Here is a 72,089-nt window from a genome sequence, read left to right as displayed (position 1 = left end):
TGTTTAGTAAAGGAACTAATTTAGTGACATGTGGTCCTTTAAGCACAAGAAAAAGACAATTCCTTCTTCCCGCAAGAAAAAGGTTGAAGCTGATTTGATCACATCTAACCCTTCTTCCTCTAAAAGAAGAGGACTGGTACCTTTACCAGCTAATTCTAATTTAATGACATTTGGTTCATCAACCATGAACAATTGAAGTGATTTCCATCATCAGTGATGGTAACTTTTTGTTTCGAATAATCTATCATTGTTCATTTGGAACTGAAGATAAACTCCATGAGGTCCAATTGAGTGCCACCGACCTCGTTGCTAAGAAGTGGCGTGCATTTAATAATTTTGTTCTAGGAAATGAATAATATGGACAAAGTATGAAAAATACTACTGAATTGGTACAATGAGTGCCAATGGCCAGTAGGCAAGACATACTGAAATTTAGAGTGCGAGTGAGCTATTCCTAAAATTTTTGATTAGAGCTTATCAGAAAAATTGTGACATAATTGCTAATTATGGTTCTGAAGGGACTATTCATGAATTGCTCTGGAAACCGAGATAATGGGCATTATAGTGTCCTGAGGGATAGTTGTAGAACAAATATGAGATAAACACTTGATATAAGTTATGTAGTTGTTAATCCTAACATTAAGAGGACTAAAGGTAAGGCCACTCTGACTGGCCGCCGTGAGGCAAAGACCAAAGCCCAAAAGAACGAGAGCTGAGTATTTAGGAGTATTAGAAGTTTAAATTTATTTCAAGGTGTGCAGTTTCTGACGCTACTCTAGATTTCAGTCCTTACTCTGTAGGTGGTCTTCAGAGAGTTTGTCAGAATTGCTCGGCATTGTATTTCAAACCTCAGAAGAATATAGCTGGAAAGATCACTCTCTGTTGCTATAAAGACTCTCTACTACACTTGAAGAAATAAAAGAGTTGAGAGAAAATATTCGTCAATATCATAATGGAATGTCATTTGTTTCATTTGGTGCTGATGTACCACGAAACTATGGTCCTCATTCCATTAGAATCTATAACATGGTTTATCGCCGAATTTCTCCGTTATATCCTGATGATTCCCAAAGCACTTCACATGTTCAGTTATATATTCTTGACTTTGCTAAAGCTAATGAAATGAGAATGTCACTTGATGCTAATACAGTTTTGTCCAAACATATACTTACCAACTTGAGTTATCTAACCTCAGGGGTAGTCGGCTTTCGACTACACGGGAGGCCTCCCCTTTCTTCTTGGAGGCTGGCGACCCCGGGGCTACCTGAGCCTAGCTGTGAGACTCTCTTCACAGTCCTTCTAGAGCTAAGGTCTTTCTTCTCTCTTTCGGATCTTAGCTCGACATCTTTTATCTTTTCTGGGCAAATCTCGCCCACCTCTTGTTTTCTTCGACCCCACGTGGGTGTCACTTCCTCCTTCTTTCCGAGCGGCGCATACCGGAGAACCCGCGGAGGGTCCCTGAATTGTCGCAGGGACTGATGTGTGCTTTGCACTGCCGATGGTGTTTTCTCTGGTATGACGCCAGGCGCCAGCCCCTTCGGGCCCTAGTCAGGAAGTGCGCCATGGATGCAGAGGTCGGACTCTGCATTGCTACGGTCGGCCCCCGGCACGTCTGGTTTCCGGTGCTGGGAGTACGGAGGTCGGGCCCCAGGGAACTGGGGTAGAGGCTCAGTCCTCGAGGGTACACCCGTTCCCGATTTTTCCGGGCCGCCCTTGTCGCACGATGCGCTGGTAAACTTAAAGTATGGAATCGCAAAAACCCATTGACAACGATACAGAGAGGTTGAGGAAGGTATTCCCCCCTCTCCCTTCGTGTACTGCAGACCCGTTTGCTAAGAGTAGTCGTTTATTAAGGTCTCCTCCTTCGTGACCTCATAGCGAGACTTCGCCTTTGGCATCTCTGCAGGCCATGGCTTCCTGTGCCTCACAAGAGACGGGTACACCGGTTGTGTCTGATGAGTTTCAATCTGAGGAGACACCAGTCAGAAGTCAGGAAATATCTTTTCCCTTGGTTTCCCCCGATGGGAAGAACATGGAGTATGCGGCGGACACCATCTTCACGGAGGTAAAGAGGATGAAAGACGTTCTTCTCGACATGCGAGCAGCTACGTCGAGACAGAAGAGCCTAAGCACGGCAGTCAGGAACGGCATGATCTCTCTGGAGTCGTCTGTAGATCTGATCGATACATTTTGGCAGGTCTGGAAGATATCGATGGAGAGACAGCAGAGAGAAAGCCGCGAAAAAGAGACTCAGGCCCCATCACCATCTATGGTGGCAGCAGCCTCTACCACGGCTGGGAAAATAACGGCCGGAAGTCCCCCTGAACATCCAAGGGAGGAAAAGCGGCAGAGAGATGCCGGAGAGCCTGCTTCTGTCGACGCGACAGAAGAGAGCGAGTTTCGCCCTGTAGTCTCAAAAAAGAAAAAAAGAAAAGCGAAGGCCGTAGATAAGAGCGGGAAGAGGCAAGATCTACCTCCACCTCCTCCCCCACAAGTAAAGAAGTCGGAGAAACTCCCGCGTTCCAGGCCTGGGAGGCAGGTGGTGATTGTCAAGCCTAAAGCTGGCAAGTCATACGCCGAGATTCTTGGTGCAATGAGGGCTGGAGTTACTCCCGAAGAGTCGGGCACCGTAGTACGCCACATAAGGAAGACTGTCACTGGAGGAGTATTACTGGAAATCGCAAAATGCGACGACAGAAGGAAACTCCAGGAGGCGATACAGAAGGCGGTGGGCGACAGGGGCGATGTTCGCTCCATTGTTCCTAAGGCAAGGCTAGAGATCCTAGACCTGGACGCCTTGACCACCGAAGCAGATACCTCGGACGCCCTAAGCAGGGAGTTTCCTGTCCTTGGCGACGAAATTAGGGTTACCCTCTTCAAGCCTAACCGGCAAGAACAGAGAAAGGCCGTGGTTGAGCTGCTCGAGAGTGACTCCTTGACAGTACTCCGAAAGGGGAAGATCAAGGTCGGGTGGGTCGTCTGCCGGATTCGGGGCCGTGTGGAGGTGGACAGATGCTTCCGCTGTCTCGGCTACGGTCACACTAGGAGGAACTGTTCCGGACCGGACAGGAGCAGTAACTGCTGGAAATGCGGCAGCGCCGAACACAAGGCGGCGGTTTGCACGGGGGCTCCTTCTTGCGTCTTATGTACCGGAAACCCTGGAGCAAAGACGGATCATGTTCCAGGATCAGGTGCCTGCGGGGTTTTCAAGAAAGCCCTGGACGGCAGGAAGGCCCGTGCTAGGCCACGAAAATGATCCGGTTTATCCAGGCCAATCTGCAGATATGTCACGCTGCGGACGCAATCCTTGAACAGCTGGCCTGTGAGACCAAAGCCCAGATAGTGATCGTCGGTGAACCCGTCCGAGCCAAAACCAGCTCATCTTGGTTTTACGATGGACTCGGCACTGCGGGTGTTTGGATCGCAGACAGTCGTGGGGTCCGTGTACTGCGTCATGGTTCCGGTGACGGATATGCCTGGGTTAAGTTGAACAGCGTTACCATTTACAGTGTGTACCTCTCCCCCAATTACTCCGCGCGAGAGTACCTGGAAAGGTTGGAAGCGCTGGAAGACAGTCTCCGAAACGTCCCTGGGCGTGTTACAGTGGCGGGTGACTTCTACGCCCGTGTGGTTGAATGGGGTATGCCCGTGACTAACGTGAGGGGAAGACATATTTTGGAGATGGTCTCGAGACTTGATTTGGAAGTCGTGAATAGAGGGACAAGGCCAACCTTCCGAAGCACTCTCGGTGAGTCAATACCAGATTTTACGATGGTATCGGCCGATTTGTTTCCTTTAGTAGCGGAATGGCGAGTGATGGACGTCTACATTGCTAGTGACCACGAGTTCATCGCTTTCCATCTTATCGATAATCGGCTGCCGCGGCGAGCGAATACCCGAAACACTCTTGGCTGGAATCTGGCTAAGCTGGACAGGGGAAAACTCGTCGAGCAGCTAGATCGTAGTATCGAGGCTGGTGTTCCGGGGTTTCCTGAGTCCACTGAAACAGCTGAGGTTGAGGCTTATATCGACTCTTCCATGAAACTGATAGAACACACTTGCAATTCGTCAATGCCTCGGAAACGACCTTACCAGGGCCGTCGCCAAGCCTTCTGGTGGACGGACGAAATCGGCGAGCTCAGGAGAACTGCGCTAATGTGCAGACGTAGAGCGCAGCGAGCTCGAAACCGGCCTGAAGCTATAACTAGGTCGGCAGAGCACAAGGCTGCTAAGAAAGCTCTGAGTGCAGCAATTCGTTTGAGCAAAGCACGATGCTGGCGTGAGCTCTGCCAGGAGATGGACTCGGACCCATGGGGAAGAGGATACAAACTTGTGACAAAAAAGCTCGGAGGAATAGGGAACAGCACGGAAATGCCTGCTGGAATGATTTCGACGATCGTGGAAGCTCTCTTCCCAAGTCACCCTGTAAGGCGGGAGGAGAGAGTAGCGAGACCGGTTCCAGACGTTCCCATTTTTACGGAGCAGGAGCTTGTAGCGGCGGTGTCTACCATGCGCAACAAGAAGGCTCCAGGACCTGATGGCATTCCAGCTGAGGTTTTGAAGATTGTGGCGGCGAGTTATCCACTCTTGCTGCTGAATATGTTTAATGCATGTTTGGTAGCGGGTGTGTTCCCGTCGCGCTGGAAGGTTGCTGGGTTGGCGCTGATCAGCAAAGGCAAAGGTGATCCGAACTCCCCGTCGTCATACAGGCAACTTTGTATGCTTGACACCGCGGGGAAATTCTATGAAAGGTTGCTGAAACCCAGGTTGCAGTCGTCCATCGAAGCCGCCGGAGATCTCTCTCCCCGGCAGCACGGCTTTCGAAAGCGACACTCAACTCTGAACGCCATTACAGAGGTAATCAGTGCCGTCCAGCAAGCCGAAACAGCTTGTCACAAGGCTCGGCCGATTGTGCTGTTGGTTACCCTTGACGTAAAGAACGCGTTTAACTCTGCTCGGTGGGAGGACATGCTAGAGGCGTTGCAGCGGGACTTCAGCGTGCCTGACTATCTCCTGGTCATTGTGCAGGACTACCTGAAGAACCGTCGGCTGTTGTATGAAACCAAAGACGGAAGGAGAACAAAAGAGGTCACTGACGGTGCGGCTCAAGGGTCTATTCTCGGACCAGACCTATGGAATGTTTCATACGATGGTTTGCTTCGCCTCGAGATGCCCCACGACGTCTACCTCATGGGTTATGCTGATGACGTGGCTGCAGTCATCACGGCGAGGACTCCGGACTTGGCACAGTTACGCCTTAATCAGGTAATGATTCGGGTCAATGCCTGGATGATGAGCCATGGACTTGAACTGGCGGTCGCCAAGACCGAAATCGTTATGCTCACTCGACGGAGAATGCCCACTCTAATCTCTATGAATGTTGGGGGTGTCGAGGTTCGGAGAAGGACTGCGGCGAAGTACCTGGGTGTGTTACTCGACTGCCGTCTTCGGTATTGGGAGCACATTCAGGCGGTGTGTGACAAAGCCTCTAGGGTGGTTATGTCTCTCGGCAGGCTGATGGCTAACGTAGGAAGCCCTAGGTCAAGTAAGAGACGCCTCCTCATGTCTACTGTAAACTCAACCCTTCTGTATGGCGAAGAGGTTTGAGCGGGTGTCATGAGGATAAGGCGATACAGTCAATAGCTGTTATCAGTACAGAGAAGAGCGGCACTTAGGGTCGCCTGCGCCTATCGCACCGTTTCCGGTTCGGCAGTGGCGGTCGTGGCTGGGGTGATTCCTATTGACCTGCTGGCCATCGAGAGACATACTGTCTTCCGGGAGGCTGCCGAGCGGGGTAGAGAGGATGCCTTGGCTGCTGCCAGGGCGGAGACTCTGCAGGTTTGGCAGCAGAGGTGGACGGAAGAATCGGACGGTCGCTGGACCTTCCGTCTCATTCGAGAGATTCAATCCTGGATAGATCGTGGCCACGGGGAGATAGATTTCTAGCTGTGTCAGTTCCTGACGGGGCACGGTTACTTTAGGAAGTACCTCTACAGGATGGGAAAAGTCAGGTCACCTCGGTGTGCTTACTGCCCGGAGGAAGATGATGATGTTCATCACACCTTCTTCGCTTGCGGGCGCTTCACCGAGGCCAGGCGAACGCTCGCCACCACAGTTGGTGATGTTACGGCAGAGACCATTGTGGAGATGATGCTGCAGAATGAGGACGCCTGGAATGCAGTCACCACTCATGTACATGCGATCCTTCATCAGAAACGTGAAGACGGATGCCTGGCTGACCCCTAGCTTCCGAAACAAGTAGTTTTGTCCTGGTTGGGATTTAAGACACACGGACCAGGCAAGATGTCATCCGAAAGGGTTCCGGCCTGGGCCCTCCGTGGGCCGTAGGGGGTTTAGTGGGTAGTCCGCAAGGGAGTCCCACACTCCGTGCGCAAAAGCATTCCCCCTACGTAAAAAAAAAAAAAAAAAAAAAAAAAAAAAAAAAAAAAAAAAAAAAAAAAAAAAAAAATACTTGAGTTATCTACTTAGTAGGCTACATTCAATCCTTATATCCGTTCATACAAAACTAAACTATGCATCAGAAACTTATAAAGGAAAAAGCTCTTTTACTTAAATTATATAGTTCAAAATTTTGTTATGCGATTATAACGTGATCCATCTGCAGATCAGCGGCGTTATAATGATCCTATTATTTATAAAATTGTTACAGTGTTTGAAACATCTGATGGAGCACCTCCTTCTCATAGACATATGATGATCATAGTTCATAGTTTATGAAAGATCAGATGCTTTACAAAGGAAATATTATGATAGAATGCATTGTGACCCTATTTTCTATGCTTATCGGTGGGAAAGTTTGGCAAGCCAAACATCTTCATGGCGTTACTTGCATATTCTACATGGTCAGAAATAACTCATTCATTCTTGAGTAACACCAAATAATAGGCCTTATATTGTGGTACGAGTTTTTCATGCTAACTGAAAGAATTGATACGTATAATTTGTTAAGAGGAGATCATCGGAAAGTTATAAAGCGTTTTTGTACACTCTGGAGGTCCAAAAACGAGGAGTGCCCCACATTCACCTGATTTTAATATTGGAAGATAATTTTAAATTTAGGAACTTAGAGGACAACGGCTAATTTATATTTGCTGAAATTACGAACCTTTCAAATAAAGCACTCTATGAATAAGTAAATAATCATATGGTACATGGACCCTGTGGCCACCTCAATCCTTCCTGCGTTAAAATATTAATATTTGTCTGTTATTTTGAGACAGTTCACTTTGATATATAACAACACTTGTGTAGCGGTTAACCATTTTGTTTGGTTATAACTCCCCTTACTTAACTTTTTATTATTAAAATTTATTAGATTTGACTCTACTACTTTATTTAGAATGTTATTAGAAAAATTCCGGCATTTTCGCTATATATTTATTTATCATGTTTGTATTATCCCTTTGGGCCGCAGTTGGGCTACTTGACAATTTCATCCCAGTTCAAAAAAAGCTATCATCAATATTGATATTTATTTGTTTTGGTGCTTGTCTTTTTCAGGTTTTATTATATTCTTCGTTTACTGGAAACAAGTTAGTTCCAAACGTGGGAAAATTACAGGTATTTAATTACTAGTTTGTGTCCTAATCTAACCTATTAGTCGAAGGCGCAGCAAGACGTGATATTAGGGAACTTTGTGCTTTAATGGGAAGTGCATCTCTCAAATTATTTATTCCTGGTACACTCCTAAGACACATTTCATCGTCTAATTATTATTATGTTTCAACAAGTTCTTGTTCGACGCAATTATGTTTTAGCAAAATATTTTGTAATGAACCTCAATTATTTTAGAGATGTCCAATGCCATTTCATCTCACAATTTATTTGAATTTAAAGAAATAATAAAAAGAAAATTATTATTTTTTATATTTCTGACAAAAATTACTTTACTCGATGAGATTGTTTAAGAGATGAGACACAAATATATATCAGTAGATAATAATAACTTTCTGTTGCATGCAACAATATTTACAATTGTAATAAAACATTTGTTAGTAATATGTTCATGACACTTTTATAAATAATTTGTATTTGTATAAGTACTAAAACATTTGGTTAAAACCCATACTTGTACGTAGGTATTCATCTAAAATTTGTCAATATTATCAACAATCTTTCATACTTTGCACATATATGCTAAATAAGAAAAAAAATAGTTGAATAAACAAAAAAATTATTTTACAAATCTCTATAATGTACCTTTATTTTATAAATGCATAATTAATACATTATTTATTTATAGTCTAGCAGTTTAATATATATATATATATATATATATATATATATATAATATAAATAATGATATATAGAACATGCATATGTCTAGAATAATGTGTCGTTTTGTCGCTAGAAGCCATTTTGTATTTTTTAGAAAAAAAAACAAAGAATTAGTAAAGCTACAAATACGAAACTTCGCACTTAAGTATTAATACATGAGAAAAATATTTAAAAATAATAGTGTTTCGATTTGCTTTGATATTAAAAAAGGCGTCTTTCGGAAATGTTTTAAGTCAAATAAAAAAACACACAAAAATTCAGTATATTAATAAAATCGCACTACCTATATAGTAAGTTATAAAGCAATTTTAAGGATAACATTTGCGATGAAATCAGTCAACGCATAAGCGAACACGATCACTTTATAGGTATACTTGTACAAGCCGGGTGTAACAAATAGCTGATACGTCCCAACTGTGACATGTTTGTTGCTCCTGGCTTAGCAAGCGTATCTTTAAAGTGATCGTACCCGCTTAGGCGTTGAGGGATTTTGTTGGAAAAAGTACTGTTGGAATTTTCATAAAATGGTCTAATTTTTGATATCCAACAAATCTTTTATAACTATAATCGTGATTTTGTTATTTGACTTTAAATATTTTCAACAGACGCCATTTTGTTAATATTAAAGAAAATAACACAACATTTCTTAGATTTATTATTATTTATTCGAACTCTTGTGCCTAATTTGATATATTTAGCGTATTAGTTATTACAGATAACAATCTTTTTATAAATAATACAAAATGGCGACTAGCGGCTAAAGGAAGAATTTATATACTTATGCTTACATGAATAAATTAAGATGTATAAATTTACATGTATTACTCACAGAAGTTAGTGATACCGTTTTGTGAACACTCTGTATATTATAATATATAATGTTCATCGAGTGGTTGTAAAGCTCTTTAACGTTTCAGTGCTTGTCACTGTAAAATACCCTTTTAAATGTTAATAAATAATAAAGCTCATTTAATGACAGTTAACGCTAAGTATTACGTGTGTTGTTTTACAAGTGTTTTTAAAAATTTATCACTAGCATTGTAAATTTAGAATGATATCAATTTATTAGAACATACCATAAAACAGTATTGGACTTAATTGTAATATAAAAACATTATTATTCTAGTTCACTAAGAAATAAACTATTTAGTTTAAATTTAGGAAATTTGAAATGGAAACTTGCTAATACATATTTTTCATTTAAATACTGAGGAAGAATATAATTTCATTCGTATATTTATATTTGAGTTTTTTTTTATAACAATAATCAACTGTGGTAAACAATTTTTAATGAATAAGAACGAAATAATATCCTGTAACTTGCGAATGAGATGTCCTCTTCAATGCTATTGTGACGTACGAGGTCCTGTTGTGCCAATTACTGACTCTGTTATCATATCCTGTGTCAACACAGCTCTTGGGCCAACCGCAATTGATCCTGAGTCCTTTATACAGTAACTCTATTATCCTTTACATCATAGCTTTTACTCTTGCAGAGTCTTACTCATATTTTAGACGGCTTCCAGATATTTTTTCAATCAAAAAAGGTAAAACAATTAGATAAGATTTAGAATATTCTTCTATGCAGCATATTAGAAACACACACACACACACACACACACACACACACACACACACACACACACACCACACACACACACACACACACACACACACACACACACACACACACACACATACATATATGTATTTTGAAAATATTCCTTCACCATTTAGAAAGTTATTAAGATAGGGTTTTAGTTTATAAAGTCATAAGTGATACCACTTATACGATATGTGATGAATTTGCTCAAAATTGGTCAATTACCTTGGAATATTAGTGCTCAGAAGAAGAAGACCTATATATGACAAGATGGTCTAAGCATTGTTATATACATGTATATTGAACTGAACTGAATATTGTTTGACACCATAACATTAACCAGAATTTTAACAACAAAATATGAAAAAATTCAAATTCAAAAAATGGAACACAATACGCATTGCAAAACTTTTGTATGACCTTGCCAGAGATGCATTTTATTCAGAGTAAATTATTTTTATATGCATTTATATTAGTCAAATAAAGAACATAACAACTGTAAGGTTCGGTAACAGTTCGTAGGGTAAAACTAAAGAGTAAGTTAGACTTCTAGTATTACGTACAACTAATTTGGCGAGAGGAATGGTTTTAAACATTTAACAGAAAACTTTGATAATTTTATGTTCTTAGCAAAAACTGTGTATGAGTAATGATTGTTATTAATAGGTATATAATGAAAAAGGCTTATTAACATTTTGGTCATTTTTATTTAAAAAATAAAATGCAATTTAATTTGACAATACTTATTTATAGGTACTACTTTATAGGTAGTAGGACTGCTAGTAAAGAAGAACATAGAATAATGAAGAGATTAAACATACTAAACAATACTTTTTTAGTACCTATGTTAGGAGCCTAATCATAAGAAAATGAACCCAGGCTTCGTCACCGCACAAGATTAAGTCACGAAAAAAAGAATTTAAGATCACCAACACGTCACACTAGCACAGGCGAAAGTGGGATACTCCTTTTCAAACCTTCCATTGTAAAAGCTTTAAGCAAAGAACACTTTTTTTATTAATTTTGTCCATGAATATATTTTTTACCTTAACAAATTCATTATTAGTTAAAAGTAAGACAACTTATGTGTAGGGTGAATGAGGTGGCCAGAGAAGTATTGCTAAAATCAACTGTCAATTAATCCTTCGAAATCCATTAATTAATTCCCTAGCAATTTTGAAAAGTAAATAGCTAAAGTTTAGCGTGACTGAACAATTTACCATAAGATTCTGATTTAATTAATTGATGCAGTCGAATGTCATTCTCGCATTTAGCAAGGTCCTATTGACTTCCTAATACAGTTGTGACATACAAGAGCACGTGACTGGGAGTAGCAAGCGGACATAAATACTATTTGAGTATAGAGTAATTAATAATGCTCATCATCCTGAACTCTCACATTCTGACCAACAACTAGCCAAAAGAAATAAATATGTTAACATAAAATTAAATACATTGGTCTGTTTTGAAATACAAAGGTAAAAGTATCTGTGCTTTGATCATTATTTAATCACGATGATTTACACCTTGACTCTTGCACAAACAGTAAATGTTTTTTGTCTGACAAACAAAGCTGCATTGTACTGGCATAAACGAATGTGTGGTAATGAAGTTGGCGTTAGTTTTATAACCATTTTTTGGAACTGAAAACTGTTTTAGTCCTCTTGTTTTACGACTGTGTCAAAAATAACATAGCACTTTTTAAATTTTGTCACAAAAACCACTATGTCCATTCAAATGTGTTAATGAAGTTTTCTCTAGGAGTTTGGCTCGTTTTATTTGACACGTTTTAATCAACTCTATTAGTATTAGCAACAGATTAGGAATATTGTCGTCTTGATTTTAATTAGGGTACAGAGTAATTCAGCACATAAAAAGCAATATTATGTTCAATAATACTCAATTTAAGCTTTCTTTGACATATAGCGCCAGCATTTTATGGAGAATTTTGTATATTTTAAATTACACCATAAGGGAAGTTCAATTCTGGCTGGTTTATGCTTTCTAGTTGAGGCACAGAAAAACCGACGTGCTACTTAGGTCTGGGCAATCTATGGATGTCCAGGATCGGCACACCACTGACTACAATTTTGAGTGGGTGGGTGGATAGATAGATCTAGTCTACTACGGAGGATTACTGTAGTAGTGGGTGGATCTCCCATAAGTAATAAAAGCTGTTGTTGTACTAAACATGAGGAGGTGATCTCTATCGATGTCCAGGATCGGCACACCACTGACTACAATTTTGAGTGGGTGGGTGGATAGATAGATCTAGTCTACTATGGAGGATGACTGTAGTAATGGGTGGATCTCCCATAAGTAATAAAAGCTGTTGTTGTACTAAACATGAGGAGGTGATCTCCTCTGCCTTCTTTGACTGGCTGGAACTAAGCCGCCTCTACTTCTTCCAAGGTGACATGGCTGAGATAAAAATCCTTCATTGTAGAATCGTGACAAGAGGTCTCTGCAGCCATCCTTACCCATCTTGAATATTCTGTCACTCCGAAAGCAAGCACGGTTCTTTAAGGATCTGGTGTAGTTGTAGGTTTCGCGGCATCTTATCTAAAATGAGCAATAAGGTTTTACAAAGAATCCAGCGGTAAAACATATTTAACAGAGGACTGAAGTGCCGAAACTAGGAAACACTCCAATTGATCTAACTGATGTTAGGTAGCTGAATGAAAAATACATCCAAAATCATAACTGAACACCTATTTAACACATTTACTGCTTTATAAATATATCTTGATTGGTAGAAAGTATTTTAATAAGACAGCAAGCGCACAAGGACGTGTTCCTCAGGCAGCGTATTAAGAAGCTGAATATTCGATAAGTCGAATGTTTAGCTTTCTATTAAGTTTTCACGAGCTGATTTCTGCAACATGTTTGTTGTTATCTGGATAAGAAAATAAACGTAAAGTAAGGTATGTCTTATTTTACCAGGCGAATTTAGTCTCTCATAATACGTCCTGTCTCTCTTAACCTGGGAACCAACGGATTAAAAATAGATTTCTCAATTTATAACTTTATACACCGTTTAATCACTCATGTTTTGTAGGGTTTTCATGACTTTTGTTTTGATTTTATTGCTTAAAAGGTTAAAGTAAAATTTATAATTTAACTGTTTTGTTGTGTAAATTATTAAAAAAATTAATCATATTTTTGTATGATAAAAATATATGAAGCATCTATAAACTAATATGTGTTTATTATACACTGTAATTATTGTACTTGTAGAAATGCCTAGAAAACTTAAATTGATTAAACTAGTATCTATATTAATCAGCGGTGACACAGTTTGAATTACTCAGAATAGATTACTGTGTGCATGACGCAGTCAAGATGTCTCAGCCAAGTTAATGCCGAAGTATAGATGGTATAAAATGGATAGTGTTTTCAGTATTCTGGTCGAGGATTGCGAAAATATCAAGGACTATAATACGGAAGAACGATTTTTACCATTCCTCTAGATTGATTTTAAGTTAATCCTTCTTTGTGTTAGGTAGTAATTAATGGCCATTTTATTAACGATTGTTAGAAAGAAGTATGATTATTACAGTTTTAAATAATAAAAATCACATTATAATAAAAATAAAACTAATAAAAGTGGTTATAGATACATTTTTTAAACGCAAAAAGCAACAGGGTATGAGTATTATTAAAGCTTGTACAAGTTTATAATTTAGCGTTCAATAATATATAAACAATTCAAACTGCAAACGTTTAAAATTAACATGTTTCTCTATTTTTATAGTGTTTTTAAAGTTATTATTTAATGGTTTTTCACTTTACACTTTTCAAACTATTAAGGAATTTAACTACTTCAGTAAATTCAATGTGTATCACATTTTGTAAAAATATATATTCGTTTTAATGTGAAACCATTTGACCTTTAACCCCTGTCTACCGATACATAAATGATGCATTACAAATTAAATATTGTAATACAATATAAAGTATTAGAGTTTCTGTAGACATACATGGTACCCACGAAATATATAAGGTCCTACTGCCTGTTATTAGTTCTAAGAGAGAGAAGAAGACGATGATGTATTAGGGAGGTAAATGACTTACACGTTCCTCTCGGGACAACATAATTTCCGGGCCTCGGATCTCTCAGACATCAACGATCTTGCATCAGTCTGATGTATTGAATACTACTGTTATGCAAAATTATATTTTGAATAATTTATTTTCTACACGTAACATTTTATATTTATTAGAAAGGATTGATTCGTTGTGAATGTTGGGTTTAGCTCCACTTCATCTTCCTCTTAGTTCTTTGCTACACCGTACTTAAATTAGTGTCAGAAACATCGTAGTGCACTCAATTGTGTTCCTAAGGAAGGAAACACCACTACACCTACGTACATTACACTACATTTTGTAATCTAGGTGTCTCTGATTTTGAAACGAAGTACGAGGAGTTCGTTTTTATCTTCTTCGTCGCCGAATCTTTGTATATCTTCAGTAGAACATGATTCTAGATTCACGAAGTCAAGTCTGTGACAGCATCAGATTTCTGAGTTTGCATTAAGTGGAAGGTGAACTGAATCCAAGCTGAACATTCACATTGAACCCACCCTTTCTAACATAGATACGTAATGTGTCCTCAATTTATTTTACGACGGTTCTACACAACTAATATCAATTCTACTCAATGCCATGAATTAGTCATTCCAATGTGTGCTATTATTAAGAAGGTAGCTAAGATTAAACCCTTTAATGCCTTAAGTTATTAGAGTAATTAGATCAGTTACTATTTTGGAAATATCGAAAAGGAGTCAAAATTCTTTATTCTTCTTATTTAAAATTGTACGGGAGCAACTCGACTTCATTGCGATGATGCCCAATCATAATCATGTTAAAGGCGTGCGGTATACTGTGGGAGTAGACAGGTGAGTACGTAATTTCTTCCAGTATTATGTTATTAAGGCAAAATATTAATTAATATAAAATATTTATTTGCGAGTACTTAAAAATCATCTATAGACTTTTATAGCACCATTTCACTGTTTATGGTGTTTCTGATCTTTGAGAAATTTTGAGATTGATAAGGTCCAGGATGCAGCTATATTCCATGGCCAGTACAGATCTCCGATGTAAAGTTTTGCAGTTCGTGTGATGACGTTTCACAAAGTTTGAGTCCTTCTTCAACAACTCTTTAAAAATAACTCAAATAAGTTTGTTAAAAAGGAAAGGGATTTTCCAGACATGTTTCATCGTTTGGTACTACAAACCTAACCATCTGGGAGTTAGGTCAGTTAGAAAACTACCTGATTCTGCGATTTAGTTTAACCCTTGATATAATAACATAATTTTACTACCGCTTCCTTACAGAATGTTGATTCATTAACATATAAAATGTATATAATAATGAATTATTTTTAATTTATATAATAATGAATCAACATATAGTGAGAAAAAGAGTAAATAATATTTGTTATCATATCAAGGGTTAAATTAAATTTTATACTTGTGATAATTAGATGATTTTTAATTCCTTAGTTTCCTATCTTAAGCAGCCCCTCTTAGATGACTTTTGGTTTGTGACGCTTTTAGAACTTACTTTCTAACCAAACTGTCTAACCAAACTAAATAATGTGAAATGACTTGCCTGAAATTCATAATAAGATAAATTCGATTTTAATAATTCTTGTCCGAGAGCCACCCAAAGACACTTTTTTATGGATGACAAACGGGGATAACATATGTGATGTGTTACCAGTTATCTCTTGTTTATGGTCAAGTTATGATAAAATTTTAATATTTTGGTTTTAATAGCATATTTTTATTAATGTTTTTCACATTTTACAAAAAAAAGAGAATAAAATCGTATTCATATATTTAGTTTTCACATAAGTTGAAGATATGAATATTAATTATTTCAATAATACTCGTAACTCGTATACGTATATTACATTATCTCATACGATTATGAGAAAAGCAAAACCTACTCATCAGTAGGTTTGTGCTAAGTTCACTATTTATTATTGGAAAACGAGATCGGACATTCTGTATTTAGCGTGTGAATTTTATATCCGTTATACTTGACTTAATGATTCTGAATTAACTTTGGACATATTAACAATTATAACATAATTTTTTCACCAATTGTGTAGTAAGATACTAGGTTCTTAATACCTGTTTTTGTAATAATAATTTGTTTATATTAAACTCCTTAATGAAATCTTATCATTACCAGCGTTAAAAATAAACTTTATATTGCTCAGTTTAACTGAAAGTTTCTTTAATATGTTTTATAACCCTTAACAGTCGTAACGTACCTCGCACTGAAGTATACATCATATTTATTTTTAATATATGCTTATACAATATTCTGTCAAATATAAATTGCAATTATTTTATATTATTTCAAGTATGAACTTTTGCAGACTACATTTCTCTAAAAGAATGAGCGATACATATTTTCAATGTAATGGAATATTAGTAACTATGACGTAATTGAATAAATCAACCATAAAGTACTATTTGGCCAAACAACCGATTTGTTATTAGCGCATATGTTATTAGATCTGTTTGTGGCTTCGTAATAACATTACCAAACCGCTTGTCTCTGTGGAATGCTCTTAATAATCGTATATATTGAAAAATACTAATCAGAGTTCGACAGTAGTTTGACCGCAAGTTACACGTATAATTTGTGGTTTAATGTAAGTTGTTATTTATTTACGGTCAAAATACTCTTGTTGTCTCTTTAGCATAATTTAATGTATTTATATTTTAAGATGGTGGGATCGTTTCTTGATTCTTTTTATTTTGAATTTGGTTTTTAAAGACTGTCCTATTAATTACTTTATTTGCAGGAAAGTCTGTTTGATAATTTCATTACGAATTATGGGCGTTTCAGTATAAACAGACTAGCTATTATACGAGAGCTATCCAGAAACTAGATTACGTTTCGCTCTGTTACCGCTAGGGACGGGAATATCGCGGCCACTTGTTCATTGTAGTGATGTTTCGAGTCAAATAGTTTTTCAACTCTAGGAAATCGTATTCGGACATTCTATCTACTTGAGTCGCGACTCGAGTCAGCCTACTTGTTCGTGGAATTCAAGGTCAGACAACCCTTGAATCAATTTAGGGTTACGCATTTATTTGAAAGTAGACCTTGTGTTCGTTTTTACTGTTTTAATGTTTTTTATGCATAATATTTTGTAGCAAACCTTTATCCAAGGTTTGACGACCAGAATGCCAAAAGATTGAATTTCACAATTTATAAATTCATTAAATCTTAAAGTACCAGTTCTGAGATATCGTTTAGTGTGTATAAGCCGTCATGTGCCTTGAGATACTTTGATACATGAAGTTGTACCCTCGTCCGGAAAAGAATTGTCACTTTCTGGAATATTCCAGAATCGGGTAGAAAAAGGCAAAGCTTAGTTAAAGCCTGATTTTGGCCACTGAACTTTTCACAGGAAAGCCCAAATTATGTTTAATTTCCTTCAGTTACAGAGTTAAATAACCAAGCAACATTGAACAAACCTCGTTTGGTTTTTTTAGCCACTCCTTCGTATTATAAATAAAGATTGATTGTGTTCTCTTTAACTTTGTGTACACCAAAAACGCTTATAGACTGTTGTAGATAGGCAAGGCTCTTGTGATATATCGTGATACTTAGTGATAATTTTAAAGACAGTTTACTTCCCCCATTAATTTTAGGCACTTGTTGGAACATCTGAAAAAGAACCAAGATTATTAGGGCACCTAACTTTAGACACTAGAGACATGCAATTTTGTCGAACAGCAAACATCACACTATTTAGTTCATTATTGTGTTTTTGAATGAGCTAATTTTAGGTTTTTTTATACTATCAACCAGCAACCAGCAAATTTTAAAAATCTGTTATAGTCTAAATGAAGTAATAAATACTTAGAAGTTTTACTATTTGTTTGACAACCATTACAATAATTATTTATGCATGCACTTCGTAGCTAAATTGGCTTTGGAAATTGTAATAATTGTTCGTTTTATTAAGATGTGTATTCAATTCCAAACAAACCTGCAGTGAAATCCTCGATATTTTGCTGGTACAAGAGTACTGCGATGGTTGACTTAGGCTGTATTTTAAGCCTAGCTTCTTAAATTTTAAGTCCTTGATAATCAAGGTTACGATCTTTTCTCTTCCGAGTACATCCAATTTATGTCTTCCATTATACAGAATGCGATAGCTAAATTTAATAGTATAATAACGCATAAAAAAAAGAAACCAATTTTTGTTATTATGTTACTCTATTCCAAAAGCAGAATCTAGTACAAAACTGCAATAGAGCAAACCCTAGTTTTTCTTAAAAGGGTGGGAGTCAACTCTGAGCATAGCCGGTGTATTACTTTCAACTGACTTACACTTTTAACAAAAATCGATTATTATTGATTGAAGTGATTTATGCTATGATAATAAGCATAATAAGCTAATAAGCTGGGAGCTTCGCTGTCCCAGGAGTTTTCATTTGATAAGAATTCGCCTTTCAGTTGAACATATATTGGGTACGGCAAAAAAACGATGTGTCCACATACATATGGGCAACCACTATGATGTCCAATATGGACACGTCACTAAACGCTAATATCGAGATGTTGAGATAAATTGGTGGATCGATAGGTCTATAATTTACTGCTGAGGATGACTGTGGAGCTCCCTTAGTGTTAAAAGCCGTTGTAGCATAAAATGAATGACTATTCCCCTACCCACTTTGACTAGAAGAGACTGAAACAAGCCAGTCTCTCCTTGGTGACATCACTTCAAATATAGAGCCCCTATATCTATGAATAGGATCTCGACAAAACCCCAGAAAAGTCAGTAAACTTTTCTTCTTTGTCTGGGAATACGAAAACAAAAGGACTCTGGGAATAGTTTGTTTCTTTGGACACAAAGTTTAAATATTGCACTATATCCTATGCATATTAAAAGTCTGTGAATTGAAAAGTTTCACTGCACATTTCTCCTGTTTTGAAGCAGAACTCGAGCTTGTTGCCAACACATAGTGGTGCTGGCTGATGAGTTTAACCAGATCATCAAACTAAATACTGAAACTATAATTTTTTTCTTCAAAGAACTAAAATTTGCTTATGCAACTCATTTCTCACATACAAAAAAAACAAAAAAAAAAACAAATGCAATGGTAAGCCATATGGACTAAATCAATCACCTCTTCTGCATTACACACCATTGCAAAGATGTAGTATTCACATAATGTTTACTTCGTCTTTATGCGTGTTAAAATTTAAAATAGCCATAAGAATATACTACTTAAAAGTACTGTCAGTACGGAAAGGTAAATCTATTTTTTCTACATAATTTTATTATTATTAGAGGCTTCGTTGAAACTTTTCCAGGAGTTAATTACTCTGTTATATTTACGGATATTGAAAAGTTAATTGGTAGTCAAGCAATTACTACGTCTTTAAACAACCTCTTGCTCCCGTAAACTACACCCTTATTACTTAGTTAACGATTTTGCCATATAAAAAGCATTGCTAAAGACTTTTATCCTATAATTTGCTCTTAAGATACTGGATAACTGGGTCTTTTAAAATGTTGGGGATATTGGCACCTAAAAATGAGTACACATGTTGCATGTATTATAGAACTTAAACAAGATGTACCTAGATTGTATTACGTGAATCACAATAAGTTATTCAATCATTTTTTTGGGAAGTAAGGCTTTATTTTTGAACGTATGAAATGATTTTTCTGCGATAAAAGAAGTAGGTGGCTTCTGATTGATTAAGTTCTTTAAATATACATATAAACTGATTCTGAAATAGCCAGAATTCCCAAATCAATACAAACATCGGTACTTTTTAACCAAGAGGATCACCTGTTGGATTCTCGAAGAGGTCAATGCGTTTAGGCAGACATTGCTTAGTATAATCGATTAAAAATACCATGACATTAAAAATCACCATACAAATAAAATTAAAAGACACCTTTTCGGCTAACGTATTTTAATATTTGTATGTTTGTATTGCAAAATCTAACATCTTAAAGGTTTCTCAAGAAAATGTTCCAGATAAACGGTTGTCTCTATGTACCACTCGCACCTTCGCGGACATTTTCTTGAGATATTATATTTACTTTACCTACATTTCGAAAAATGTCGTGTATTTTATCCCACAGTTAATTATTTAATTTCAATTTGCTAATGTAGCTCACAGCAAGTACTAAAGTTAAAATACACCATTGCTCTAAATCGTAATGATTTTTCTATTTTATGGATTTGGTGTAGAAAATAAATAAAATTTTAAATTGTATTATAAGAACTGTTGTTGGTTTGATATTTAATGGCAAAAGTTTTCTTTTGAAGGAAAGGAAAGTCTACTACAAAAGTAAATCATTGGGTTAGTAATTATTGTGAAATTCGGTATAAGGTACCTTTTCTTCCTAAAAATGCATTATGAAACATGGATTCTTGGTGTATCTTATATATTTGCAATGTCAGTTTTTAAATATTCATTACATTTTATTGCGCCCAATTTTATTTATGAAAGTCTCTCTATATATTTGGTGAATAGACAGCTCTTTGTAAATAGGCAGATATTTAATTCTTAATTCAACAAGTTTATGCATTCAAGCAATTAATTCAATAGCCTAAAACATGATCTGGAGATGTAAGTTTTTAAATATTCATTACATTTATTGCGCCCAATTTTATTTATGAAAAGTCTCTCTATATATTGGTGAATAGACAGCTCTTTGTAAATAGGCAGATATTTAATTCTTAATTCAACAAGTTTATGCATTCAAGCAATTAATTCAATAGCCTAAAACATGATCTGGAGATGTAAGTTTTTAAATATTCATTACATTTATTGCGCCCAATTTTATTTATGAAAGTCTCTCTATATATTGGTGAATAGACAGCTCTTTGTAAATAGGCAGATATTTAATTTCTTAATTCAACAAGTTTATGCATTCAAGCAATTAATTCAATAGCCTAAAACATGATCTGGAGATGTAAGTTTTTAAATATTCATTACATTTATTGCGCCCAATTTTATTTTATGAAAAGTCTCTCTATATATTGGTGAATAGACAGCTCTTTGTAAATAGGCAGATATTTAATTCTTAATTCAACAAGTTTATGCATTCAAGCAATTAATTCAAAAGCCTAAAACATGATCTGGAGATGTAAGTTTTTAAAGAATCGCGGTTACGCTGCCCCTCGTGTTTGCTTGTGCCGTGCTTGTGTTGTTTGTTTGTGTACCCATACTCTCTCCCAGCAGCTAAACCTTGTGACCTGTCGTAATTTGTGTTTAAACTAGGTTTTGAACGAATGTGGTAAGGAAGGAGGACAATTTGGTAAAATTATCTTAACTAGCCGCAAAACTATAGTGATGGTATCTTAACTAATGAAAACTAGAGCTTGAAATACCATACAGAAGTATGCATGTTTTTAGTTACGTTAGTATACGTTAAGCAAAGTTGTTGTAGGGTTTTGCACGTTTAGGATCACTTCTAGTTTGGATGAGTTATATTTTTCGACGGCTGAATTGAGTTTACCTTGTTTCCTTGATTAAGAAAAAAAGAAGTATATACGTAGGTTTGAAAGCGTAAATTGCTGTATCAAAAATCTGTATACTTCGGACCCTTACAATTTTAAATCCACTCTAAGGTACTTCGGTGCCATATTTGAGTTTGCTTTGTTGCTCCGATCACAAAAAATATATGCAAAACGAGGTCTGAGAATCCAGCTTTTGCCAAAAAACAACTGATATGGGTTTTTTATAACAATCTATAAAATCTATTTAGTATTTAGTGAAATATAATTTTACTAAAAACTAGAATTTTATTATCTGAATAACCTATTTGATCGACCAGTGAATTTAGAAAAGGTTGAAATAAAAAAATATGTCACTTTTAAGTGTATTCTATGCTTTTCACACTAATTAATAAAGCATGTGTATTTAATCACGTCCAGTGTTGCGATACCATTAAGTTTTGCACAGTATTTACTCAGTTTACATTAATAAAATATGATTACTGTAATGAATTATTCTTATTGAATTTTAAAGACTAAACGGTGCGGAACCCTAAGATCATAGAGTTTTAAATAATATGATTTCAATATTTGATTTCAGTTGGTGATTTTTAGTTGTTAAATTATTATTTTTAAGATTTTTCCGTTTCTAATAAGCCGAAATTTCATAAGCGTTGCACGTGTATCAACACTCCTGGTATGACTGAATTATATATTGCAGCCAAAATATGTTGAGTTTATCTTGTTGGCACGAACAAGATATATACACTTTGTATAATAACTTTACACAAACTCCACCGTTGAACATTTTAAAATGTGTCCAAAACAAAACGTAAGAAGAGTCGAGAACCATTGTACGTACTCTCTGCCCTGACCCTATGATCTGAATTAGGCTGCAAGTGTTAGGCATACATGCCCTATTACATATCCTACTATAGGATTAGGAAAATTAATTTCGTTGATTGCACCGGAAACCTGTTTAATTTTACGGAATTAGAGTCATATAGGGGAATAAAAACAGGTATATTTTGTATTCACCTTATATTTATTCCTCAATTCTTTTGCTAAGAAGAGAAAAATTTAATTAAAACTTTTAATGCGGGAATAAATACTATTATGACTGGAATAAAATTTTACACTAAATTGACTTAAGAAGCTTTGGCTTGATTGATTGAAAAGCTGTAGAATGTAGATAATGAATAAAGCGTAAACCAGGTTGAATGAAAAATGTCTAGAAAATTCATTAAAGCCAACCAGACTAAAGTTTGATTGCCAAGTAGTTGTTTTTTAAACCACTTTGTTCTAGAACAACAGAGAGCTTGGTTATAACTATAGAACTTTTTCTATTGAAGAAAGTGTAAAAGTTGTATTAGTTGAAATTGTTAGTGGAGAATAAGCACCGTCACTGACACATTCGACTTTATATGGTCAGTAAGTTAGGTCTTAAAAATGATTGTCTGATGAAGTTTATTAAAGTACTACTCAGAATTGTTTTCAAGTTCAATTTTATATGAGCGACATAATGCTCATAAAGGATTCTTAAAACGCTTTATGCGATTGAATTTGTTATTGGCCTATGTTAAAGTAAAAACTAGGTTAAAGCTTGCTTATTGGATAGTCGGGGTATTAGCATAAGTCCACACTGCTACTCTGGTTGATCACACAGTGCTACCGTAGACCGTCTAAAAGTTGTATTGGCTGAGGCTTAGCGAAGCTGAGTTTTATTCGTGTGGCTGGAAATATTTCCTTTCTGTATGTATGTTTGTCCACATGATATCTCGTAACCAAACTGATCTATAGATATGAAATTGTAAATGAAGCTTCATTTCTATATAAGAAACACTAGTTTTATGCATTTCACTCAGAGGGGTTTGGCTGAGTGTTAGCTAATACTTTTGCATTGCTCTTACAGATAATCATGATGGGAACGAGAAAATAGGAGAATAAAGACATTAGAAAAGAAAATCTTACGTGAATAAGAAATTTTAACTTGTGGTATGTGACTTGTTTGGTAATATCTGTTCAGGCATTTTTGTGCTGAAATCTTTACCTAAATACCGCCCGAGTCAGTTACTGATTACAGCTTATTATGCCTATTCACTACCCCCATATGACTTATGGAGCTTTCCTTTGTGAACGCTCAGTTTCAAAGGGCATTCAGGCTCAAAAAAGCTATTCGAACAATCGCTAAAAACAAATTTAGAGTTATGTGCAGACAGTCTGTCAAACACTGCAGCTGCTGTGTCTGTTGTGCCTCTACATTCTGGAAACAACTTTGTATGAGTAAACGTTCCTTAACCAGAAGCCGAGACATACAAATGTATGAGGCACGTGGCAAAACAAACTACCGAATTGGGAGACACAGAACGGTGGTTTATGCCAGCCTACCTTCTCAAGCGGGTGTTAATTTCCTCACCGCTTGAGTGTAGCCTCATGCTCAATTCAATTGGATGTTCCAACTAAAAAGGCATTAAAGATTCGTCATCAAACATTTTTGTGTCTCTAGCTTTCTATAATGCAGGTGAGGTTTTGGCATTCGTCTGGGAGACCACTCCATTAAAAGCCTCACTCTGCTGTACTAGGTGGGTTGCAATGGCGAAAAATGAAAGAAGCGTGATTGTAAAATTGTATATATGAATGTGTGACGTTTGTATGAATGTCTAAAATTTTATAAAATCCAAATTGCCGTTTGCCATACAGTTTTCTCACTGCAATAAAAAAATTTGATTTTGAAGTTAAAATTGAGATAGTTTGGAATTTTAGTGAATACAAGTACTAATCCCAAATAGTTATTTAGTAACACCCTATTTTATTTGAAACTAATCAGAGTAAATTTTATACGTTGAATTTTCTACAAAAAAATAATATTTTATATGTTGTGTTAAGTGTAACAACCTCCAGAAGACATGATTAATTGCGACTTTGTGTTTGCCGAATATAAAAAGAGAAATGAGTACGTGTTTTTCCAATTAATGGACCCTCATTTTTCGACAGAAATATGTTTTAAATTGTGTAATGAAATTGTACTATAACCCACATGCTGGAGTCATACAGATGAAACTATGATTGCGACGCAACCTAGACTGAAAGACTTTGTGATTCACCTCGGAGTTTCTATCCGAAGACAAGGTTGAATAGTGATTGCTTTGCTGGTTCTTACTAAGCATACTCAGACTCACAGTTCTATATCTGTTGTAATTACTTAACGTAGAATTTTAATCCAGAAGTTTAATGAGGTGACGTCTGCTGTGTTGTTATAAGAGTTTCCGTGACTCCTTGTTTTTGTATACAACACGATTGAAAGCCGTATATTTCCCTCCACCTGTGAAGCTAAGAACCAATTACTTCCTTTAAGCTAAGAGTATATATAGTTGAAGACGCCAAAGGAAAACTACAGTTTTCAAGAAAGGAGTTTTGTTTGAGCAGATATTTTGAAATCTTATCGTATAATTCATACTTTTCACATTTACTTCATCATTGCGTTGAATTTATTACATAAATAAAACAAAATTGTATTTAAGTTGTTACAGAGTTTATTGACTGTAAACAATACAATCGACCTGTAGCCAAAGTGCTACGATAGTCACTGCAATAGTAGAGACTGGGCTCATTGTCGACACTGATCATTAATCGTATTCGATACTAATTGATTGCATCACAAAGCCCGCTGTATGCTAATTGTTGGTTAACACAATCATCCGTTCAAGCACAAGTCATAGTTATTGACTTCATCAACTTGCTTATGATGATAAGAAGTTAATAATTTTAGTATTCAATTCGAGGATTTTAACATATATTTAAATATTTCAATTCTTAGGTTTACGCGGCTAGTGCCATAAGAACATGAATGTGTCGTAACATCTAAGCTTTGAATACTGTGTTTAAACAAGTTCTCTTACTATCGTGTGAATTCCGAAACATTTAATAACCTTCTAAATATTGTTTATGTTCTCTTAAGACAAGAAGCTGAGAAATTGCACTTCGCTGCTTCTGGAGTGACAGGATATTCTGGATTGGCAAGGTTGAGGGTAGAAGTCGCCCCTTATCAAGATTCATTTGGAAGGGTTTTGAGTATTAAGCTTATTAATGTATCCTTGGAGGAAATGAAAGCCAGCTCTGTACCAGCCTCTCCATTTACAGCAGGCACTCCCCTATGTCTAGGCTAGCAACAGCTCTTAGGAAGCCCTATCAACTCCAACAGAAATCCCCCGCAGTACACAAAACGTATCGATCTCTACCCTTGTACTCCAATATCTTGACATTTGAGTTTAGCGATGTACCACTCATGGACATTTATAAAGTTTATCACATTTAATTGACACATCAGTTTTTGCTGTACCCAGTTTAGGTTCAACTGGAAGATATAAAACATCCAAAAGTGAATCATTATGGGTGGTAACTGCTCACTACGTTAGCAACTACTCTACAGATAAGGGTATGCCGTTCCTTGCCCGCTTTGATTGGAAAAAGGTCGGACACAGCTAGACTCCCATTATTCCAAGGTATGACTGAGATATGGAGTCTAGTATCGTTTCTCATGGATCTCGACCAGGGCGAGCCATAACGCCAACCTTACCCATCCTGAAAATACTATTAATCCAGACACTAAGGTCTTTTAAGACAAATTTAATTGTTAAAATGTAATCTAAGTTGGAAAAAACTGCAAGTGCGGCCCTAGAGCTAAAGAATGTTTGTTAGGAATGTGATTCAACGAGATATGGCACTTAAAATTCTCTGAAGCACGAAAATTCCCTTAAATGTGTTGCATTTAATTCTCAGTTTAATTCTGTGGAGGCTTTCCGAACTAAAGAACCTTGGAGGTCTGCAATAAGTAACTTATCATACAATACATTTATTGTAACGTTTCACGTTATACTACTTTGCTTGCTAATTTTGTAAACATCTATTTATATTTAAGCATTTTCACTGATTTTAGGTAACTCGATAACTAGTAACAGCCGAGGCCATTTCGTGCAAGCAAAGAGGTTAGGAATGGCAATACTACACTATGGAATGCTATTATGTGATATTAGTAGGTTTAGATTAGGTTATCTTAAATATGTTACTAGTAGTACCAAAGTTAAACATAAACCTTACAAGCGCTCACGTGATCTAAGCTTGGATTTAGGAACGATCTTGAGAGATGTTTTCCTTATTTCGCCAGAAGTGCGGGAAGGCGCCACCGAAGTCCTTAATAATGGCTAGGGACATTTCTTATAGGTATTTTCCTGACCTCAAATCAGGTCCTTGCATCGTACCACGTGATCTGGCGACGGAGAAGTTGGACGATCTGGGATGTGATCTGAGGTGGGGAAAATACCAATCAGAAATGCCCCTGGCCATCGGTGAGGCTTAGGTGGCTACCCCGTACTTTTGGCGGAATAAGAAAAACATCCATAGATGTACTCAAATCCAAGCTTACAACGTGAGCGCTTATAAAGGTTATCTTTAACTTTTTATACTTATAATACGAGCCCATGTAACAGTACATAGACTTTTCAGATTTTACTATCTTAAAGCTGTATTTTTATGTCAAAGAAATGTACGCGTTACAGATTATAGACTGAAACATAACTTTGTTTATACTAAGTTTGATCAGCGTAGTACTTACTATTACTGAACAGGGTAAACACGTCTGACAGCATTTAAATTGTTCTAATCCTGATTCGATATTATCAATCATTCGAGTGTTGGACGTTTACTATACTGCACGCGGTTTACCTCCGCCTTAGGGCTTACACTTCACCTGTTATGAGTATCTGGTGAAATGAGTTGGTCTCTTATTGCAGAACAGAACATTTGATACAAATCATAAGTTCTTCAGTAAAAATTTCCCTGAATACATGCATTAAAAATAATTATGGGAATAGTTGCTTATTATTTTTACCCAACATTCACAAAAGCGGTAAAAAATGTCGCGGGACTGAGCGACAGAAGTGACTACTTATTACAACGGGCTGTGAATATATGTCTTTAAAAAGTACGTTTACTAATTATTAAATGGTTCTTTTGTATATTTTAAAATAAGGTGAGAAAGTCAATTCTTTAACGTAAAAATATTTTAGAATTTCTATGAATTTTTTAAAAATTTTGCAATATTTTTTACATTTTATGTATTACAATGATCATTGATTACTAAGTATTAAACTAATAAATATGTATACATTTTCATTACTATCATTTATATTAATTTCTAAAACTTGGTCGATATCATTTTCCGAAACAGTTACTTCATTTCCATTTTAATTAATGTCTAAAAATGAAATTATGGGTTTATAATAACTGAAATAACAAATTAAAAATTCTGGAATAAAATCTTGTTAACATATTATCTATTGTTGTTTAATATCCAGTTGTACTTTTGTTTTTAACGCCTGTAATTGTTAAATTTAGTTTATCTTTTAAAACTCAATTATTTGTGTCAGCAAAATGTGTATTAAAATACGAGGATTTTTTAAGTAACTTATTTTAAAAGTGAATTCAAGGTAAGACCCAATGTAACCGAGTAAGGTTATAATTATAATGAATAGAAAAACAATTTTCTTCCAGTTTTAAATTACACAACAGTTTTTTTTTTAGCTAGAAAAGATTTTACCTATTTATTATTAATCGTTTTTTAACGTACATAGTACGTGTGTGTACGTGAAACACATAATACCCCGTTATAGTAATGTCAGTTTCCGGCTGAATTTGTTACTATTTTGTTTAATTTAACTTATTATAAAATGAAATTTGTAAACATCTAATGGTTTTCCCTGTAAACGACATATATTGTAACGAAAGTTTTCCCTCATGCAAAACAAACGTCAATAGCCGGCAACAGAAGAAGTTACTTCGATAATCAATAACATATCGCAGCAATAAATATTACAAGTCAAGTTTAACACGAACAACAAGCTATTTACATAAAAAAACAGTAAGCATGTACCTGAACATTAAGTACCAGGCATGAGGATTAGTCTACTACATAATACACACAGGCACACTGCATAACAGATGTGCAGATGACGCAGACAATGAGTGCAGACTGGCTGTTTACAATATAACAATGGCAGATAACCTAAATCCTTTTGTAGTTTTATTCGCAACATGTTTTATAAATCAGCTACAGAAATATATTTACTATGTGATACAGTGATCCTTAAAGATATATAAGATTATTACAAATCAAGCCTATGAAACCAACAATACCCTCAAGAGAAGAAGCCAACTTCAAAATAATAATACTTTAAGCTTGATATCCTGGATAAAATACGCTGGAAAAAAGCCTCTTGTTTCTCTTCATATCCGTTACGTGTCTTATTATATTATTGGTACAATCAAGGCTAAACTTCGTTCTAAACAGTGATTCTTATTGAACATTTCCTGTATACACTTTTTTCAATACTTCACTGATTTTTTACAACGTATAAGATATTTTAAATTATCTAATACCGTGTGTAAAAAATAAATAATGGTATTAAAACAGAAACGTTTCAATTTAAATCCAAAATTGTAATACATAAAGGGGACTTTTGGAATTAATATGCTTTTCGGATCATTAGAACTAGTTAAAATTGTGATGAAGTAATATAAGGAAATATTCCCAACTGCATTATGCAATAACATACAATGACATCTCAAGAGGTATCACTTTAAGTGTTAATAATGTCCTTAATGGACAAAGACAAATTATTCATCCTAATTTTCTACAACTTGCGTAACCTAATAACATCTTGATTGGATTTCTGATTATAGAGAAATCGTGCAACCCTTTTTAAAGTGGCACTTATAGAACATTGAATTATAATACTAATAATTTTAGCTAACCTTTCAGTAGAAATTAGGGAAGATACTAATAATGATGCAGTTCACTGCATTAACACCTTAATTACTTCGTTAACAATTAACTCCTTTGGTATATGTTTTAAACGAGAACTGCAATATCACATGGCAACAACTTCGTACTATGTCTTCAATATTCTTATCGAACATTTTTGGGGAAAATTAATCATATACCTTTTAATCAATAAAGTACTTTAAGGCACTGAGATTCAATAATTTATTAGAGTAATTTAAAATATTAGTGTTTGCCTACATACAGATGACGTAAAAAGTATAATTAGACTATATTTGAAATGTGTATCCAAAACAATGAGGTCTCTTGTTTGTCCTATATTTGTAGGACAATATTTGTTAAAAAGACATCTTTAGAATTTAATTTTTTTATATTTTCAATAAACAAGAAATTTCTCTTTACTTTAAATACTACATTATGACTGTAATTTTTAATACCGAGAATATATAGGTACTTTTAATCTATTGAAGTACTTTCCACAAAAATTCGAATGAAAAAGATTAACAATGGTGGAATGGGAAATAATTTCTAAGTAGGTCTGTCTAAAATTTACCGTTTATTATATGTGTAAACTTTGAAAAAAACATGACCATAATATTCAGCGTTAAATTTACTATTATTATTATATGCTATTATTTTAATTTTTGTATCTGAGATACAGATTTAAAGATGTATCAAAGCATGTAATTGTGTGTTATTATGCTATCATATTATTTATGAGTAAGTTGTACTAAACTGTTTATTAATAGTTTAGAGAATTTTTTAATTTACCAAGAGTCATTGATAGGATTGATTTTACTTTATTCGAATATAAAATAAGTCAACCGTTTATTTGGCATACATCTAAGATGTCACTATTTACATATATTTGTATATTTTGTAATTAAATCTGACAGTAATTAAAATTTTGCTTTAAAATTAATGTTTTTAATCAATAGATAACATTAAATACTTAAGCAAACACGAATAAATCTCCTTAAAACAGTAAATAAAATGTTTTAACAGCTATTAACCACTGAAAAGTATGTATCCAACTCATAAGGCTGTATTTAGAATGAATATTACAAACTATAATAATTCCTAAGTTTTAATTTTTAGTTCTTTTACAATTTAAACAATTTCAGTAAAAGCTATTACTTTCCTTTTATCTCATTTTAAACTTCACAATTTAATCGATATAACCTCTAGCGAAGACTCCATATCTGAAAGTAAAAAAGAGAGAATCTATTTAGAACAACATAACTTTTTTGGGTCTAATTATTTTTAAATAAACATTTAACAATAATATCAAAGGGTAAAAACAACTATTTCTACTGAAATACGAAGTTGAAGGTGAAATGATATACTTACGGTTGTACAGACGAGATCTGCTTACTATAAAATATATTTAGTAACTGAACTAATCTCAACATGAAATTATTTAAGTGAGGTGTAGGAAGGAGGGAGGAAATGGGCGAATAAAATGATATTTAATATTTCTCAAAAAGGTTGAATACTTTGCTAACATCTATTTTTGATATATTTCGTGGCACAGAACGTTTTGTTATTGAAACAAAAGGGTGATGAAAATTAGGAATATAAAGGTGCATAAATAGAGGTACCAGGAATAACAAGTTCAGAGAATGGTGCATAAATAAAGGTACCAGGAATAACAAGTTCAGAGAATGGTGCATAAATAGAGGTACCAGGAATAACAAGTTCAGAGAATGGTGCATAAATAAAGGTACCAGGAATAACAAGTTCAGAGAATGGTGCATAAATAGAGGTACCAGGAATAACAAGTTCAGAGAATGGTGCATAAATAGAGGTACCAGGAATAACAAGTTCAGAGAATGGTGCATAAATAAAGGTACCAGGAATAACAAGTTCAGAGAATGGTGTCACGCTCCCATTAAAGCACAAAGCTCAGTAACTGCTGCGCCACGATGCGCCTTTGGCTAATGGGTTATATCAAGACACAACTTAATGACAGAAGCCAAGGCATCATTAAATATCTGCAATCGACCATGGCTAGAATATAATAGAACTTGAATAGAACCTTTCCTGTGACATCTACAAGTATATTAACCTACAATCGATTTTGGTTGGAGCATAATCGAAGCTGGATGGTATATTGTGTTTACGGAGAAAGCTGAGTAGAGAATAAACGTTAATAACATATTGTTTTAATTTTATAATACGTTTAATTCAAAAAGTGTGTTTTGTTGAAAGTAATGACGAATTTTAGTAATATAATATTATAACTTTATTAAATAATGATGCATTATATATGTACTTCATGACATTTTATAAAAATGTATTTAACCATTACTGTGTTTATATAGTTTAATATATTAATTATATTTTACTTTTTTGCAGAAGGATTAATCAAATTTTCTAAAGGAAATACACATACTGGGATATACAAACATGAAATTTATTTAAGTACTTAATATAGTAAGTTTATATTATTTAACATTTATTGTTATAAAAGTAAAACAACATAGATTTCTGTTTTGAACGTAATATGTTTCAATGAATGCAGATGAGTAATTTATTTCCAGCATCTCCTTACTTAGACACTGATGTCAATTAGAGATAGCGCAGGTTTCAATCTTATCTATTGGTTATAATGATGTTTGTATTGGTACTTTTAATGGAAAGCTCCTAGAGACCTGAAACTTGGCATATAGGTACATTATAGTTCAAGGTACATTTATATTAATTCTGGAATGAGAAATCCTTTAAAGATTTATTTCACAATTAAATTTTTGCATATTTTTATATTACATGAACAAGTTCTAAAAAATGGGGTTTACCTTATAGATATATGAGTTTTAATTTGAAAATGTTTCTTCTTATCAGAGAAATATGCTATCAGGCTAAAATACTTAAATAAGTTCCTGTACCGTAAGTATGATATTAAACAATCAATTATTAATCCAAGTGAAAAGTGTGTGCATTTATACAACTTTACATAATTTGCGTAAAAAAACGTCATTTCGAATAATGTGAGTTGAATTATGAGTATTTAATAAAATAATACGCCATTGCCTTTTAATTATATTGTCATAAGTTAAAAATCTGATAGCATTATTCCTATGATTATTGTACTTTTTTGTGTTTTTAAATTTTAATAATCTGTTGGCTAAATTTCTTAATAATTATTTTCATGGGTGTTTCTATAAAAATCTTCAAACTAACAATTTGGTACTTTTTTACACAAAGAATTATACATTTCAATTCTAAAATTCCTTTCCATGATCCTGTTATTCAACATTTATGTTTTATCGCATTGTAGATCTCGTGGTGGAACTAATATCGCAAACAGACCATTTTATGATTAAAATTTAACTTCGGTACCTTGACCAACAATGCAAATGTTAACTTTAATTTTTACTAATAATACCTAAAGTAATAATACCTCAACTTATCTATCTAATTTTACTCACTTGTCAAAATAAGCACACCCTTGATTTGAAATGGATTTCTATTTAATAAATTACGGGTTTGAGGCTTGTTGAAGAGAATATGACATAAAGCCACACAAAGTAATTAAAAATATAAAGAACACCTGATTCCATACAGTCCTGATGTGCTACTTAGTTGAGTTAAAACACAAATAAGTATAAATCTCGTCTTTGTGCTATGTGATACGCAAAAAAAAAACAAAAAAAAACAATAAGTATGGAAGCTGGTGTTTCCATCAAACTGGTACCCGTCTGTTAACGTACACTCGCATTTCTTGTGCAATTGGAAGGATTTGGAGGTATTAATACTTAATTACGTTCTTATCCGTGGTTGGACTATTTGGACAATCATATCTTCTTTTTTCTAATTCTGGCAGGCTGTAATACTAGAACACTGATGGTGGGACGATAGCAATTTCATTTATTAATTTATAAGTCTTATTATTTTATTTTATTATTATTATTACAAGATTTATTGAAATAAACTTTTCAAACAATTTACTGTGTTTAGTTGAGATTTTTTAATCCTTCATGTTGAATGCTTATTGAAAGAGTTTGAATATTAAACCATTTACAAAAGAAACAAGTACTATATTTAGTTAGGCAGTGAGCTCATCATGAGAAAGCTAGTTGAGTAGATTTCAAAAGTATAGCTGAAACATAAACTATAATGATGCACATCCAAGTCGTCTTTATGGGTCTGTAATAACCAATACCATTCATTCGTGGGACTGGAAAACTTAATTTTGTCAGTCAGTCTGTATATGTCTGTCTCTTACAAACAATTTATCTATTAAAAGGGTCTGTATCTGTTTGTCTAATATTTTGAGAACAAATTGATCTAGATACTTTAAATTTTTCATGCAGCTTAGTTTATATATGACCAACATTGAATTCGATGACATGATGCGTGAACTCAGGGATTCGGCTGAGCGTTAGTAAATAACTTTAAATTGGTTTTATGTGGTACAATGATGGCTACTAGAACCTATCAGAGTAAATAAGTTTGTAGAAAAGCATCCATGATTTTAACATGTACTGTTTTATTGCATATAAACTATTCAGCCAAAAAAGAAAAATAATACAGTGAAATTCAATGTTAAAAGTTAGTGAAATGATCTGATTTCAGCGTACTTTGGCGTTGTAGTACCCTCCCTAACTCTCCTGAACTTATTCAAACACAGCTATAACTCTTCACAATAAAAACATGTAAATGTATAATCTAGCCTAATATTTTGTTAAATATCATTTGTAAATTTTAAATTTTCGATGAAACTTAATTTCTACATATACAAGGATAAGGTTGATATTGCATGGGGTTAGGCTGAGCGTCATTGAAACTTATCTCTCACAGTTTTCTTTTGTCTGCAAGGAGGATGTAGACATTTATTCTCTGTATGATGTACGCGTATCTAATTGAATTCAGGACATGTTGAGAGTGAAATGGGGTATAGTCTTGAAATTCCGCATCCAATATTTCCGAAGCCTGTAGTGTGGCGCACTGTTACCTAAATGATGATAGTCTATGTACTTTCACGGTTGTGTCTTGTCGTGAGAACAGTGTTTCTCAGATTCTTATAGATCAATGTGAACACTGGAGTTTTCTTATTCTAACAACTTGTAGGATAACGAAATCTACTGGACTAAGAATTCGTGAAATTCTTATCGTGGATATTTATTTTTTTCTACATTTGGTAGGTAACTTTTTCTTCTTTTCTTATTTCATTATTAAGCACCCGACAGAGCTACCTTCATATCTGTCTTGTCCGTCAGTCTGCCTATATGTCCATCCGTTCGTCCGTCCATACACGCTAAACCTTGGTAGAAATTTCCTAAAGAATTAAAGCTTGGCGTATAGTTTCATCTTGTTCTAAGGATAAACCTTGTAGATTTTGGAGTAGAAAAGATAGACCTGTCTTTCGCCTTTCCGCCGATACGTGATTTAAACATACATAAGCCTTCGTATCTTTTCAGTATCTTCATTTACTCTTAAACCCATGTTTTGCTTTTATGTATATACCACAACTTCTAAACTGTGATATTATCGAGACATTTCAATAACATGTTTTTGGATACTTTAGTGTTGAGGAAAATTAAGAATTTATGTATTAACAATCAACCTATGAAATCTTTTATAAAGGTAATCGTAATACAAAATTTAAACCGTTCTTAAGACGAACAAAAGAACTTTCGCCCAAGCTAAGTTGCAGTAAAAACAAAGCCAAAGAGTTTTTCTACTTGAGAAAGCATGATAAACTGCAAGAAAATAAATTCTTGAGTTATGAGTTAAATATTAGACTTGCGATCGCTGGTGATCAAAGTGTTTTGATTTTCTCATTGTGCTTAGACTATTTTAAACATAAGCATTTATTTATAACAATTTGTTTGCTCTAGTACGACTAGATGTGAAAACAAATTTCTGATTAGTAGATAAGTTTAATTATTTTCATGTACGCTGTAGGTAAAACTTAATTAGTTTTGAAAATTATCTTTAATGCACTATTGAACAAAGTGCATTAAAGATATTTATAAAAATATGTTATTCTCAGCTTATTCTTAAATATCAAGCCTATAACAATCCAACATCTTATTTCGATTTATTGATACCGAATTCGAATTCTAACATTTTTATAACACTGAAATATTGAATTCCTTTGTTTCTTTAGATGTTTTTTTATTTGAGGGAAAATGCTAGACTTAAAAAAAATGATTTTAATTACAATATATTTATAAGTTGGTAATCGAATAAAAATAAAACAGATTTACATATGTAGGTTTTTGACAACATATCTCTTACATTTATTAAGAGTATTATTATTCTAAAGAAATTTGTAAGAAAATAAGGGTTGAAGTAATATTCATATCAGCATAGATAAAATGGCAATAAACCGTTACTTCCCACTGATGTGCGATATTTTGCAAAGTTTTTAAAAACTGAAACGATATGCGAAAACAATACAAAAATACGGGATATGAAAAAATACTTCAAAAGAACTAACTTTATGATTTATTGTTCTGTTACAGAAGTTAGTTTTTTCTAAAAAAGTTAACGTGCTAATTAAGACAGAGTTATAAAAATCTTCATAAAACCTGATCATAATATTATTTTTAATAAGAGGAGGTTTTAAAATAACTGTAACAGTTATATGATGTTTTAAATTTAAATAGCGGTAACCTCAGTACCCGGTTTTGTTTTTTAGGAAGATTTTATCCAAATTTCAATATACCGTACCGAGATCGAGAAGCTAATACTTTTTTTCATCTTTAGTTGCATGAAAATACATTTAATTAATGTAGGGTTTTGTAAGGATTTTAAAATGTAACAGATTTATTGTTTTACATGATTTGTTTTAAGTAGCATGAAAACATTACTTGATATGTGATAAAGAGAATATTTCAAGTGAAAACTGATTAAGGTATACTAAAAACTGTAACCTTACTCTAAATCCTTAAAATGTATCTCTTGGTACAGTAGAAGACTTTCCTTTAAATGCATTAGTATTTTCAATACAAACTAATAAAGTTACAGAAATTACAGAGCCTATATCCTATATTCTATATTTCTCCCGTACATGATGTTGGTGCATGTATATTTTACACCACCATTCGTAAGTTAAAAGTCAAACCCTAATGAATCTAAGAAGCTGATTTCACCAAACTTTACACAGCTATTTAATACCTCCGACCTTACAATTTGAAGAACTTCACTATGAGCACAACAAAAGTAACTGAGCTAAATATATTAGTTTATCTCAGTTTAAATAATGCCACTTTAGATAGTAGAATATTAAATGAAGTTTCTGAATGTTATAGTGTTTCATTATAATCCAAAATCCCTGAGTGCTCAGTTGCTAGGCTTTACGCCTAAGTTATTCAACAAGGAAGCCCCAAAGCATCATTAAGTTCTCCCCGCTCCTCAACCTTTGACTCTTGGGTATTTCTTGTGCGTAGGGCTTTATAACACCAAAGGTTTATTTGCTTTCAAATTTACAAGCTGTAGACTTAAATGTAGTTCTCACAAATAAAGTCTGTTTGGCTTAGCAGCTGAATGTGGTGTGTAAAGTAACGGAATGTCAAACTTAAGTAAAAATTACTAATAAGTGTCAATCATTAATGTAACTGTAAGTATGGTTAACTGGTTTATATCTTCCTGCTGAACGTACACTGGCTTCAGCAAAAAGCCTATGTATCATTCATATCAGGGGAAAACAATAGCCCAGGTAATGCCGAGATATTAAGCTCAAGGATGGATCGGTATGTCTAGGCTACTGCGAAGGATGACGGTCCATTGTATTAAAAGCTGTTGCTGGTCTGAACATAGTGGAGTGCAGTCCCCTGCTCGCTTTGGCAGGAGAGGCTGGTCTTCCCTTCTTCCAAGATGGCATAACTAAGATACGGCCAATAACCCTTCTCATGGGATCTCGACATCCTTTGATTTAGGAAGCAAGCACAATGATCTTTTTACGACTAAGTTAAATAAAAGGTTTTTCACCTTCTTCTCATAAGGGAAGATAAAGAACTGACAGTTATAAAAAAGCTCAAGGTACTTGCTATATTGTAGTAATTGCACCGAGAACGTAAAAAACTATATTATGAATATCAAGCTTGATTTACAATAAAGTCTATAATACTTGAACTCTGGGAGAGGTTTCATCAAAATTTAATAGCACTGGTAACTTTCTATACCGATTATAAATTTTATTAGATAAGACTTAAGCACATTATACACAATCTGTAACAGTTGTATAAAATATTAAGTTAAAAGATAAAGAAATATTTTAATTTTTATTATTAGGAATACTAAAACGAACATAAGGAAATTCATCCTAACTGATCTGTAGTAAAAACTGTCAAAGAGTTTTCCTTTCTTTGAGAAAGCATGTCAAAATGCATGAAATTAATTAAGTTACAAGATTAGAATATGAGATTGACGCTCGCCGTTGATCAAAGTATTTGATTTACTCATTGATGCTTTTAAATTTCTTTGATGGGACTTCTACAGTACTTTTATTTAACAACAGAAACGTTTAGATTTCACATTTTTTCACCCGCTTAATCATTGATATCGACCGTTATTTTAAAATATAAGAACTATTTCTATGAATTGTATTTTATCTACGCCTTGGAGGGATTTGTTTTAGATTCGTATATTTTTGTGATCACAGTGAGTAGATAAATGAGTGGCGTTAGGTACGATGTTGACAATTAACATTTTTATGTTGTTGCGCTGTGTTCACAAAAGAAAACGCAAAGAATAAATTCGACTGTGTTAAACTCTCAAATTAGAATGAAAAAACAAATCCAATGATATAAGAATTTTATACAAATATTATCAAAACTTAATTTTTTACAACCTACATACAACGAAATGTTAGTACGCCATGTTCAGAAAACATTATTCTTTTGCCCAAACCGTGGTTAATTGAATTTCAATTATTTTGGCTTATTTGGCTGTTTTTATCTCTATAATTGTATAAAAATATTAAATGTAATTTATGCACAATTAATCCAAAACTGGCTGAGCCTTAGAGATTGGAAAACATATCTCATATTGCATATAATCTCAACCAAGCCTGTTAAGCATCTTGTGCTTTAGCGCATTCCTATCTTTTCATACATATAATATATAGTTTCAAAAGATTCGTGAAATTTAAACTACATAAAAAGTAAATATAGTAAGTAATTATATAAAATTAAATATTAAAATGTATTAAAAATTACCTGATACTTATGTAATTCTATTAAGACTAAGATGACTACTCTAATCTAATTAAGATATTGTACCCTTTAGAATCTGGTATGCCTAATGCTACAAAACTACTGCAATAAATAAAAATGGCTTTAAAAATCAAAATTTCTACTGTAACTTCTGCATAATTGTACCTAATTAGCTAATTAGAATATATCTTTAATACTTGTATCTACTACAAATATGTTGAACTGGTCCGAATTTGAAGCAGACTTAACATTTATTTAATATTAATAATGTGCAGTGTTATAGTCCAAAAGTGTTTGGATAAAAATAAGAGGGTAATCCATTTTGTTGTCATGGAAGTTTGCAATAAGGTTAAAGTTTTTACTTGTTTAATCATTATTATTAGATAAAAAAGATAGCTGTAAGTAATCACAATATTTGGATTTAATTTGGAATAAATCTGACCTTTCTTCATTCAGCTTATTATGTAGTTTATAGAACGTAACTCTATTTATCAAGCGATAGTGTTTATAAAGAAACAAATATTTTCAACAAAACGTCTAGTGTTGGTCAAGAGATATATTTTTATATTTTTAGGTCAAATGAAACAATAATTTAGTACCTAAAGAATTTCTGTAAAGTATGTACGATAAGGAAATTTTTCGTTTTAAATACGATTTGTACTGTCAATAGATGATATCTCTCTGTATTATTTTTATGTGATTTTTATCTAGATATCATTTCATATTGGAATTACAAACACAGACTGACGTCACACTCTGCGGTCTCTGTATCTCATGACGCAGATTGCTGCCGACACTATAATTGGGTCATGTGCTGCTTTCCTATATTTACGTAATGCAACGTGACGTGTATTTGCGTTAAATGTAAGTGGAATTCTTGAAAATTATGAATATAAATTATTTTATATTTATATTTTTAAACTGAATTTAAACCTAAATACTGATTTAGATTTTTATTATTTCAAATGACATTCGCAAATAACCGTACAAAGCATTACATTTTCTTTGCGTACTCTTATTTATTTATAATTGTTAAAAGTCAGTGATTAGCTACTTCTGTTTATTATTTGTATCTATGTGACATAATACAAATATTTTGCTTTAAATAAGAAATGTACATCGGTTTGAATTTTGGACAGAGAATGATTCTGTTAGTTATAAAAGACAGAATCATGGGAAATGTATATAAATTTGGCTTTTACTTTGTCAGATATAAAATAAGAGGAGTAATAAAATGACGGTAACCATAATACATGAATACCCGTCGTTTAGAGCCATTGTCGGTTTCAGTCGCTTTATTCATGAAGGAACGATGTTTGGTATTTATTAGAACAAAGGCTAACATGTTTTATTTACATTTGACGCCATAAACAAAAAAGGACCTGGCTTGTGACATTCATCAGGAACGAAGAGCTTCAACCTTTATTAACATTAAGTGTCACAGAATATTATTCTAGAATCCTATCTCGTTTAACAGTATATACTTTTATATTTTTAACTATGCAAAACCACCTATTAAACTACAAGACTAGTGGCTTAATACCTTTTCCTTCTCTTTCAATTTCTTTCTTCGATTTATAACTATAAAATGTTACATTTCTACTTTGAGACTGATACACCCAATATGAACTGACCTATAGATGTTTAGAGAATTCTGGACCTATACAGTTTTTGCATGTTACCTTGTATAATTTTGCTATAAAACCAATGTAGTAAACACAATTGTAGAAGTGAGTACCTAAGGAAATCGAAAACGGCCTTTTTTGACAAAAAATAGTTGAAGAAAGGAAAAATGGACAATTGTACACATAAAAATAACGAGCACATTAATTGAAGGGAAGTCAAAATAATACATGATAACAAATGCAATGTTAAGGACGCGAAAACCATCGAGACTCATGGTCAGCGTAGAAACCTTCGTGTTCGCCTCACCGTGGGCAACATCCTTGTCTGAGAGCAACCCCCAAATGTTATACAACTTAAGGAGTTTGGAGTTTCCAAACAAATGTACACTCTTTCACCATTCATAAAAATGGACGGAAACGCACAAAGACAAATATCTGCTACATTGTGTCAATGAAATAGTTTTATGGTAACATTTATTGAACGTCTTTTAGACACAAGCAGATACAAACTGTCAGCAAACCCATGCAAATAAAAAAACTCTACTGATTTTCAAATGGAAGAAAGCATCGCATTAAGAACACTACCTTGTGAATATACTCAAACACTGGTCTAAGTAAAAATGAGTATTTAATAAGTAAACCATTAAATTACATATTATAGCACTGGTTTCCATTTATGAGACATGTTTCTAATTTCAACCAAAGGTTTTCATAAAGGTAGTTTAAAACCGAAAATATCTGTACAAACATACAAAGAAGAAAGAGAGTTCATAGACACATGTAATCTACCACAAATGAGATTCATGTTCTGATTAGTAATCTCAGTGGACATGACGCAGTAAAACACTCCTTACTGTTTGGCGGGTGACATTTCAGGGTAAGGTAAATGTTCATAATTGGACTCAACCAATCCAATAAGTAACTTCAAACCATGTGTTGATATATTACTGAAAAATTCCATATGACTAATATTCACGATTTGAACTGTTCAGTAATTTGTTTATTCTGTGCTTTTCTCGTTGGAAAATTGGTTGTCCACAAGAAAAATTTAACGAAACTCACTTTTTGATTAACAAAAATCATAACTATAATCGATCGAAGTTACCGATATAGAGGTAGTAGAGGTAAAGTTTCACAACAAAATTCAATTCTCTAGGTCAACTTGTTGGACACTAATGCGTGTAGACACAGACAGAAATCCAATGTCGTTCAGTCAGGAGTCAGGAGGGGCTTCTCTAGGTCAACTGTTGGGACTCTAATGCTGTGTAGACACAGACAGAAATCCAATGTCGTTCAGTCAGGAGGGGCTTCTCTAGGTCAACTTGTTGGACACTAATGCTGTGTAGACACAGACAGAAATCCAATGTCGTTCAGTCAGGAGGGGCTTCTCTAGGTCAACTTGTTGGGACACTAATGCTGTGTAGACACAGACAGAAAATCCAATGTCGTTCAGTCAGGAGGGGCTTCTCTAAGTCCACTTGTTGGACACTAATGCGTGTAGACACAGACAGAAATCCAATGTCGTTCAGAGCCAGGAGGGGCTTCTCTAGGTCAACTTGTTGGACACTAATGCTGTGAAGACACAGACAGAAATCCAATGTCGTTCAGTCAGGAGGGGCTTCTCTAGGTCAACTTGTTGGACACTAATGCTGTGTAGACACAGACAGAAATCCAATGTCGTTCAGTCAGGAGGGGCTTCTCTAGGTCAACTTGTTGGACACTAATGCGTGTAGACACAGACAGAAATTCAATGTCCGTTCAGTCAGGAGGGGCTTCTCTAGGTCAACTTGTTGGACACTAATGCTGTGTAGACACAGACAGAAATCCAATGTCGTTCAGTCAGGAGGGGCTTCTCTAGGTCAACTTGTTGGACACTAATGCTGTGTAGACACAGACAGAAATCCAATGTCGTTCAGTCAGGAGGGGCTTCTCTAGGTCAACTTGTTGGACACTAATGCTGTGTAGACACAGACAGAAAAATCCAATGTCGTTCAGTCAGGAGGGGCTTCTCTAGGTCAACTTGTTGGACACTAATGCGTGTAGACACAGACAGAAATCCAATGTCGTTCAGTCAGGAGGGGCTTCTCTAGGTCAACTTGTTGAACACTAATGCGTGTAGACACAGACAGAAATCCAATGTCGTTCAGGCCAGGAGGGGCTTCTCTAGGTCAAATTGTTTGGACACTAATGCTGTGTAGACACAGACAGAAATCCAATGTCGTTCAGTCAGGAGGGGCTTCTCTAGGTCAACTTGTTGGACACTAATGCGTGTAGACACAGACAGAAATCCAATGTCGTTTCAGCCAGGAGGGGCTTCTCTAGGTCAAATTGTTGGACACTAATGCTGTGTAGACCCAGACAGAAATCCCAATGTCGTTCAGTCAGGAGGGGCTTCTCTAGGTCAACTTGTTGGACACTAATGCTGTGTAGACACAGACAGAAATCAATGTCGTTCAGTCAGGAGGGGCTTCTCTAGGTCAACTTGTTGGACACTAATGCTGTGTAGACACAGACAGAAATTCAATGTCGTTCAGATCAGGAGGGGCTTCTCTAGGTCAACTTGTTGGACACTAATGCTGTGTAGACACAGACAGAAATCCAATGTCGTTCAGTCAGGAGGGGCTTCTCTAAGTCCACTTGTTGGACACTAATGCTGTGTAGACACAGACAGAAATCCAATGTCGTTCAGTCAGGAGGGGGCTTCTCTAGGTCAACTTGTTGGACACTAATGCTGTGTAGACACAGACAGAAATCCAATGTAGTTCAGTCAGGAGGGGCTTCTCTAAGTCCACTTGTTGGACACTAATGCGTGTAGACACAGACAGAAATCCAATGTCGTTCAGCCAGGAGGGGCTTCTCTAGGTCAACTTGTTGGACACTAATGCTGTGTAGACACAGACAGAAATCCAATGTCGTTCAGTCAGGAGGGGCTTCTCTAGGTCAACTTGTTGGACACTAATGCTGTGTAGACACAGACAGAAATCCAATGTCGTTCAGTCAGGAGGGGCTTCGCTGAACGCTCAGCCATTCAGGTAATAATATTTTCACACTTTTGGTTCTAGCAATCCTACATCATAATGCATGATTATATTGAAATTTTCCATGCTTAGTTTACAAGCTTAGTCTTTATATTTTGTGTATGGTACTTAGTAAGAGAGGGGTATAAGCTCTCATTTTAAGGTTGCTTCTGTATGATCTTAACTAGCTTATTGCAGCTATTGGCATTTTAGGAGCTGTTCACAAGCTGAAGGGAATTTTTACATAGAAATTCAAACTATCTCATTGATATTCATGAAAATTTTCACTATCTGACTTGCAGTGCTCCGTCACACAGCACTTATACTTCAATAATTATTGAAAAGTGGATCCGGTAATATGAGTGATACCATTTCAAGAATATATGCATGTGAGATCCTTTATACAACAGGAAGCGAAGCCATATATGATACTACTTTCAAAGATTATAATCAAATTTATTACCCAGATACTAGCCAACCACATACTTTATTAGCTATTAAAAACAATCTTTCCTGCTACTAAAAGTGGCTATGAGTGTCGTCCTGAGATTTTAAAATTATGATTTAGGTAGACATCCGTTGGCCTTGGCTAGTTATGTTTTAAAATTCTGCTACATGACATCTTTAGGTCAAAAATCAAGCTGCAGAGAGGCCTAAGGAGTCGAATTATTGTTATCAATCCTACGTGTGAGAGTTGAGTACGTTAAGACAAGTCTGAGTTGTAGACCACTCTTACCGTTCTTTTCCTTTTTAATAAATTTCATCCGAACGCTTCTTTTATTGTTGTAAGAGCAAAAAAAGTTAAATTAAAAAATAACGACCACCACTATCGTTTGAGCAGAAACAAGATATTTCATTTTACGAATTTTACGTCTTTCTTAAGCAGTAAAATAATACCGCTCTTTGAATTTTCGGCCATCAAAGGACAAAAAGCCATATTCAGGACAAAAATATAATATCTCGACTGCTTTATGTTCAGTATACTTCAGTTGTGGATAAGGTATAGGTTAAAGTCCTACAAGTTCAATGTTCCCGCAACAACATCTCCGAAGTAATGTCTTAGGAGAAATTATGAGTTCGTGTTAGATGTGAAGACTGTTATTCCTTGATTTTACTCTTTTTATACACATAGGTAGTCATTTCATATTAATTCTGTATTATACTTAAACACTGATTTAAATTTTGTTTCTAAATAAAATAGTTTTTACGTTGTTTTGTATGTTATAATAGAAAACAGGTACACAAAATCAAAAGTGTTCTTTAAATTTAGTGTATTACACAAGGAAATTACGCCACACCACGTGTCGCATACAGGCTGAATTCCACGAAAAATTTCTACAGCCACATGTATTACTGTGTTACGTGTTCAATGCCATATAACTGCATTCGATTTATTTATCTATCCTGACATCGATTAGTTACCATCATGGCTTCTCATAACATCGATTTTAAAATGTTAACTAACTCTGAGCCAAATGACATGGAGTGATGAACACCATTGTTGAAATTATATAGAAATGAAGCGTCATGCAAACATTTCAAAAAATAAACTTATTCGAGATATAATGCGGACAAACAGACAGGCCCACAAAGGCAGAGGGTCTGTTTTGTGTTTCTTACATTTCCATACACAAAACTTTAGCCTTTATAGTATTTCAACGAATTGTGATTATTAGTCAGTGTGTTTGTAAACAAAGTATAAATGTTCTTAAATTTTATTTTAAACCTGCGATAGTCAAAGAAATTATTTGGAGAAATGTATAACTTTAATAATATTATAACTTATTTACTAGTAGCTCAGGAAAGGTCTCAATCGATAACCCACAAATGAGACCATCGACAGACAGATTGCCTGTCAGTTGGCAATCTGCCCGTGTCTTGTTGATGGTATTACATTGAGAACATGTTCTGTAAAGGTAAAACGTGTTTGGAGTCTAGGAGAGTTTGCAACACTACTAGTAAAATGGTGGTATTATTTAAAACATTAGTGTAAACTGATTCTATTATTTCTATTGTAATTTTAATGATCATGTTTTTTTTCTTTTTTTTAAACATGGACCAAATAAAAAAATTATAAGCAGAAATTAAGTTGATTAAATGTTTATCACAGTTGTCCAAGTTTAAAACTTTATATTCCTACCTTCTGGAATGTTTTGTACCTAAGCAATATCTAATGAAACAACGAAAGCTACCATAATATTTTATGAAAATTGTTATCATAATGGTATTGTTATAGTTGATTTATATTGTTCACAATACATTATAACTTTAATTACTTTACGCGACTGGTGTAATTACCGTTTTATAATGAGGCGAAAAATTGTTCCAAAAAATCAATTTTGAGTTATAGTGGAGTTACTGTTGACAGCCATCAAGAACTTTTTACAGACACGCATTGTTGTTTTAAATACTGCTCTGTTTATAATGTGTTTTTTTTAATTTTCATAGTGGTCTTAATATGATGAAATTATTTTATTTTACTAGCCCCACTAACAACAGGAGGTCTTTAATCATTTTAATTTAGTTTTATAAGCGTCTCGAACAAATCATGGAGACTTGTTTAAACAGCATATGATAAAAAATCGATAAATCTATTGCGTTAATGCGTATACCATTTTCAAACTGTTTATCTGACGGAGCTGGCAAATTAAAATATTCATGTAAAGTGTCAACGATAATATTCAAAGGTAATACAATAGTAATAATATTTCACACAACTGCTAATGAATTGAAAGTGAAATATATTTTTATATTAGAAAATTATATTGATTTAAACTAGAAGTAGAACAGTATTAATACTATTTTATTCAGTCAGTTTTCATATTCAAAGCCAACAATAAATCAACAATATTACATAATAAGTCAACAATCATACATAAATCAACAATATCTGCATTTTATCATCTATAACTTTAATTGGATACACGTTAGCGAGACCTATTAATAAAGAGGCTGCAAAATTTTCATTTCTGTATATCTTTCTGTCTACACGATATATTGAAACAAAGTGACCTTTAGACTTACAGTGTTGCATGAAGATTAATTTCTATATAAGCAACTCTCAATTCGATGGTGGTATATTACACCATGCAGTTTTACTCAGCGGTCGGGATCAAATTTATATTGATCTTATTCGTAACCATGAAGGAAACGGGAAAATGGAATCATTTTATATTTTTAAAATGTGACATTTTTATTCATGGTATTTAAAAAAATGAGTAAAAAACAATGTTGAAAATCAGTGAAACAGTTTGATTTCAGGACACTCCAGGGTTGAAGTACTTTTTCTAGCTCACCGAAACTTTTATTATTTAAACACGGCTATGAAACCTAACTTACTGAAAAAATGTGAGTGTATCATGTTAAAAAATAACGCGAGAAAGATTTAACCAGTAAACCTTACATTTAGCATAAAACTTAGTTATAAATAAACAGGGATAGCTTTATCATTGTGCATGTCCAACGACAGAATTTGTGTCAGCGTCACTGAAAGCCTGTCTATCTGTCCGCTGGAAATCTAGATAATACAATGAGCTGTAAATGGATTTGTGCTCTAAAATTGGTTTAAGGAGAGAGCAATTTGTTTTTTGGAAGCGCTGATTACTAGCGCAGAGTTTCATCCTTAAACACTACCTTGATGTGAAGCATTACTGCAAGGGAGGAGGCTTAATATTAAATAAACTATAAAAGTTTGCTTGATCAAGAATTTGCCTGCTGAGGTCATGTCTCCTGTACACACACGACCTCTCTAGTTTAGTATATATTGACGTTTATCCTAGCTACTATAGTATTGGTGGTATTGCATTAATATTACTAGTTTTCAATAGTAACCTCAATAACTATCGGCCTGCTGAGGTCAGAGTGACATCTCCTGGACACACCCGACCTGTCTAGTTTAGTACGTATTGATCGAGAGCGCCACGAGGGCATTAAGGTAACGTGGGTGTACCGTGGTGAGACGTCATCGCCACAAATAACTCGAATACACACGACCTTCCTTACAGTGGACTACATCACTATAGCAGAGTAATCACCGAAACTTTTGTTATTTATAAGAAACATATCAACTGTCACTAATAATAGTTTAACAGTGGTGATATTTAGAGTAATACCATATTTAAATTATTACTAAATATCAAAGCATAAAATACAAATGTTTAGGATTCTGGAATCCCATATTATAATGTATTAGTGTAAAATTTATTCCATTGAAATGTTTTTTCAATTATTTCATTCATACATGTTCTGCGATAAACTTCATAAACCCTGCGTGTTTCCAAAACATTCTATGTCAGTCATTGTACCCATCACTCCTTTTTCGCTGCACTAGGGCTGTATCTCCTTCCTGTACAAAATATTGGTTTTTAAGTGCACTTACACGAAGGAGTATAAGTTTTACTTAAGTAGTAGAACAAGTACAAGTTGGTAACAAAAATGTGTTTCTGGTTTCGGGTCACTTAATAGAATGAGGTACTTATTAAACTTACTCGAGGTCAGTAATAAGCATTTAAATAATCTACAAATATATAGTGAAAAGGTCATTGCGTATTCTTAAATATTGGGATCATAAATCAAGATACTGTATACTAATTTTCAAATCACTTTCCTATGTATAGTTATCTCATGGAAGGACGCACTGCCCTTTGACCTTTTGACGCTAAGGGTTAAAACTGCTAGCCTTCCTCCAGGGACCAAGAGGAAACTCTGAGCCAAATTCGTCTCTAAGACACTGCTATCACGAGTTACTGCACATATAAACAGACGGAAAACCAGACAGAAGGACAGACTGCATTTTGAACCCTTGGGTAAAAATTAATAGGGTTCTTCTTTGCTGCAAGTAGAACCCATGTTCCAAATTTAAAATCTATGGGACTTTTCAATTAAGAGCTATCTCACATATTATGACAATCTGAAGGATGGACTGCAATTTGACATTTTGATCCCAAAAACAAACAGAGTTCTTCTTTGGACCATGAGGAGCTTAGGCCTATATTACAAATTTCAAATCTCTATGAACTTTAAATCAAGACAATCAAAAGGTCTGATAGACTTGACTTTCGTTAGACTTTTGACCCCAACCTCAGTAGCGGGCCTTCCTTGACCTTCTATGGGACCTTTGTATCGGTAGTATCGGCACAGGGGGATGTACATACGGATAGACGGACGGACAAGGTCACGATTTAAATAATGCCCTGATGGTTCCCTAATAATATTTGAAGTGCTCTCTGCATCTCTAATGTATTTTTCACACGTTCCTTGTTTGTTTATGGTGTGAAAATAACAGCAACGCATAAACATTTGGTTCCCTCAAATAAATAGCCTACCAAACATCAATCGGTCAGGGAATAAAGCGACTCGGTCCGACAGCGGCTATCAATACGTGCTAATATTACTGTTATTTTACACTTATTCTGTCTCATTCCTAATAAAAATTAACATTTGAGTGTGGTTATTAAAATGTCCAATTAATTATTATTTATCTTCTCTCATTCTGCTTCAGCGTAGAGTAGAACGTGTATAACATTTTATGTTTTAAACGTTATTACACTAATTGCACATAACACATATAACAGATTATCTAAATATATAAAATATGTAAGGCTATTGTTTCGTTTTTATAGCAACAGCAATAACTTAATTCTATGGAAATTCGGTAATACAAGTGCTGTATAATTATAATTGATGAATTCTTTACTGCTTTAAAATATTTATATGTAACACACACACACACACACACACACACACACACACACACACACACACACACACACACACACACACACACACACACACACACACACACACACACACACACACACACACACACACACACACACACACACACACATATATATATATATATATATATATATTTGACAAGTGCTCTATTTGATTATTGTGGTTGAAGCCTATTTTGCTATATTCTATTATAAACTAGCACAAAACTAGGAGTTTAGAATGATTGATTGACGCTCAGTCAACTATGTTTTAGGCCGGAGTGTGATGAGCTTACTAATGGGTACTAATGGGAATTGCTCCAGCTTATGCGGATTCCGCAGATTTGACTGTCATTGCTGTATGTACCTGATATGTCCGATATGTCCCTGTTTGGTCTATTTTAACCGATTGAAAACCTCATCGAGTTTGTTGTCAAACTTCAAAACACTATGTTTATTTTAAGAAACTCAATGTTTAACGGATTTCCTGTACATTTGAAACCCTATTGTAAAGAGAACTTTCATTGGCTTAAGCGTGTGGAAAATACTAGAAAAATTATAAGGGAAATAGTGGCGATCAAAATTAAATTCAATTAAATTCAATAACAGTGCTTGAGGAAACATTGGTCGAAAAAATACGACATAAGCACGTAAGACTTCTGTTATATATGTCTGTTTGTATGTTGTTCGCACAATATTTCGAAAACAAACCGAATTGTTGCCATTAAATATTGTATGATGCATCATTTCTACACAAACAGCATTGATTTCTTGATGGTACATGTTTCTCCATGAATGTTTTCTGGTGAAATTTAATTGCCCGTACAATATCTCGAGTAGAATTTATCTAAAGAATTTAAGTATTGATATAACTCGAATGATTAAAAAATGCCTTTTCAATCTGTTTGTTCGTTTCTCAGTCTTATGCAAGATACATGGAGAATGAATTTGAGCTTTAGATGTTTTGAATGAAATTTCAAAAATTAAAAGTTTTGAATGGAAAGTTTTGAATGAAGTTTTATTTATATATAGAAACGATAAAGATTGATGATTGTGTATGTTTTCCATAGGGATTCTAAAGAGTTAACGAAGACTAAATGTCATCAGCATGTATGTCATCAAGTAATATACGTGCGATGCGACTGAGTTAGACGGCACAATTTATCCTGTCTGTTTCTGTCTGCTATGCAATACTGTCTTATAAGAGATATGTAGAGAAAATTTGCTTTATACCTTAATTAAAACAAACTTCTTTAAATATATAGACTGCCAATAATAAGCAGTCAGTTCCGTAGACCCTGCATACACAGCGAATCTTGTCCTTCACTACTGTCAAACTACTCTTACTCTTTTGGGTCGACTATAATACAGTTTTGATACTTAATCCTTAATATCCTTTCTATCTTATCGGCCGTTCCCTGAATTTAAAGGAGGTAAGTTGGTTTTGGGACAAATTATTCCTTTTGACTCTGATCCAAATGTGACACATGTTGACATTAAAATTTCGTAATTAAATGCCTTATTTATATGTGTATTAATGCACTCATATCGTTGCATAATGACCTCTTCTATTTATTCCAACTACCTTCCTTTGATGTATAGATCGCCCGATTGATTAATGCATTCTTCCTTGATGGATGATGATGATGATGAGAGTTTGCGTTTGGATTTCTATTTGTGTGGGTTTTGTATTTATGAATAAACATCATTTGGCTTCACTTTACATAAACTATAAAAAGTAAGATTTTGTAAAGCGCTTAATAAAGAAACTCTTGGTGTATAAATAATGAAGGCAAAAATGTTATATCCATTTTGACGCTGTTTCATGATATTGTGAGATCACAGTTTTTTAAAGTATTGAAAGGTTTTATACAATCACTATTAAGATTACAATAGAAGGGTACAGGGGAAGAAGGGGGAATGTCACTTTTAACTAATTTTACAGGGGAACATTTTTAAAGTTTTAAGACTGATATGAATGGTATCTTGTATTATATTATGTAATATTCATTTTAAAAAACATATCTTTGATATGTTTACCTATATGTTTTGTAAGTTGTCATGACATTTGAAATTCACTAGAACGCTTTGTTTAAAGAATTATATCAATAATACACTTTTACTGGTTAAAAAGGGGGGAATGTCATGAGTTAAATCAAAACTTGTTGTAATACAGTTTGAATTTAATTGATAAAATGAGAACATTATTGAGTTACAATGTTACTTGGTTAAGACTACAGTGCTCCAGGCCCTCATTCAGCATAAGGTAATGCTTTGAAGTACTCTTCGGCATTCTTTTGTGCAGAATCTGGATAGGTGCACAACGTCATCAAACTTTGCCTTGGAAATAGGAATCAAACCTAAAAACCAAACACAGAATACTTGCGGTTTCCAAAAGATGATACCACAATATACAAAATATAAAATTGAAACAGTATTATGTTGTTGGTTATTTATTTAACTTTTTAAAATGTGTAATAATAGAGTATTAATGCTGTAAAAAAGAGGTTCCTTATCATGGTATGTTAGGACAAGTATCCTGACACAAAAATGTTATTTGACTAAGCATCATGATACAAGTAATTGCTGTGTCTTACCTTCATAAAGATAGTTGTGGTAGTTCAAATTCATTTCTCTTGTAAGTTAGAGAGCCCCCTAATTTGGCGACGGTTAGCAATTACTGCAGATTCATAAGGACCGTTATATGAGTTTCGGTAAAAAACAAAACGAGAATGTGTTTTAACGATCTTGGGCTTCTCGAACAGGTCTCGTTTTGAAAGGGCACTTCTTGGTATAAATTTTGTTCAGGTGGTCCTGACCAATTTCGGAAAAGCAACTGATCCACCTCTATTACACTGAAAGGAGAAGGTTTTACTCTGGGCTTCTCTAAAAATCTCCGCCCACTCTTTTGGTTGCTCTACCTTAGTATTTTGATTGACTAGGCCCATATTCTTGTCAGTTTCAAGGTATGAATGGCGTCTTATAGGGAAAAAGATTTTAATTTCATCAAATCTATTTTCTTTGTGCACTAAATTGTGCAGGAATCTGAACATTGTGAAGTTCTTGTTCTGTCCTCCACAAGAATCACAGAACATGAAAATACGTCGGACATTTATGTCAAGATGGTTGTATACGAAATCGTGCAACATGGAACACACATCATCACTACCTTTTCTACCTACTGTTTCAGGATAAGTATAAAATGTACTTTCTCCTGTTGACAAATGTGTACATTAAAACTATTATACAGATAATTTGGCGCCTGTAATAGACATCATTTGTAGAGATGTTAGGTGTAGGTAGATTTTTTCTGAAAATCGAAGCAAATTGCTTCTTCAGAGTTGCTTTTCTTACTTCTTTTCTTAGCTTCCCGTTTTCTTTTATAAAATGTATCTGCCTTCAATCTATGAACTTTATTTTCAATTTCCAAACGTTTCACTTCATTTTCTATTCTCAGATATTCGGTTACTATTGGTATTTTCTGAAATATGACTTTTTTTCAACTTCCAAGTTCTTTATTTTGACTTGAAAATTCATCACATGTACTACAAGTGTCCTTCCTGGGGGTACCCAAATGAGAGATTAAAATTTAGTTGAGAAAATTGTTCTGTAACTTTCATAAGACACTTTTAGTTAGGATATTTTTCAATGTACATGTTGTGCATTTTTTAATGTTAAGGTCTTCTGGTAAGTATGTTTTGGCAGATTCTGCCAGATTGTAATGACCTTTACGGCCTTTAAAAGATCTAATGTGGCCCATTACTGCTTCTGTTTGCTCACGGGAAAGTTTCCTAGGTCTGGAAGAATGCTTTCCTCTTTGATCCTTTGGGGACATGCCGAATTCCTTTAAAGATTTTTGAAGAACCTCCATTTTTTTCTTTGTAATACCATGGATAACTATAAAAGCCTTAAAACAAACCTGAATTTCTTGTATTTTTTCCCTCATGTTCTAAAAACCTAACTCTATAAGAATATACTGCATCTTTAAATTTAGCGTTTTCTTCATCTTGACGTGAACGTCGGTTTTGAATTTTCTGTACGCTAATTAGGCCACATAAATATGAGTTCTGTTCATCAACAGAAGACATTAAATTAAAACTGCTTCAAAATATTGTTCCTAGAGCATTCAGGAACATTTTGAAAACAAAGCAATCTTTTGCAAAGACAGTCAGGTCCTGGGAAATGGCTTTGTAACCTAAGTTTCTTACTCACGTCAGTTATGCGGCCAAATGTCTTTCTTTTCTTTGCCTGAGAATGATTTACATTCACTGCACTACGCACATCACAATCACTCTCTATATCACTTATTTCTTCGTTACTTTTCATCGTGAAACACTTTATGTATGTAACATAAACAAACTAACCTCTAACTTACACAAGGCATCACATTGAAGTAACAATCAAAACGTGTTTACTAGTGTCTGCATGACTCACAGCTGACATTCCTCCTTCTTAGCTGGTAACGTCCTGACATTCCCCCTTTTTCACCTGTATGGGTATTTTTATTTATATTTTTATCTAACGACATTTACCCATTTTTTAACCAGTCTTGTTTATGCACTTAAAACTACAGCACATAACCTATATAATAGATAAATAAAACAAAAAAATTTTTTTTTGACATTCCCCCTTCTTCCCCTGTACCCTTCAATATGGTATTTAATACAAATATAAGTTCAATCTGCAACATTACACTAGCCGACATTTCAAGTGTCCACGTATTGTGAAAACCCCTATTAAATGTAAAATATTAACGTCCTTTTAATTTACTATAATATATTTAGCTTCTTGTTTTAAAGTCAAGCACGAAAATGTTTGGTGTGACCGTGAATAAAAGACCGCACTTTCATGTAAACATGCGGACAGAGAATATTTTGAAGGCAAGAACGTGGATTTAAAGGATTTAAAGATGATGACCCCAAAGGTTTAATTATTGAATAATTTAGGGAGCGAAACTTTGCAACACTCTGAGATTTTCTTCTAGTACTCACAAACTCTACTGCCTAAGTCCTACCTTCCAAAGCGACATAAGTTAAACAGCGATACATGTTTACTTACATTACTACCGCTTACACACACACACACACACACACACACACACACACACACACACACACACACACACACACACACACACACACACACACACACACACACACACACACACACACACACACACACACACACACACACATTCATATTTCTTACTGAAGGTATAGGTCTATTATAACAAATACACACAACAAACAAAGTTTTTGATTTGAATAATTTTTAAAATAAATCTAATGATTAACCAAAAATATCTTAATTTTTGTAATGGATTTTACAATTTTGACTTTTTTTACAACATTTTTTAACCGATTGTTTGTGCACATTCACTAATTACAATTATATAAAAATTTCACTTTATTGTAAAAATTATTGTAAAATTAATGACAGAAACAACTAGAATGACAAAATATATTATTTATATTACTATTGTAAGGTTTTTAAGTTTGGTTTAGTTTAAGATTAAGGTTGTGACATATTGTGAGCAAGGGTTGCTGTGAGAGGATTTAATAATAGGTTAGATTGGCAGTACAATACCCTCAAATGAACCAACACATATTTTATTTTGTGACAACATCTCATTAAATTGATTAAAAATTTTAATTAACAATTGATTGGGTCCACCGATATATTAAGCACAAATTTTAATACCTTAATACTTTGAAGACATATTTAATATTAAATTACTCATTACAATTTATTTTGAATTTAATTTATTATAACATTTACTAGTAACTTTGTAGTGTTGCAATAATTATGAGTTCATGGACTAACGTGAGAAACTTTCTTTTAAATAGCTAAACATTTACATGAATTTACATTTGAAAATGATTAATGAATCCTAAAATATACTAAGTTCTTAAAATTACTTACATTTTATTCCACTTCACACTTATTACGCCTAGAGATATTTTTCCGCACACGAACACCAACACTAGCACTCCCGAACCTCGCTTTTCGACTTCCCGTCATCGACTTCCTCTCTTCTCCTCCTTGTTCTTCAGTTTTGATGTTATTCTCCCGCCAGCTCATGACCACGCCTCTGCCAAATCTCTCAATCATAATTGGTGAGTACCAATTTTTCATATCAGCATGGCTGCCCTTACATCGTCGCACGATTATTTTTATATATAAGAATTTCCGCTGCTTAAGCAAGCATTTCCTGTTTGTTCACCTTCGGTGTCTGGGCGGATGTGCGTATCCACTTACATCCGGAGGATGTTTGTCACGAATTGTAATACAAGACTTCCTTTCCAGCAACTATCTGTACATCGATTCTATGAATTTTATATTACTAATAATTACATATGTCTTACACTATCGTATAAGTTTCTATATTAAATATTCCTGGTAAAATATGTTTCACCATTTTATCATACAAGAAAATATTTTAAGAAATAGTTTATAATTTTCTGAGAGTTTTCCTGTCACAGCAATATTTGCCATTCAAAAGGTGAAAACGAATCACCGAGTAAAGCAAAGAAACTTTGATCAGTAGCGAGCGAAAATCTAATATTTGCCTCTTTGTAACGAATCGATTTCCGAGCATTTCGATACATTTTCTCAAAGGTTGGTTGCTCTTTGATTTTTCTTTAACATTTTCAGGTTGTATATGAGGAATTGATTTATTTGTTTGGAGAACGGTTAATTTGATTTGTATTATTCTAGTAAAACATTTACAATTTTATTTTTATTGTTATTATATTTTCATTTCATTCAGGCATAGAACCATTTTGCCAAACTTGTGACTAAAAAAATTTATCGTGATACGTTCTGCAAAATAAAAATAAAAAAAACTATACTTCCTCGGGATTTACATTATCTAAATACGAATTCGGTCCTCATAACTTTGTTTCATACTTATTACAATTTTTAATATCATAGATAATATTTATGACAACCCTTTATGTCGTTTGAAATAGTAATGAAATCTCGGAAATACTGCAAATGTTACACTGATTAATTGCTAACAAAATAAATATTTGAATCTAAATTACATAAAATCGCCTCGCAAAATACAAGTGTTTCTATCAGGTTAAATGATAAGATTTTATTTTATTAACAAATACAATCTTTTACGTTTTAAGTTTGACAGAACAATCGGATGGTATGAAATAGATAACTGGCATTAAGACGTTTTATGCAGATTAGTTGAGATCCAAATGACAGTCATCTCCTCGATGCATTTTAGAAAAAGAAGTTGCATCTTAAGGTGTATATTGTTATAAAGTGTTTCAGAAAGTATAACTTTCTTATATCAAAAATTAACAATTTTTACCGGACCATTAGACTTTCTAAATCCTTCATGCATGTATTCCTAATATAAATGTCAATGTCTCAGCCATTTTGAAACAAAGATATAAAGATATAAAAACCAAAAATAAATGGAAGGTTTAAAAGAAGAAAGATTTGAATGTGAGAGAGAAATGTCACTTACCTTGTTCTGTATTGGCAGGTGAGTATAAATTGAAGCACGTCTGTTTGCGATTGTTACCTGTTAATAGTTACAGAAAAATATCTATTTAAGGAAATTATAATTGAAGACCATTAGGTAAACGGTTGGGTAATTAATAAATTCAACAAAACAATTTATCTCAGGTTTAAAACTTGATTGACTAATTTGTAATATAAGGTATGATGTAGTTCAAATTTTAGAAAAATGTATCAAATTTAAGAAACGAAATTCCCTAAATTACCTATGTATGAGGTTTTGTAGGTTTCTGTTAGTAATGTTTCTTATGTTTTCACTTATCTTTTTCAATGATATAACAAATTGGGGAAGATACACTAGAAGATATTTTCCATTATTTTAAAGTAAATATTATGTTATAGTTAAACACATTTAGTTTCAACAATGAAACTTTAATAAAGCAAAGATCTCTTTTACCACGCTCAAAGGAGAGGTAGGTTTTATATGAGGACGTCACCGTAGTATGTTAGCTTTAAAATGTATTATATTGTTTATGAACTTACCGGCCTTTAATCTTGAAACTTTAAAATATATCTAATAAATAGACTATAAGAAGTTTTTCAAATATTTTTATTATTTAAAATGCTTTAATTATATCTGTTTAATGTCGAAATCCATTAGAAAGTTAAAAAATGCAACACTATTAAATTATTTATTTATAATTTAATTAATGAAGAAAACATCTTTCAAGGTACAAAGTGTTTTTCGTAAGTGAAATATAATGAAGAGTCTCACTAGTATCGGTTTAAAAAATAATGTTGTTGTTATGTTAGCTCGTTTTGTTGTTATCTTGGTGTATGCTTCAAAGACATTTATAATACGTGGCCACCACTTTGAACTTTCAGTTATGAATAGAAAAACATTTACAAGAAAACTATGTACTAGACATAATTTGAGATTATTAACTCTTAAAACAAATTTCCCTGCCATGCTTAATGGATAGGTATGTTAATAAAAAAAAAATTGAACGTCATTTTGAAATACTAAGTTACCGAAAAACGTCCGGGAATGAAACTTGTCTATATTGTGATCATTTATACCCGCTATAGTTTAGTACATGTACTTTGTGCAGTGACTGGTAAAGTGTTATTTCCTTGAATTGTAATAACATAGACTCAATTTTAAGAACAAACCGTTTCGAACAAAAATTTCCTCAATTTATTTATTTTATAATTATTATGTTTTAAAGTGCAGTTATAAGGTTTATTACTTGGCAGTCAAGTTTGGAAAGGATGACTTTCTGTAAAAAAATGTAAATAAAGAGCACATTCAGGGTTTCCATATATAAATACTGGATCTAATTATATCTTTTATAAAGCCAACTATTTAATCCTCGTCGATCTATGATAAATATAAGCTCGGATTATTTCCTACAAATGTGAATGACCACCGTTCGTGATAAACAATATATGCTGTATAATACCGCCATAATATTTCGAAAGAGGATTATTGTTGTGGCCCCAAGTTCGCAACATTTTGGGATATGATTAATTTCCCACAAAAATCTGGTAAAATAGTGATTAAATCGATTATAATTATGTTTAAAAACTCAATCCGTATGTATTGTGAGCTATCAGGTGTAGTTTAAGTTGTGGCTATCGTTTTATTATGCAAACCACTACAAAACTGACTACAATTAGAGAAATTTTTAAGTTAAAAGTTACTTTGTAAGCAATTGTATTTTAAACTATCACTTATCAACGGTTTCATATTGAATAACAGCTACGTCATAGGCATATCCTTAGTAATGGCTTAATTAATACTCCTGAAAATGATTGATTGCCACTGTAAGATATTCCACTACATGGATCAATTTCAAAATAACAAAGTTTTTAGCTTAAAGTGCATTGTTTTGAAGTCCTTAAGTCGAAGAGTGAAATAGTTTTTATGAGTACCAACGAAATAGGCTACACTAGTACTAAATCAAAAAGTTGAGAAATTAATATAGTTTTTCTAGGGGCTAAAACCCCACTGTCATCCCCTATGGCTGGTTTATCCTCATGAAACTACTTTTTTTCTGAAACTTTGGTTTTTTTCTATTTAAGTAATATAGATTACTACTACCTATCCTTTCTAGGATATAGGGAAGTTGGAGAATTAATGATAAGTGAGTGAGTTATTGAATTAATGAAGACTTTCCCTTTATACTGTACATAGATATGAGTACAACTAACTTTGATGTATGATAAATTACTAAGTTATTGCTAACACATACATAAGTTAATATATTTATAGCTCGAATAATGCTCCTTGAAATTGTGGGACTTATTCAACAAAGCAAGAATTTTTGAATAATCAAGTGGTGGATGCTCAAAACTACATATACCTATTAGTGTCCAGTGGTAAAAGTAATAAAAAGGTCTCCAAACCTGGTCAAAAGAAGAAAGTAACTTTGTAGAATATACTCTGATGGATGAGAATAACATTTTACGTATGTAGCATAGTAAAAGTATCATATTAAACGTTTGTATGAATATCAAAAAAATAAATAAATCTTAGAAATTTTTAGTACATTTTTATACAATGTAGTACATAATTTGTCCTTTATAACATTATACGGTACTGGTAGCTTCATCTCTTCAAGTGCTTTTCTGTCAGAGCAAACGTAACCTGTTGGATACCTTCTTATCACTCTCGGAGAACGCAATTGATCATTTTCAAGGTAAAGCTTACCGTAACCTTTCTGTGCAGCAGTTATACTGAGAAGTGATTAGGTTTCAGAGACGATTGGAAATTAACTGCTTTGACATGGCAGAGACAAGACTTTTAAACTGCTGTAGGATGGCAAAGACAAGACTTTGAAAATCCAGCCTTAAATCATACAATAGAGAAGATACGTGAAATTAGACACTAATGCAAAATTATATGTAGAGATTAAAATTGAACGATACTATATACACAATAATATAGGATAGTTTCCAACATCAGTAATAATTTGTTACAGTATATTCGAAAATCATGTTCAAGGACTTTATTAGTGCAACACAACGCGACAATTCGACGCGGCGGCGCCTTCAGAATTAATAAATGAACATATACTGTGAAAATATAATGAAAACCTTTAATTTGGAATTTTATATTGATAAGATCCATATCTCTAATACATATATTAAGTACTGTACTCTGAGGGAAGGCGATAATTGAACTTTAACGAAGTATTTTACTCGATGGTAGGCAACATATAATATAGTTCTGTATATCTGCTTGTATAATAGTTCGTGAACAATTTAACCTATATACTTACAACTGTGCTGAAATATTTTCTCCATAAACAGCCTCGAATTTAATGAAGGTTCAAGTCCCCCCAATGAATTTTTCAGATGTAACAGTTTTACATTGGTCTTATTGGTAGACATAATGGCAACGAGGAAACGTAGATTAAATTAATTTTAAACAGACTGAGTAGAGCCAAATGACATTTTGCTTAGTGACACTGTAAAGTACGTACCCTTTTGTAAAATGAACAATAGATTCGAAATTATACAACCAGTTCTAGTAACATCTGTTTCACGGCACGTGATGTAGCATATTACTGCTGTGTGACAAGTTTACATCGCAGACAAGTACACAACACACCAGTCGATAACCACCATGCCAATATACTGTCACTATTTTCCTTATATGCAAGTCACGTTTGTCAGATCAGAGATTTATCAGCCTTCAACTTCGTTTTGTTCTACCATAACCTAATCCTGCGAATCCACAATTTTCGAATTAGTATTGATTAAAAAGTAATTCTATAACTCTTCCAAATTTATTCAAATTCTAACGTGTTAATATCAATAAAAATATTTTAACTATTTAATAATACACACAAATTCTCAAAACCAGTTCCCTTCAAATACTAATATGAACAGCGGTGATTTAACTATAAGCAAAATATACTGTTTCAGAAAATTAATCTTCATTCTTAACTTTGTTGTCATTTCCTTTTTTTTTAAATTCTGTATTTATTTATTTTTTAAATTGTTTCTTGTAATCCTACGGAATTACATATAGTGAATTCGAGTTATAATATAACTTATTTAAATGTTTTCATTTATACTACAGTAAAATTCCATTAACCCGGCATCCTATAGTTCGGTACTTCGGCACGCCTTTTGGGAAAAGTAACATTTTCCTGGACAACGCAATACATCAATAATTTAAAACACAACTATTTTTTTGTTCGTGGTGAACGCAGCGTTAAGGCGGGCGTGGAGAAGAGGCTAGGCATTATATTCGGCCGACTTAAGTTGGTATAAATTGGACTCGAGTCACATGACTGAACATGGCCTCGGCTGTCAGCCTGTTTAAACCAGTTGCAGTTTTGTATAAATTTAAATGAGTCTAATAGTGGTAGGTCAATGTCACAGTAAATATGCTCTTCACAGGTTTTTTATAGAAGAACGACTCTAAACCACTGCCTTCTAAAATAGTTCTAGAGAGTCTGGCAGTGGCAGTACACTACTGCTGTGATGAACTCGACCTTGACTGAGTGGCGTTGTGATGTATAGACTCCGCACTGTAAATAGACAGTTAACAATAGTTTTTATAGATCCACATATAACCAAGACTAGCATCTTAGAAATGTTTACAAAAATTCTGGACATGATTTTCAGAAAGATGTTTGCATCGTTAACTTTTGTAATGATATGTGTTATACATCATTGCAACCAGGAGAAATCCGAGATTTATAATTAATTCAAAATCACAAAAAATACATATTGTTTGAAACCACGTACCTTATTATTATGTGCCTTTTACAATTGACAAAATTGTTTGTCAAAAACTTTTTTTCCGTATTGTGTAATTCATATACTCACATATACCTAAAATACTTTTATAAATACAAATACGCAATACGCAAATAGAAGAATGAAAAAATATTGATTTATGCAAAATTCTGTAAACTAGGCAATTAAAGTTCACTAATTCCCTTATATAAGTTTACAGGAATGTATCTCAAAAGCAGAGTAAAGAATGTCTAAAATTATACCTGAGTGACGTTGTAGATGATGTTAAGCACTTACCTTAAGAAATAAAATTTCTTGGAAACAATAGATTAACAATAATAGGTATTTAATTAATAGGTATACATTTCAATTTTAGAATGAAACACTGATTTTTTAACGAATATATGTGAGTAGTAAGATTGTGTGTTTAATGTTAGTATAAATATCCATGTCAACCTTGACGTCGGATCGTCTGTTGCACTAATTAAATTAGTCTTAAATTCAAAGAACTTGCCATAGTGGTAATAACTTAAATTGAAACTACATTTTGATGACAATTTTATCTTATCAGCTAATAATACCATCCTTAGTAACAAGATAGACCTAGTCGTTCAGTATATATAGGTGGCGATATAAGTTGTAATTTCAATCACTATGAGGAAATTGTTTTATTTGCGGGAAGCAAGAATTTAACACAATTTTCAAGCTTTACTTTTCATCAAAATGTGCGTTCCGCAAAAACAACATGCCAGCTCTAGAGTTTGTACTGCATGTACTGTCCGTTGGCTTGCTTAAGCGAACATTGGTTTGGCCGAATCATATTGCGCAGACTTTAAAATTGAGGGCTAATCTCTCGTAAATTTTTTGTAGAGTCACCTTTGTCCTCGTAAGGAATACCATTTCATCTATTGTCAGGCTCCGTGAGGACTTCGCGCGGAGCAGCCTGGAGAGGCATATAGAGATATCTGTGATATCCTTACTGAATTTAAATTAACAATTTTATATTTGTACCGATCCCCAGATAGAAAACTTTCTTGCCGTTGCAGAATAGATTTTTCGAGATCAACAGGACTGCTGCAATGTAATTGTTGCTGGAGATTTTAATGTGGATTTTCTTAAACCATTAAAGGAGGGCTTTTGCTCTTGAGGACTAATTTACAGTTTTAATTTAAAATAGCCATTCACGAAGTTAGACAGATCTGACGGTGGATCTTGCATTTTCAACATATTTACTAACTTTCTGTACTAAACCGCTGTCTTGGACACCTATTTATCAGACTACAAAGGCCAGCTTTTGTCGATAAACTTAGGAAATAACTCGTATAATAAAAACAATTAAACGTAAAATTAATAGACACAGTATTTAGAAACAAAAAAAATTACAATTTATACATCTTTTGAGTGAAGAGAGCTGAGATAGCGTCAACGCCCACCGCAGTTTTTGCAATTTAAATATATTTATATTTGATTAAACGAACCCTTTTATCTTTGTCACTAAAGCAATTACTACTTTGAAAAAACCAAAGTGGTTAACACCGGAAGCCAAATATTTCATAATAAACTACAAGACGCATTTTTACAAATATATAATATCAAAGAATTCTAAAAGTTAAAATCCGATTGCGCTGAACTTGTAAAATCAACCATGAGAGCGACTTGAGGACCTGGTTAATGGCTGCAGGCAGTCGGGTGTTCCTTGAGTACAGCCCACCCAAATAGTCTCACAAACACAGGGTTGGCCAGCTCGTAGATCCTGGTAAAGTGGCTACTCTGTTTAATGAACAATTTGTCAACACTGCCGATACACTCCCTGGTAACGCTCTATCAACCGTTACTTCCAGTATTATCCCTCACACTGCAATGTTCCTCTTAACGAGACATCATTATTTTCCTTTTCCATCAGTTCTGTTGAGGTTGATAAGACAATCAGGACCCGAAAGAATAGTTTTGCTAAATATATTTATGGTATTTATTCCTAATTTGTGAAGGAATTTCATGTTGAGTTGTAAAAATTATCCCCCAAGTCTTTAATGTATCTGGTGTTTTTCCTCAAGACTTACATGTATCAAAAACTATTTCTGACTTCAAAGGGAAAACTAGAGAGATTTCCTAAGGACCCATTTCGATAACACCTATATTTTCCATGATTTCTCAGAGTATTGTACCCCAAAGACTACAAAACTTTCTCCCGAAATACCATATACTTTCTCCCTTTCAGTTTGGATTTAGGCCTGGCCTAGGTACATGATGAGCTATTTCAAAACTGCTGAAAAAAATCCACTGTTCTTTTAAAAGTGGTGAGCACTCACTCGGAATCTCTGTAACCTTAGCCGCGCTTTTTGTAGTTGACGACCAAATAATTTTGAATAAGTTACACTGGAACCGAATCAGAGATAGGTAGAATATGAATGGTTTTCTTTATACCTTTCTAATCGGTTTCAGTACGTTGAAATTTCCCAAAATCGTGCAATACTCCAATCTGAGTTTCCCTGTGAAAATAGGTATTCAGTGTTCAGTACTGGGGTCACTATTTTTTCAACTCCTCGTAAATTATTTGCCAGCCATCATCCGACCGTCGGCTTTCTACAATGATCCTTCCATCATACTGTTAGCCGATGACACAAGCCTACTTTTTCTAGCTAGACTTCTTCTGCAATGACTCAAGCCGTAGATTGCTATTCGTCTTTATTTATAATTTCCATTTTTTTAAATATATCCAAAACACAAATGATTACGTTTTGTGCCTCTGTAAAGCCAGGTTATGCTCCACATATCGCAATTGTGAATAATAGTCATTAAAAGTCCTCTATTGTTAAATTTATTAGTCTCCATCTTTAAATAATCACTTATGGGATTTTCATATAAAAAACTAGTTCTTCAATTTATGCACTGAGGTCTAGTTTCAATCGGTATCAGAGAGGCACTCAAACTGGCGTATTTAGGTATTTTTCAGTCCTTGATGACGTAGGGAAATTATTATTTGGGTTTCGCCACCCATTCAAACATGGCGATAATGTTTGTACTTGAATCGAGGACTCTTAAAATTGTCTGGAGACTATAAATTAGATATGCACTTGTAGAGAGCATTTACAAACACATGGAGACTTGAAATTCCCATCTTTAATAATTTGTTACTCATTTACAGTACTTTCATCTTTAAAAATTTAAAAACATTTAATTTTAATCGTCCTTTATTAAAACCAAAAATAAAGATCTTATAATTCCTGAAAACGTTTACTTTGCTGCTTCTAGAAAATAGCTTTTTTATCTTGGTTCTATTTAATTAAAAATTTACCATCTAATATTGAATGTTCGCAATGTCATCGATTTTCAAGAGCAGATACAAACTCTAACTCTTTGAGGGAGTTTTCTAAAGCCTTGATGAAGTCTTTTCTGAAAATCAGCAAAACATATAAAATTGGTAACTTCAATTATAATATTTAATTTTTTTATATAAAGTATTAAATGTACTGTAATATTTTAGTTATACGACTTGCAAACAAGAAATGAAAATTTCCAATGGTTTAAATAAATCTGGTTTGATTATTTACATTATTAGTTATATATCACTCACTCCATATCTTACGGCTATATAGTTCAATATTTTGTATCATTACATATCTTACAATAATATATATATAGAGGCAAAGGTGGTATTATGGGCTATAGGTGGCAATATGGGCTACCCTATTATCTGGTAAACAATCCAGCGAATTCTAGCGGTGAACTATAAGTTGTAGTTTGTGTGAGAGCCGCTAGGAAGCTATAACGCATTTAGTTGAGCAGTAGTTGAGTGATTGACGTTTTTGTGTTTTCGTGAAACTGAAAACTTTGAAAGGTAAGGATTTATACCTTATTGCAAGTATTATTTGTATGTATATTGTCGTAAATTTCCTATCCACGAACTGTACAATATAGTGATTGGTTTAGCACTACAACATAGTTAATAATAAGTAGTTTTCAACTGATGGGGTCGCGTTTGTTTCCAAGATGGTGAAGGTGGCAATATGGGCATTCACTGTGGTGGTTATATGGGCTACTGTATCCGTCTAGCCCATATTACAACCCCCTTCAAGATTTGTTTCTTTTCTGTTACAGATGCCTGGGAAAGTTTTAAAACCACGTAAGAAGAAACATAATCGGCAATGTTGGGACCAAGACAAAATGAAAGCGGCAATTGAAGCTGTGTCAGAGAAGAAGATGGGCTTTTTAAAAGTTTCCAAAGAATTTTCGGTACCTCGGACTACGCTACAAAGACTAGTTCATCTGGGAATACCTCCTGAAGAAGCGGTTTCAAGAAAATTGGGAAGGAAACCAATTATGCCCAGTGAAATGGAAGACGAACTGGTTCACTATTTGCTTCTTATGGAACAATAGTTTTATGGTCTAACGAGAGATGATGTTAGGCGTTTACCCTTTCAACTGTGCGAAAGGAATGGAGTAGACCATCCATTGGTATTGGAATGGCTGGCAGAGCGTGGTTTGACCACTTTTTACACCGTCATAAGGATGAGTTGTCCATTCTAAAACCAACAGCTACATCATTTTCTAGAGCTAATGGCTTCAATCAAGATGTTGTTAATGGGTTTTTTGATATCCTAGAGGCAGAGTTATGAAAGTGCAACTATGCTCCTGACCGCATATTTAATGTGGATGAGACCGGTTTATCCATCGTACAGAGTAAGGTACCTAAAGTTGTGGGCCTTAAAGGTAAACGGCAAGTTGGTGCCTTAAGTGCTGCCGAAAGAGGGTCTCTTGTGACTGTTGTGTGTTGTATGAGCGCCAGTGGGACATTTGTTCCACCACTGATGATTTTTCCTAGGAAAAACATGACAGATGTCTTGATGAACGGTGCCCCTCCTGGTTCCATAGGAAGAGCCCATCCATCTGGTTGGATTCAAGGAAATTTATTCACCGAGTGGTTAAACCATTTCAAAAAAAAAAGTTAACCCTACAAAGGAAAGTCCGGTTCTTCTTATCCTTGATGGGCATAACACCCACACTAAGAATATTGATGTCGTAGATATTGCAAGACGCAACCACATAACAATAAATTAGCTTACCACCCCATAACCTCTCACAAGATGCAGCCACTAGACAAATCATTCATGTCTCCACTCAAACATAATTATAGTGAAAATGTTAGGCAATGGATGCTCCATAATGATAAACCACTCGGACCGTATAACATAGCTGAGCTGTTTGGAAAAGCCTATCTAAGGTGCCAAAGTGGTCAAATAGCCGTCCATGGTTTCGAAGTTTGTGGAATATATCCATGCAACCGAAACATCTTTTCAAATGTGGACTTTGGTCCTTCAAATATGGAAGAGTTGGACATAGACACTTTTTCGTGCTCATAAGGGCAGGAAGAAATCCATAAACACTCCATGTCTTGCGCCTCAAGAGGACGTTATCAATGGCCCAGGGACCGCACCCCAAGCCGCTGGGAGCACACAACAGCTTCAGAAATCTAGCGCAGTCCAGAGCAACATACCCTGTGCTAAAGTCCTAGCAGAAGCTGGTCCTTCAGGCATGTCATCCATGACAATGAAAAAGGCAATGATTTCACCAAGAGACATTTTACCTGTTCCAAAAAACAAGAAAAGATTGACAAATAAAGGACCGAAACCAGCAAAAGCAGCAGTTATAACATCGTCACCATATAAATTAAATTTGGAAGAAGCTAAGAGAAAAAGTGATGAAAAGGACGGTGATAAGCAAAGGAAGGTGAAAATCCGTGAAGAAAAAGAAGCAGATAAAAGAGGAAAATGGAAGAAAGTAATGCAGTTTTAGGGAGAAAGAAAGTTATAAAACAAGAGCAAGGTGATCATGGAAAGATGAAACAAGGATCTAAAACACAGACCGTAAAGCGGAAGCTCAACCTAGAACCATGCACAGTTATCTCGGAGGAAGGATCAATAGATTCTGGAGAATCAGTTTTAGAGTTACCAATTGGAGTTGAAATCCCCACAAGTGAAGACGCTCCCTGTATTTTCTGTGATGAGTTATATTCAAATGATAGGAAAGGAGAACTATGGGTTCAATGTTTAATGTGTGGAATGTGGGCTCACAATGAGTGTGCTGGCTGCGAAACCGAACATTATATTTGCGATTTCTGTAGACCAAATAAAGTCTAAAATGAAATCCGATTATAGACTATTTTAAGAAATTTACATTTTTAAATAAGAAATGGACTTACTGTTTGTGTAATACTGTTTTAGACTAATGAGTAGTTTTTATGGCATTTTAACTGGTAGCCCACTTAACCACCACAACTTGTAATTTTGAAATTTTGTAATAATGTAGAAAAATATTTTTTTTCTACATAAAAATTTTTATTAAACAAAATTTGTTGTGTGTTACACTTATTTACAACATCATAAAGTTTAATTGTTTCCATTTTCGGAAAGATTAGTTCATAATGAAGGTATTTATGAAGGAAAATCAAAATGTTAGCCCATAATACCACTTTTGCCTATTATATATATATATATATATATATATATATATATATATATATATATATATATATATATATATACATGTGTGTGTAAAAAAAAGAGATTTATAAAGAAATATCCAGATAAAAAATTGAAAGTTATTGTTACAGTATGATTTTAACTGTACATTTTGACAAATATTAAGTATAAAATGCTTGGTCAGTACTGTAATGGACATGTAAAAGATTTTACTATACATTTTAAGAGTATAAAAAACCTATTTTGGTGGTCTTTTGACAGAGATAGGCTTTTCAGACCTACGCACAGGCTGCTTGCCCATGTAGGCTAATTTCCAAAAAAATATATATTTAGAGATTACAATGTTTTAAATTTCATTGTCAACTAATATTTACTTGCAAACACATTTGTAATCTCTGTACCTATATGAAGATTGTGGAAATAAACTTATATTTCATTTCAATTCATTTCATATATATTAACTTTTAATTCTTTGCTAGTATACACTTTTTTGTATCCTTTTTGAAAACGGCAATTAGTCGAAATATTAAAGGATTATAATGAAGTCTTTTTATTATATATATATATATATATATATATATATATATATATATATATATATATATATATAATAAAAAGACTTCATTATAATCCTTTAATATTATATATATATATATAATATATATATATATAAGTATACACAGTATATAAGTATATATATATCTTATACCCTTAGGTGGCTTAAAACCTATTTTGGGTAAGTTTATCATGTATTAAAATCTTGTGTAATATAGAGAACAATAATTATTGCTAAAATTCACCATGTTGTTAAAACTCAATTTTGATGGTATTGCTATTTCATCCATAAGGTTCATTTTAAAAGATGAATAACTTTAAAATTTAAGCAATTGATTTATAGAAAAACAACACATAATGTAATAATACATTAGCAAAATTAACTTTTTGCTACCATTAAGACGTTTTCTTACTTATTCAAGTGTTAAAATGATGGTCGGATACCATCAACTAATTTGGCACAGTTTGATGGAGTTATTTATCGGAGTAAACTTGCAGCAGTAGACGCTTTAAGCTCCTGGCACTATGAACTATTCAAGTGGCGCTGGGGGATATCTACTCTGAAACCTGTATTTGCTACTCATAGTTATCGTTGCATGAATGTTCAAGATGAAGCTGTTAGTTCTAGAAATAACAGGTCGTCTGAATTTTTTTAAATTTGATACTTTTAAGCTAACTATAATATAGGATCCTCCAGCACGAAGTGAAGTCTATGATATCACTTTAATTCCTGGATTCATTCCAAAGTCTTAAAGTATGTAAAGTTGGTAAAGCAACCTTGTGCACTCTGTGAAGAGTTAATTTTTAAAGTTTAACTTTTCGAACATCCTTAATAATTAAAAATGGAGAAGATAGTGTTGGTTTTTTTTATTTGTGAGACACTAAATACGAAACAAGTGTAATTTATTGCGTACGTTAATGTTACTGAACAAGCTATTATGAATGATTAAACATAATTTTCAAGTGCTGTAGATGGAGCTTACACTGGCTTTTCTGACCTGAGTTTTTATTTTATCGGTAAACAAGGTAAAACCAAGCGTGGTACAAAAGCTACTAAGACCGGAGTATGCTACAAAGGCCGTAAACATATTTCCTTTTTTACAGAATTATTTTCTTTTTTGACAAAGTCAAGTACGGTATTGATTATCTTTTTTTAGAGAGTCACTTTAAAAGTTCTTTGTATGAAGGAATTTCTGCTAAATTTTATCTTTAATTCTTAATATCTTCGATGTACAGACGAAAAAAAAAATTAATGTCGTCGTTCAAATGTCTCATGATTCTGATCCAATTTTTCATTTATCATACTTATAAACACCAAATTGCCTTTGTTGAAGATTTTAATTTGTAATATGCAGATCAAATATTTCTTGAGATATATTGCCAAATTTTGCATTAGTAATTTTACTCAATAAGTTAGGTTCATAGGTATTTCAATAATACACAATAAACGTCTACGCCACGTCACAAAAAAATGATGTGTGTGTGCGCGCGCACGGTTGTATGTCAAATTTGGGATCAAGGTTTGTTCCATTGATATGAGTGGAATACAAGGAATTATAATTAAAAAGGTTTATTTGTATAGTATTAACACAACATTCACTATACTATTTGATGTTGGATTATGGAGGTGTTTCAACGATGTGAGTATTGTCTAAAGTTTACGGTCTCTATGTAACCATTCAGATTCATTACACAAAACTTGTTAAAATTATTCATAGTCATAAGAAATAAATCAAGCTCCCGTTAAAAATAACAATTGTCATTGTATTTTGCTTTATGAATAGTGAGAGGCTATAATAATATACATAGGTAAAATGTTCCGTGGTACATTTCACATCATCATACTAGTTTTGTGTTTCTTAATTTAATTTTTATTATTGATACCCATTCCGGAATGCGTGTACACGGTATATATCGACCCATATTGTGCTTAAAAAGGGCAACGTGTTTGTTCGTGATAGTTTAGGAGGAATTGTTTGTACATATAACTAAGTTTATAACGAGATTTATTTCGATTAAAAGATCCTCTTTATAGAATGAAAGAATAGCTTTCCGGAAGAGTTTCACTTTGATGTAATTATGATATATATATAACATATCTGAACGCGTAACGTGAGAATGCAAATTTTCATTATAATAGTGTCTGTATAAAATAAGGAAAAGTTGCAATGAATTAAAAGGAATTACAATTAAGGTATGTAATGGCTTATTAAAAAAAGCATAATATTAAATAAAATAGAGATGAAGACATGACAGAGGTATTTTCTACGAGTTTCCACGAGGTTTAGCTAAAGACTAGCTTTGTGGAAGTACTTTCATAATTGGTTCTTGTGCCAACACAGCCATTCTTAAATCTTGGAAGATGGTCCTCTTTCTTTGAGGGAGGAAATATTTCGATATGCTTCTTAAATCTTGCCAGTATAAAATTTTATAGCTTTTCATTATTTGAGGAGGTAGCTTGGTACAATGTGTGTGCGTGTGTGTGTTTCTGACTGCCTGTCTGTGTATGTGTGTGTACTATATTACTTTGTTAAGTAGAGCGAAACAAAAGACAATTTTTTGACTTCTATATTTCATTTAATATCGCCGTCTTCAGGAAGTTTTAAATATTCGTACAGAATAAAAAAGTTACAGATCGTAAACAAGAATCAAGAGAACATAAATTTAAACACATTGAATAACATTTCATGAGTACAGCTGACGTTAAATTTTTCTAATTTAATCTTGGCGGAACAGTTAATCTTTTGTAAAGGATGGAATAACACTAGTATTTTTTAACAAATTTTGAATCTATAAAAATGATTTTAAAAGTTATCTTACATAGACCAAATGGATTTTTTGTCTTCAACATGATTTGATTAGCTTGCTCCATGTGATTTAATTTTAATCAGCTCTAATTTTGATCAGGGCATAGTGGTATTTGTGGTATTCCTTTTAATTTAAAATACTCCTCAATTTTTTCTTGTTTATGTTCTAGACAATGTCTTGCCAATGGGTTTTCCATATCTCGATAGAAAATATCAAACCTATGACCTGTCACACAAATTATTAAATGGTTAGATGTTTGGCCAATATATAGTTTGGAGCAAAACTTGCAATTAATTTGGTATATTAGATTCTTATAATTAAAGTCGATGTTACAAATTATAGGATAAGTCATTCCAGTATTACTGCTTATAAATTCTATTAAAGAATTCATAATTTTACATGTTCCACATCGTGGTCTTTTACACGGATCACATCCATTTCTCGTATAGTTAATAGATTTTGAAACTCATGTGTTAACCATCTTATTATTCTAATTTGGAGGTTTCCTAAAATTTACTCATAGTGGTTTCAATTTGGTGCTTGGCACTCCATGGGATTTGAGAAAATTTGTAGATTGGTCTCATGATGAAAACGAGTAAATCGCAGAATAAAGACGAACCAAGTACGATCAAATAACATTGTAACATATGGAAATTACACCATACTTATAAAATGAGCTATGGACTTTCCGGTTACGTGACATGTGGAGTGGCGTACTACTACCTTGTTAAAAAACTAAGCTAAACACTTTAAATACACGCAAGAGACATTTCAGATGTGTCTTATTAGTCTAACTACTTTCAATAACAACTGTAAAAAAGAAATAAAAGCTAAAATTATATTACTCGTGTAATTGTGAACAAAAGCAATGGCCGAGTATACTCGCGTTAACTCTATTACACAACAGGCTTCACTTCATTAAACGCCGAGATTTATGTTCCATTTGCAGTAATCAAAACAAATGCATAGCTCTGAGTTCTGAGTGCGTCTGTATTAAACCTCATTAAAATTTTACGAAACGATTGGTGATAAAATTTCTCTAGTAGTAATCTCTAGGAGAGCGGTTTCGTCCCTTTGATATGATTAACATTTTTATAATGTTTCGTAACTTTAACAGTGACAGTGTTATCGTTTTAGTATCGTATCATATACTGCTGCATTAAAGAAAAATGTCGACAGGTATAGCAGTCACGCTATAAAGAATGCTTTCTTAATTTTTCAGTGTAAGGCTAATTTATAGATGTTAC

This window comes from Homalodisca vitripennis, chromosome 4, assembly GCF_021130785.1.
Source record: "Homalodisca vitripennis isolate AUS2020 chromosome 4, UT_GWSS_2.1, whole genome shotgun sequence".
Taxonomy (NCBI): Eukaryota; Metazoa; Arthropoda; class Insecta; order Hemiptera; family Cicadellidae; genus Homalodisca; species Homalodisca vitripennis.
The sequence above is the reverse complement of the archived record's forward strand: the minus strand, read 5'-3'. Positions refer to the sequence as shown.